General features: G+C 53.7%; 4 protein-coding genes across 15 annotated transcripts in view; 1 reads left to right on the top strand and 3 right to left on the bottom strand.

Annotated features, from left to right (window-relative positions):
- Positions 1-6,683: 6,683 nt before the first annotated feature.
- On the top strand, positions 6,684-11,014 carry ACP4 (acid phosphatase 4; the record flags this gene model as incomplete). The annotated part of the gene is made up of 11 exons (XM_080644001.1): positions 6,684-6,788; positions 6,859-6,963; positions 7,037-7,123; positions 8,000-8,146; positions 8,402-8,500; positions 8,575-8,670; positions 9,345-9,477; positions 9,570-9,652; positions 10,298-10,428; positions 10,646-10,824; positions 10,899-11,014. 11 exons carry the CDS (start codon positions 6,684-6,686, stop codon positions 11,012-11,014), a joined length of 1,281 nt encoding a protein of 426 aa, XP_080500127.1.
- A 1,641-nt stretch (positions 11,015-12,655) lies between these two features.
- On the bottom strand, positions 12,656-29,869 carry LOC308235589 (Friend virus susceptibility protein 1-like). Of its 11 annotated transcripts, none has more exons than XM_080644560.1 (7): positions 29,768-29,869; positions 29,229-29,379; positions 27,901-27,945; positions 23,854-23,897; positions 22,802-22,903; positions 16,561-16,885; positions 12,657-14,114 (listed from the first exon to the last, which is right to left on the bottom strand). In XM_080644560.1, the coding sequence occupies exons 6-7, from the start codon at positions 16,617-16,619 to the stop codon at positions 13,304-13,306; spliced, it is 870 nt and encodes a 289-aa protein (XP_080500686.1). In that variant the 5' UTR covers positions 16,620-16,885; positions 22,802-22,903; positions 23,854-23,897; positions 27,901-27,945; positions 29,229-29,379; positions 29,768-29,869; the 3' UTR covers positions 12,657-13,303. The 11 variants fall into 11 exon arrangements, with proteins under 11 accessions (XP_080500688.1, XP_080500686.1, XP_080500685.1 ...); XM_080644559.1 differs by lacking the exon at positions 29,229-29,379 and adding an exon at positions 24,295-24,544 and having other exon boundaries at positions 22,802-22,837; positions 29,768-29,836; XM_080644562.1 differs by lacking the exon at positions 16,561-16,885 and having other exon boundaries at positions 12,656-14,114; positions 22,802-22,837; positions 29,768-29,795.
- A 19,527-nt stretch (positions 29,870-49,396) lies between these two features.
- Positions 49,397-53,911, bottom strand: KLK1 (kallikrein 1). 2 transcript variants are annotated; one of them, XM_080645065.1, is made up of 5 exons: positions 53,677-53,911; positions 51,909-52,065; positions 50,437-50,723; positions 50,162-50,298; positions 49,397-49,629 (listed from the first exon to the last, which is right to left on the bottom strand). In XM_080645065.1, exons 1-5 carry the CDS (start codon positions 53,720-53,722, stop codon positions 49,474-49,476), a joined length of 783 nt encoding a protein of 260 aa, XP_080501191.1. In that variant the 5' UTR covers positions 53,723-53,911; the 3' UTR covers positions 49,397-49,473. The 2 variants fall into 2 exon arrangements, with proteins under 2 accessions (XP_080501191.1, XP_080501192.1); XM_080645066.1 differs by having other exon boundaries at positions 49,408-49,629; positions 50,246-50,298; positions 53,677-53,753.
- Positions 53,912-56,396: 2,485 nt separating this feature from the next.
- The window catches only part of KLK15 (kallikrein related peptidase 15), a gene marked incomplete at both ends in the record, with an annotated part of 6,468 nt that continues 1,916 nt past the window's right edge, over positions 56,397-60,948 (bottom strand). Inside the window, 4 exons of the mRNA XM_080644105.1 lie at positions 56,397-56,549; positions 57,019-57,155; positions 57,279-57,562; positions 57,882-58,038. Of these exons, the coding sequence (XP_080500231.1) occupies positions 56,397-56,549; positions 57,019-57,155; positions 57,279-57,562; positions 57,882-58,038 (731 nt within the window). The remainder of the gene's footprint in view (positions 56,550-57,018; positions 57,156-57,278; positions 57,563-57,881; positions 58,039-60,948) is intronic.

Genomic DNA, 60,948 nt, shown 5'->3' with positions numbered 1-60,948 from the left:
CCTTGTTGAAGAAGTAGATGGAGGCCAGGATGGTGAACACCGCGATGGCCAGTGTCACGTTCTGTGGGGAGCGGGAGGTCAGGACCCAGCCCCTCCCGCCCCGCTCAGCCCTCCCTGTCCCACCTGACCCGCCCTCACTTCTTGAAAGTTCATGGCCATGAGTCCTCAGCGCAAGGTTGCTTGACCTTCCTCTGCTGCTCTTGGGCCTCTGGGACAGAGAGGGGAGGTCAGCCAGTCACCAGAACCTGAGAGAGTTGTCTGGGAGACCAGAATGGTGTCCATGGTGATGGGGAAGGGCATTCTGGGTAGAGGGGACATTGGGGCAGAGGCTTGGGGGGCCAGGAATGTCCTATGGGGGCCCGGCTGGTGTGGCTCAGTGGTTGAGTGTCAACCTATGAACCAGGAGGTCGCGGTTTGATTCTCGGTCAAGGGCACATGCCCAGGATTGCGGGCTCCATTCCCGGTGTGGGGCATGCAGGAGGCAGTGGGTCAATGATTCTCTCTCATCATTGATGTTTCTCTCTCTCTCCCTCTCCCTTCCTCTCTGATATCAAGCAAAAAAAAAAAAAAAAAAAAAAAGTGCCCCATGGGGTACCTGAGCTTGGGACCAGGACATTTGAGTTAAGGGAGACCAAACCCAACACCACCCCAGGACTTTGTCCCGCTTCCCTGGAGAGAGCTGGGGAGCCACGGAGGGCTGAGCAGGGCGGGTCAGCATGGCGCAGGAGGAGCTGGGGTCTGGGAGGCCTGTGGCATGAGCAGTGAGGGCCACGCTGCTTTCTCCGGCGCGTCTGCCAGACACAGGTTGCAGGCCGGGCGGCGCGCAGAGGCTGGGCTGGCCGGCAGAGCCCGGTGGAGTTTGGGGGCTGGGAGCGGCTGTCACAAGGGCAGAAACCAGCCGTGGCGGCGGCTTCCCCAGCTCTGGCCACAGGGACTAGCCGTGGCTCCCACAGCACCCCCCATCCTCCCCGTCATCGCCGACTTCCACTCTGCCGCCCTCCTGCTGTTTTGCAGACACATAACTCTCTTTGTGTCCATCACACCCTTAGAAAGGACCTCCAGGTTACCGACAGCCAGAGGACGGAGAAACCTGGGCAGTCCACCTCGCTACCCACGGACCCACGCCTGCGAATCCGCCTGCTCCTAAGTTATTTCCAAGCCCCGAATGAATACCATGGTGCTGTCAGGTCGTTTGTGGAGATATATCTACATCTACATCCATATCTACATCTACATCCGTATCTACATCTACATCCATATCTACATCTACATCCATATCTACATCTACATCCGTATCTACATCTACATCCGTATCTACATCTACATTCATATGTACATCTACATCCGTATCTACATCTACATCCGTATCTACATCTACATCTGTATCTACATCTACATCCGTATCTACATCTACATCCATATGTACATCTACATCCATATCTACATCTACATCCATATGTACATCTACATCCGTATCTACATCTACATCCATATGTACATCTACATCCATATCTACATCTACATCCATATGTACATCTACATCTATATCTATTTCTATTCCTATATCTACTAGTACATCTACATCCGTATCTACATCTACATCTGTATCTACATCTACATCCGTATCTACATCTACATCCATATGTACATCTACATCCATATCTACATCTGTATCTACATCTATATCCATATGTACATCTACATCTATATCTATTTCTATTCCTATATCTACTAGTACATCTACATCTGTACCTGTACCTATATCTATACCTATACCTATACCTATATCTGTATATCTATATCTATATCTACACCTATACATCTATACTAATAAAAGGGTAATATGCTAATTAGACCAGATGTCTTTCGGACATCCATCCGGACAAAGCCACCGTGGCAGGGGCCAAGGCAGAAACGGTTAGGGGTGATCAAACTGGCAGGGGAGAGCAGTTAGGGGGATCAGGCTGGCACGGGAGAGCAGTTAGGGGGATCAGGCCAGCAGGCAGGTGAGTGGTTAGAAGCCAGGGGTCCTGGATTGCAAGAGGGATATCCGACTGCCGGTTTAGGCCTGATCCCGCAGGCATCGGTCCTAAACCGGCAGTCGGACATCCCCCTAGGGGTCCTGGATTGGAGAGGGTGCAAGCCTGGCTGAGGGACAACCCCCCATGCACGAATTTCATGCACCAGGCCTCTAGTATCTCTCTCTCTCTCTCTCTCTCTCTCTCTCTCTCTCTATATATATATATATATATATATATATATATATATATATATATACACATATACACTGAGTGGCCAGATTATTATGATCTCTGAACGCATAATAATCCGGCCACTCAGTGTATATCCTATATAATAAAAGGCTAATATGCAAATTGTCCCCTCAACCAGAAGTTCGACCAGCAGGCAGGCCAGCCAACCGCCCATGTCCCCTACCCCTGGCCAGGCTGGCCGGACTCCACCCATGCACGAATTCATGCACCAGGCCTCTAATACACACACACACACACACACACACACACACACACACACACACTGAGTGGCCAGATTATGATGATCTCTGAACGCATAATAATCTGGCACTCAGTGTACTTATGTAGAAGGGAAAGCTTGCAAATCTTGATATGTCAAGGGACCAGGAGATAGTGGCCCCCAGCCTCTGGCTAGTAAGTAAGTCCTCTGCTTCTTTCTAATTACCCACAATGCAGTTCTTATACATGGAAAAACCTTATTTTAAAATCCCAACTCTGTGGTCAGTCTACACTGAGTGGCCAGATTATTATGTGTTCAGAGATCATCATAATCTGGCCACTCAGTGTATATGTCACCCCAAAATGCATACAACCACTTTGAATAGTTCTAAAGGCAGTGGTCATTAAAACACATTTCAAAATCATTAAACATTTTCCACACTGAGCTATCAGCTGCTCCAGTGGGATACATTTTTGGGACACTCTGTACACAGGTGTATATTATATGATGTTTTCCCCCACAAAGCAGCGATCAGTACTTGCCAATTCAGTGTCCCCAGTGGGTTCCCTCAGCACAGCCGCTGGGAATGCCAGGCTCTGCTGGGAACCGACACATCAGGGCGCCAACCGGAAAATTCCAGGAGGCGAGGCATGCCACAGGGCGAGCCTATGCACAAAGCCGACGGAAAGAGCCCCAAAGACAAGTGCACTTTCTCTATTAAAAACAATCCCTAAGAGATGCATGACCAGATCCGATGGGCTATCTGAGCTGGGTCCTGCCTGGACAGAGCAGCCGGAAATGATGTCTGGGGGGACATCGCAGACATTCGAGAAGAGAGGGGGCATGAGAAAGGAGGAGAAATTGCAGGTGATAGAACCGCACGCCCGGTCCGATCTCGTGTGGCTAAAAAGTGCGTGTATGAAATGGGGGACGGGTCTCCTTCTCCGTCTCAGCAGAAAGCGGCAGGCACAGCCCCCAGGGGTTTAACTGGAGCGAGCTTAATGCAGGGACCATGCTCAGCGAGGAGGGGACAGCGCCCCAGCTTAGCACAGGTGGGGAGCTGCTACCACCCTGTTGGGGATCGGATCGAGCGCCCCCCCCCCCCCGAAAGGTCTATTCACACCCTCAGCCCTGGCACCTGTGGATGTGACGTTAATTGGAAACAGGGTCTTTGCAGATGTAATCGAGTTAAAGTGAGGCCATGACGGGAGTCCCTGTAAGGAGAAGAGAGAGCCAGGGACGGCTCGCACGGAGAATGACGCCACCTGGTGATGGAGGAGGGAGCGCGCGCCCACAGGTCAAGGAACCCCGAGGAGGCCAGCAAGGCGGAGGCCAGAGGCCAGGAACCGCGTCTCCCTCTCAGCCCTTAGGAGGGACCAACCCTGCTGACACCACATCTTGGGTTTCTGGCTGCCAGGACCGTGAGAGAATAGTGACTGGTGTCTAAGCACAGTTTGTGGTCATTTCTTCTTCTTTTTTAATTAATATATTTTTATTGATTTCAGAGAGGAAGGGAGAGAGAAACATCAATGATGAGAGAGGATCATTTTTTAAAAATATATTTTATTGATTTTTTTACAGAGAGTAAGGGAGAGGGATAGTTAGAAACATCGATGAGAGAGAAACATCAATCAGCTGCCTCCTGCACGCCCCCTACTGGGGATGTGCCCGCAACCAAGGTACATGCCCTTGACCGGAATCGAACCTGGGACCCTTCAGTCTGCAGGCCGACGCTCTATCCACTGAGCCAAACTGATTAGGGCGAGAGAGGATCATTGATGGGCTGCCTCCTGCACATTCCACGCTGGGGATCGAGCCCACAACCCAGCATGTGCCCTGACTGGGAATCGAACTGTGACCTCCTGGTTCATAGGTCGACGCTCAAACACCGAGCCACGCCGGCCAGGCTGTGGTCATTTCTCACCGTAGCCCCCAGCAAACAAATTAAAACACAACTCCAGGGCGTCAAGGAGCAGGAGAGGGGTCCATGTCACCTGAGCCCCAAGAGACATGTCCTCGGATGGCTGACCCCAGCCAGAGTGCAGAGGGCAGGGGGCCAGGACAGGGTCCTGCCTGGAGGTCAGAAAGTGGATGGGAGGGGTGGACGGGCATTGGAGGAGGAGCCAGGATGTTCTCTGGTATTTATCTCTGTGGTGGACCGAATCATGTCCCTAAAATGCCCTCGTCCTCATCCCACAACCTGCGAACACATTCCCTCACCTGGCGAAAGGGACTTTGCTGAGGCGATTCCGTGACAGATCTTGAGATGGGGCATGTCTTTAAAAAATTATATATATAATTTTTTTTTTTGTATTGATTTTAGAGAGGAAGGGAGAGAGAGTTAGAAACATCAATGATGAGAGAGAGTCACTGATCAGCTGCCTCCTAGGCACTCTCCCCACTGGGGATGGAGCCTGTAACCTGGGCATGTGCCCTGACTGGGAATCGAACCTCGACCTCCTGGTTCATAGGTTAACGCTCAACCACTGAGCCACGCTGGCCGGGCAGGACTTGCCTTCCTTTGTTCAGGCTGCTATCACAGAATCCCAGAGACGGTACTTACAAACAACACAGATTTATTTCTCACGGTTCCGGAGGCTGGGGGTCCAGGATCAGGGCGCTGGCCGGTTAGGGGTCTGTGAGAGCCTGCTTTCTGGCTCACAGAGGCCAGACTCTCTGAGTCCTCACAAGGTGGAAGGGGCGAGGGAGCTCTCTGATCCCATTGCGGAGGGCTCTACCCTCAGGACCTAATTCCCTGCTCAAGTTCTCACCTGCTAATGCCATCGCTAATGCCATCGCCCTGTGGGGGGCAGGTTAGGATTTCAACAGATGCATCTTGGGGAGACACAGGAAGCAGACCGAGGAAGCATCTTTATTTAGTCGGAGAGCTTTACCAAGGAGCTAGCCTCCAGGACACCCCGGTGGTCCTCCCCTGGTGTTTGGGCCCCATGTCGTCCCCACTCCTCATCGAATAGGGCCCACCTGTGGAAATGATGGAGTAAAGCAGAAATGGGGAGGTGACTTCTCTTGAGTCATCAGGCTGGGAGAAGGCGGCCATGTTGTGAGGAAGCTCAAGAAGTCTTGTGGTAGAAAAAAAAAGAAGAAGAAGCAGCAGCAGCAGACCCAGGGAGAAGCCCCGAGCCAGACTCCCCAGCGAAGCCACTCCCAAATTCCTGGCCCGCAGACACCATGAAAGAGAATCAATGGCTATTGTCTTGAGCCACTGAGTTTTAGGGTAATTTGCCACAAAGCAATAAATGACACCAGCCCTGGCCAGTTTGGCTCAGTGGATAGAGCGTCGGCCTGCGGACTCAAGGGTCCCGGGTTTGATTCCGGTCAAGGGCATGTGCCTTGGTTGCGGGCACATCCCCAATGGGGGGTGTGCAGAAGGCAGCTGGTTGATGTTTCTCTCTCATCAGTGTTTCTAACTCTCTCTTCCTCCCTGTAAAAAATCAATAAAATATATTTAAAAAAATAAATGACACCATTTAGTTGTTACTGCGCAAAGCCCCGTTCTACAGCGTGGAATGCATGCGGAATGTATCGGAACACGTTTCATCCTTAAAGCAACTCCCAGAGGAACAGACTGTGCTCCCTCCCATTGAATGGACAAGGACGCAAAGGCACAGAGAGATGCAGTAACTTGCCCAAAGTCACACAGCTTGCAAATGGTGAGGTTAGGGTTTGAACCCAGTCTGTCCATCTCGAGGGTGGCTTTGGCCAGCTGTGGGTGAACATCCCGATCCTTTACCGGAAGAAGGTAGAATCTCCATGAAGCCTAAGCGACCCTCAACATATGGGGAGAACAGACTGGGGTGCAGAACCTGAGAGCGGAGCAGAGACTGAGTCTGGGATGTGGGGTGGGGTGGAGGTCTCCCTGCTTCTGGGCCCAGGTTACGGGGCACCTGGGTTCAAACCCCAGCTTTGGCCTGCCACTCAGCTGTATTCCTTCAGTCAAATTACTTAACCCTCCCATGCCTCAGTTTCCCCATCTGCACGACGGGGATGGGGATAATCATAATAGCACCTCCTGGGGTTGTGATAACAATTAAATGGATCAGTCCACGGGGTAACCCGAGGCTGGCAAAGGCCGGGGGAGCCGGCTGCTGGGGAGCGTGCTGGGACCTGCTCTCGGGCGGTGCTGGGAGGTAATGGGCAGGTGGGGCTGTGGCACAGACGGCTGGCTGAACTCAGCGTCTGGCTGTGTGGACATGGCCGGGCCAGGGTTTCGGGGCCACCCCATCGGACCTCTCCTGCTCCTGCTGCTGCTCCTGCCCCAGGCCCTGGTGGAAGGACCCTTGTTGTTCGTGGCTGTGGTGAGGTGCCCCCACCCCCGCCCGGCCTCTCCCCTCCCCCAGGCCGGCCCTGACCGGGTCCCCTCCCCAGGTGTTCCGCCATGGTGACCGGGCCCCGCTGGCCTCCTACCCCACCGACCCGCACAAGGAGGCCGTGTCCACCCTGTGGCCGCGCGGCCTGGGCCAGCTGACCTCGGTGAGGAGCTGGGGGTGGGTGTGAGCGGTGAGGCCGGGCGGGGAGGGGTCTGCTGAGCCTGCTTTGTCCCCAGGAGGGGGTCCGCCAGCAGCTGGAGCTGGGCCGCTTCCTGAGGAGTCGCTATGAGGCCTTTCTGAGCCCTGAGTACCGGCGGGAGGAGGTACTGCCATGTCGACCTTCACCTGGCCCCCTGACCTTCCACCTCTGACCCCTGCTGACTCCCATGCTCTCCTTGGGCCTCCACCTCTGGTCTTTGATCCCCATCAACTTGATCTGCACCTATGTCTGACCTCTGATCTTGAATCATCAACTTCTGACCTCATCCCAATCTGAGTCACACCTTGACCTCTGACCCCTGACCTCCATCAATTCTAGCTTTATTTTCTGGCCTTTACCTCTGTCTTCTCATTCTCACCAACACCAACCAGACCGTCTGACCTCCAGCCTCTCACTCCAAAACTTGACCGATTCTGTCTTTAACCTTCATTGAATCAACTTGCCCCCCTGACCTCAAACCTTTGACCTCTACCCTTCACCAAATCTTTCTTTTCCTATCTCCTCTTCTGTCTTCTGACATCCCCTAATTAGGATCATTCCTCCTGACCTCTGACCTCTGACCCCTGATAGACATGTACTGAACTCTGAACCCCTGTCCTCCATCCCGCTCTCCTATTCTTGGCCTCCCGCTTCCAGCCAGCATCCATTCTGATCTTCCTTTTTGACTTTCAATGACTCAGCTAACCCCCTTAATCCTACACACCCACCCAATCTCTGACCTCCAACCCGGCTGCTCCTACCATTGACCTCTGACCTTTGATCCCAACTTCTGACCTCCAACCAAACTGCTCCTGCCATTGACCTCTGACCATTGATCCCAAATTCCAACATTGAAGTTCAGACATTCAAATCTGACCTGATGTTTTGACTCCTGCCCCCTTTCAACTCCAAAGTGAATCCAAAGCTTTGCAGCTAACCTCTGACCCCGACTGTGGTCCCCTTGTGACTGTCGCCCCCTCGCCTGCCCCTCCCACCCCAGGTGTATGTCCGCAGCACAGACTTTGACCGGACGCTGGAGAGCGCTCAGGCCAACCTCGCGGGGCTGTTCCCCGAGGCCGGCCCGGAGCGCCCTGAGGCCGCCTGGAGGCCCATCCCTGTGCACACGGTGCCAGTCACTGAGGACAAGGTCAGGGGGTTGGGCAGGGCCAGGGGTGGGAGGCGTGGAGAGAGGCGGAGGCCCCGAGGAGAGGAGGTGCTGGGCTGGGCGGGCGGCTCCCGGGAGCCTGAGTGGGAGCAGCAGGAGATCCTGGGGCAGAATTGTTCGGATGGGTGAGCCGTGTCCCCATGCTGCGCAGCCAGGCCTGGGAGAGACAGGGCCACAGCCCCGACTCCCCCACTCTCCGTCATGCTGCTGTCCTCTCTGAGCCTCAGTTTCCCCCAGCTGCTGAGGTTTCCCACGCGCAGTTGTCCCCGATACCACGAGCTGCTGCGGGAGGCCACGGAGGCCGCCGAGTACCGGACGGCGCTGGAGGGCTGGACAGTGAGCAGGGCCGGTGGGACGGGGCGGGGAGCGGGCGTGGTGGTCTTCCAGACTCAGTGGCCCTGTCCATCCAGGACTTCCTGGCTCACCTGGAGAACTGCACGGGGCTGTCTCTGGTTGGGGAGCCGCTCCGCAGGGCATGGAAGGTTCTGGACACACTGATGTGCCAGGTAAGCTTCCACCCCATCCACCCAGCCAAGTGGCTAAGGCAAGTGGAGTTCAAATCCCAGCTTTGCAGCTCAATACCCATGCTCCTGCAGGCTGGTCACTTAAGCCCTAGTGCCTCAGTTTCTCCATGTGCACACCGAGTGAACACCTGGGGTTGCTGTGAAGATCAAAATGGGTTAATCCATGCAAGGTGCCACTCTCAGGTTCAAGGCTACGTGTTGGCAATTCCTCTTGGTGGTTCTGTTCTCCCCTGGCATGGCCTGATGCTCTTCTTAGGCTTGGCTTCCCCCACTTGCTGGGAATGTTCCCAACCGCACGGTGGGACTAGCAATGTGTGTGATTAGGGGGCTGCCCCAGACCCTACGGGATGCTAGGAGGTATGTGGTACTGGCACCATGAGACGGGGCCAAAATCCCAAATGGCTGAATTCTGAAACACCTCTGGCCCCAAAGTCTCAGGTAAAGGCTGCTGGACTGAGGGATGATGGTGATTATTATAAATAATCACTATTGCCCAAGCCACCTCTTCCTGACCTGGCCAGCCCCAGCCCGTGCAGGGTTCAGATGGGGAGTGGAGAGAGGATCGCAGGAATAAGCACAGGCATTGGGAGGGCAAGGGGACCCCGAAGAGCTCAGGACATCCGGTCGCATTGTCCTCTCTCCCTGTCTCTCCCCAGCGAGCCCACGGTCTCCCCCTCCCGTCCTGGGCCTCCCCGGATGTCCTGCAGACACTAGCCCAGATCTCGGCTCTGGACATTGGGGCCCATGTGGGCCCACCCCGGGCAGCAGAGAAGGCCCAGCTGACAGGGGGTGAGGTGTGGGGTGCAGGGGGTGGGGTGGGGTGGGGAGAGGCTGGGCATCTCCCTCTGGGGGTTCTCAGCACCCTGGTCTTGCCCCCTCAGGGATCTTGCTGGATTCCATCCTTGCTAACTTCTCTCGTGTCCAGCGCCTGGGGCTGCCCCTCAAGATGGTGATGTACTCAGCTGTGAGTCTTTGGCAAGGGAGGCGGCGAGGGCACAGGGATGAGGGGGATGGCCGTTGGGGTGAGGAAGAGCCAGTGGTCTCGATGGAACCTCAGCACCGCCTTGAGTAACGCACAGCTGCAGACATATCACTAGAGGTATAGCGTCTGGAAGGGGGAAGGAGATGGTGTTCTGAGAAGGAATTCAGCTCCTCTAGGAGGACAGGCTGTTGAATTGAGCTGTCCAATCATATTTTGCATCCACTTTTTTTAAAAAAAAATATTTTTATTGATTTCAGAGAAGAAAAGGGAGAGATAGAAACATCAATGACGAGAGAGAATCATTGATCGGCTGCCTCCTGCACGCCCTACACTGGGGATCAAGCTCACAACCTGGGCATGTGCCCTTGAACCAGAATTGAACCTCGACCGGGTGGTTCACAGGTTGACGCTCAACCACTGAGCCACAGGCAGGGCCATTTGACCAATCTGTATTAAATGATTCCCTGTAACAGGTGGGACTGCCTCCAGGGTGAACAGATTTGGGGGCTGGGATTCTAAGGGGCCTTGGGACATCTGGGAGGCAGCTGGATGCAGGAGTCTAGAGTGCAGGGAAAGAGGTCGCCAGGGGAGGAGGGAGGAGCCGGCTCAGCCCTGATCTGCCGGCAGCACGACAGCACCCTGCTGGCCCTCCAGGGGGCCCTGGGCCTCTACGACGGGCACACCCCGCCCTACGCTGCCTGCCTGGGCTTCGAGTTCCGGAGCCGCCTGGGGGACCTCGATGACGACCAAGATGCAGGGTGAGGAGGGGGGCGCCTGGGAATGGGCGGGCAGAGCTCTCAAGAGGAGGGATGGTGGCGGGCAGAGGAGCGCCCAGGCACCGGCCTGGAGGGGGTTGGCCAGGGAGGCCATCAGGAGGCTGACAGGTGGCCAGGAGCCCAGCTGCTCCATTCAGATTTGAGGTCAGTGGCAGGGAGGTGAGGAGGAGCCTGGCTGCCACGCCTCCTCTCTCTGCAGGAATGTCACCATCTCCCTCTTCTACCGCAACGCCTCCAGCGGCCTGCCCCTGAGCCTCAGCCTCCCCGGGTGCCCAGCCCCCTGCCCACTAGGCCGCTTCCGCCAGCTGACCGCCCCGGCCCGGCCTCCAGCTCACGGGGTCCCCTGCCATGGCGCCCATGAGCCTGCCACTCCCACAGGTGAGGCCCTTGGTGTTGGGGTGGGAATAGGAGGGTTCCAGTCCTGAGACTCACCCCTCATGTTCTCCCTGCAGCCACCGTGGTGCCCCTGTTGGCTGGGGCTGTGGTCATGCTGGCGGCGCTCTGCACAGGGCTGGGGCTGCTGGCCTGGAGACCCGGCTGCCTGCGGGCCTGGGGGGACCCTGTGTGAGCCACGAAACTGGGGACCCCTCCCCACTGCTGACCCTGGACCCCAACATGTGTGCTCACCCGCTGTACCAGCTTCTGTGACTTTCTGTGTGCGCCTGTGTGTGGGGGGGCGGGACAGATGGACACACAAGGCCTCCAGGCCTGGAAGTCACAAGTAGTTGTGTGCATGCACATGTACATGGCACGTGCACATGCATGCAGTTCATATGTAGATGTTTCTGCACTTTTAGCATATGTATGCAGACTTTCTGCATGTGATGGCACACCTCTGCATGTTGACAGGCCCCTATGACACATGCAATCTGTATTGGTTATGTGTGTAGGTGCCTCTAGGGGCGTCCTGATGTGTTTCTCTACATGCATGATGGCATGTGCTGGGTATGTTGGGATGGTATTAGTAGGTATGGCACATGTGGTGTGAGAAACAAGGCTGAGTCCTCTTAGACTCAATGTCCAGAAGACAAATGGCACCTCCAACCCTCTAAGCTCCTGGAGTGGGGTCAGGCCTGTCTTGTATCCGGAGCTAAGCGTGGCCCCAAGGCTGCCCAGTACTGAGCCCAAGGCTGCGTAACTCGGGAAGCCATGGCCTCTGTGCTCCCATCTCAGGGCTAGTCAAGACTCAGACCGCAGCACCTCCGAAATTAACCTCCCAGGAGGACCGGCAGAGCAGGTGCGGCTGCACCGTTCTCAGGACCGCCATCCGGCCATTTAAGTGAAATGTAAGATTCAGGCCCCAGCCACATCTCAATGGCTCACGTGCCACCTGTGGCTGGTGTGGTGGGCCCAGGACTCATACAGCACTTAGGATCCTGCAGCCACTGCCCTTCCCACCAGCCAGGCATCAGGCGTGTGAACACCCCAGATTAAAACACTGGGGGTGGGGGTGTTGGTGTGTTGCAGGCAGCCACTCACTCAGTGCCCACTACAAATGGTAGAGTTGGAGAATTGGAGGTTGTGGCTACAAGTCAATCCCAGCTACCAGGACCCTCCAACCCTCCTGAGGGAAAACAGGGTGCAGAGCCCCTAGACTGAGGAGAAAGCTGGGGCGACCAACAGAGCCTGGCCCAAGTCTACCCAATCCCAGCATTGTGGGCAGGGGACCATGCCCTGGGCCCTGAAGGTAGCCTTGTCATCCCACCACCACACCCAGCGTTAATGCTGGACAGCCCTAGAAACGAGGCAGCCACACCCAGAATACTCTCTGTACTCGGTCCTGGGAGGGACCCAGCTTCTTACTTCTCACTCAGGGAAGGCCCAACTGAGTTCTCGGGTTTCCCTGCCCTGCCGCTGGGGGCGGCTCCCAGGGCTTGACGGAGCACAGCCCTCTCTCAGCAGGGCCCATGGACACAGGCCTGTGTCCAGAACCCTGCACCATGAGGGTGCTGGAAATGGCTTTGCATGGGGGCCACATCAAGCACCACAGTTCATACGCAACGATGCTCATCATTTAAGCCCTCACTCCCCACCCCCAGCGGGATTCCTGGTGCCAACACTTAACCCAGACACTGGCCAGAAACCACACATGCAGCTAGACACCGGGCTTGGCCTGGCAGTCCCTTCCCCAGGGGAGCAAACAGCAAGCTGGCTTCAGAAGGGAAAGGCGTTACAGACGAAAGTCTTAAGAGAAAAACCAAGACAAGAGTGTGCTTAGAACTGAAGTGCTATATATGCTTAAGTATTAAGTGAAAACAATGCATTAACAAGTAACAAAAACAGTGCAAGCTTCATGTTGTAGGCCATGGGGTCTCCCCGCTGGGCCTATAGTGCTTTGGGGGCCCGAGGGGGGCCCACCCAACATGCCATTTTAGCTGGAATGTAAGAGGCCTGCTGGGTTCTCTATGGAACCACTGTGCCCAGCTAGCTAGCTCCCCTCCACCAGCTCTGGCCAGTGACACCCATGAGGTAGCCAGGGGCAAAGACACCCTATTCTTCTGGGCTCCTCAAAAACTAGGTGAGGGTGGCCTGCCCATAAAAAACTCAAGAACAGCCTTAGCCAGCTTGGCTCAGTGGATAGAGCATTGGCCTGCGGACTGAAAGGTCCCGGTTCGATTCTGATCAAGGGCACATGGCCGGCTTGCAGGCTCCATCTCCGGTAGAGGGTGTGCAGGAGGCAGCCAATCAGTGATTCTCATCATTGATGGTTCTCTCCCTTCCTCTCTGAAATCTATATATATGTATATATATAAATGCTCAACTCTTACATCTTAAAAACAAAGCAGATGGGTGGTCCCTCAGGGGACTTTACATCTCCCCAAGAGCCCAGCTCCCTAAGTCCTGGAAATTAGGGCTCCTAGGTAGGGCCCACAGGCAGGTAAGGAGCCACTGGCCCCTTCCTGAAGGCCTGGACAGAGTAAGGGGGAGGCGGGGGCTGTTCCTCCTCCAGCATGTAGGCCGGGAGGCTGCGGCTACGTGTGGCCTCCTTGACGTACAGGTCCAGGAGGACCTTGGTGGACTCCTTGTCCACCCTCTCCTTGGACACGCCGTGGCTCAGGAGCCAGGACAGGTGGTCCCTGAGCTGGTCTCTGCCCTGGACCTCCATCAGCGCCTCCAGCACCGTCATGTCATTGCCTGGCAGGCCGACCAGCGGCAGCTGTATCTCGGAGCACCTGGCCAGTGCCACCAGGCGCCGACGCAAGCCCTTTGTGAAGGGCATGTCCTCGGGCGCAGGACATGGTGCCTGGTCAAATGCAGGCTCATGGTAGATCCACTCCAGCATGCTCAGCTGGCGCGCCAGCTGGATACACTGCTCCACGGTGGCCCAGGGCCTGAAGGGCATCTCGGTGACCTCGAAGTGCAGGAAGGACTGCCAGCACTGGCGCCAGGCCTTCAGCAGCCAGGCGAGCAGTGCCTTGTGGCCGACCCACCACCGATCCCTGCAGAGGCAGTTGAAGATGGTGCTGCTGGTCAGGTTGCCCAGCAGTGCCAGCTCCTGGGAACTCAGGACCAGCGCCATGCCGCCTTGGTCATACACCCGCAGGATCCAGGCCATCATGTGCTCGTTGGGCTTCTGCTTGAAGTGCTGTGCAATGGCCAGGAGCTCGGTGTATGTGTAGTGGCGGTGCGCCTGCCGCATCATGTTCTCGGCCATGGTCATAGCTGCCCTGGAGGGAGACAGAAGGAAGCCTGAGCGGTGCTACTAAAGGAACTGCAGGCAGGGACACAGGGGCACCAGTTACAGCCCACAACACCTCCCTGGAGCTGGGGCCCCTCAGACCCCTGGGTGTCAAAGGTCCCAGGGGGCACAGAGTCCTCATGAAAGGTCAGAGCCCAGTGCTGGACATCATGGGGGCCCCAAGCACAGCCCCTGACACAGGATGTCTCTCTGCAGTTCCCCCAGCCCCTCTTATATAAACATCCTGTAACGGAGCGCGTCCCCCGGAGATAGACCACCGAGACCAATTGGATCAAACAGGGAAAAAGTTTATTGCAGATTCGAATCTGGGCCCCGCCGTAGCTGACGCAGCAGCAGGCAAGTGCCGTGGCGAGAGCGCCGTTGAAAGGGGCAGTCCCTTCCTTTATACCCCTTCCCTCTATAACCGTTGGCCTGGCATTCCCTGATTGGCCCCTTTGAATGACCCGCGAATGTGGGACCCCTTTGTCCTGGACTTTTCCTAATATGGTTCGCTCGCGCAGTGAGGAAGTTCTACACCGGACCTTTCCCTATATGGGTTGTTCGCCACAGAGACAGCTCTGTAATGCCTCTGGCAGGTAGGGGAGTGGTGGTCAGGCAGAAACTATTTCTTTTATTTATGGACCGGGGAGTTCTATAGTGCCTGTGGGGGGTGACCTTTCCAAGTGGTTGTTTTAAATTTTTCTACTCTGACTCTAGACCCGGAGGTCTAGTCCCTTCCTGCCCTCCACATTCCCTACTGGTCTTATCGGGGAATCAAATCCTTGATTCCTCTGCCTCTTCCTCTTCTATTGACTAAAGACCTGAAGAGGCATGGACCGATTGACAGTACTAACAGTAACCCGGATAAGGGGCCCAGGAGGTAGGGGAGGAAGCCATTAAGTCCGCTCCAGAGGGGATTTTCTTGGAGTTCTTTTTTCCTCCTGAGTAGGTCTTCTTGAAGGGTCTTGATCTTATCTCGAACGATCCCCGACTTGTTGGCGTAGAAACAGCATCGTTCTTGTAGGGCTAAACATATTCCTCCCTGCTCGGCAGTTAATAAATCTAAGCCTCTTCTATTTTGCAGGACTACCTCAGCCAATGAGTCTATCTGGTCCTGTAAGTCATTGGTGGTGCCCGATAGAGCTTGAACATCATTAATTAGTTGGTTGGATAGTTTGGTGTATGACTGAACTGCGACCCCCAGACCCGTGGTCCCAGAGGCCACTGGAGTCGTCACCCCTAGGCCCACGAGGAGGGGAATGCGTTGGACCGCCCTCTTGCTTCTCCCAGCAATATAGTCCAAACTAGGAACCGGTACCGGCTCATCCCCCTGAATTATATCAATATCTGGGAGGATAGTAGCCTGTACACAAAGTCCAGTCCAGTTGGTTGGTAGAGCGGTGTAAGCCAGACTGCCCCCACAGACAAAGGTTTGGCCCATAGCTGGGCACAGGGCCTGAGAGTAGTTAACTATATGGGAACAGTTTGCAAAAGTCACAAAACCTACATTTAAATCAAAGTTATTATCTGAGGGTGGGCGCTGGAAGCAGGTGGAGGTATTGAACCCTACAGGCTGTACCCTGAAGGGGAGGCTGATCGTACAATTTCCTTCCTCCGTGACGGAAGTGTTGGTTGAAGGGACAGCGAGTGGCATCGGTGTCCCCAGAGTCATGCAAAGCCAACAATCCTCCGCTAGCCCTGGGTTGGAGACATTTAGGGCTATGAGGGTGGCATCCAGGACCCTTTGTGTTTGGGCGTTTAGGTCTGGACCCCTTGACTTCGGAAGGGCTAGGGGATGGTAGCTCAGAGGGGGATATTTAAGCCTGATGATCTCCTCAAGCTGGGTTTTCACTAGTTCCTCTCGGACTCCGTCAGTGGGTCCCCCACCATCAGAAATATGGATGGGGGCTATGGAAGGCCAACAAACAGGCTGTCCCAGAGTCCCCCTACAGGAGGCTTGGGCATACTTCGAATATCCTACACGGTGACTGAAATCCCAATCTCCCCCAAAGGTCCCACTGAACGTCTGCTGGAGGATTGCAGTCAGGTAAGGTTTTCCATCTGTGTGGGTACACTGCTGAACCTCTCTGTAACAAGTGGAATGCATCTCTGTGGCTATGGAGCACCCCGTAGGGCACGGGCCTGGTTTACCACTTAATATGGGGATAATAGTGGGCTTTGGGACACATACCCAAGACTGAGAGAATCCTCCGCCTATCTGGGGCTTGTACTCCAGGTAAGCAGTCTTTCCCCCACAGTCAGTGATTTGGGAGTAGGAGGTCGGGGTGGTTCCTCGGTTTCCCCCTTTACAGTCACACGGACTACCAAAAAATTTCTGGAGCACTTTGGCCTTGTCTACCGGCTGCCCTAGTCCCCCCTCACATCGCAGGGGGAAGGTTACCAGTATACTCAAGAGTACAGTTAGGGTTACTTGCTTGGATTGGCCCGAGTAATCTTGACCTTCAGAGGCTCGCTGGTGTGGCTGACTCGCCATCTTCCCTGGTCCTCTGACGCTCTCTTCAGTCTGGTGTGGTGTATCCAGTGCTGCTTCCCTGCAACCTTGGCGGCGGTGGGAGTGCTGAGAATCACGGTGAAAGGGCCGTCCCACCGGGGCTCGAGCTGGCCTGGGTTGAGTCTTTTTACCCAGACTAGGTCACCGGGCTCAGCAACTGCATCTCTAGACGATTGGCCTTCCCTGGTGCTCTCTCCGCGGACCGTTTTCTGGATCGCGTTCCGGGTTAGCTGGAGGGCCTGTAATGACTTAAGGAGATTCTGGTTGTGTATAGCCCCAAGATGTTCCTCCCCGACCCGGGGAAGGATCGGGGGTGGCCTCCCGAAAATTATTTCATAAGGAGTGAATCCCTGTGCGTACGGGGTGCATCTGGCCCTTAGTAGGGCAAAAGGGAGGAGACTTACCCAATCACCGCCAGTCTCAAGTTTTAGCTTCGTTAAAAACTCCTTAAGTGTCCGATTCATCCTCTCTACCTGCCCTGAACTCTGAGGCCTATATATACAGTGGAGTTTCCACTTGATTTTTAGATAGACTGCCAATTGTCTTGTGACCTGGGCGGTAAACGCTGGACCATTGTCAGACCCCAGATATAACGGTAGGCCAAACTGGGGGAGAATTTCAGAGACCAATTGCTTAACTACTACCTGGGCTGTCTCTTTCAGAATGCCTCTGGCCAGCCCGAGAAAGTGTCCACCAGGACGAGGAGGTACCGGTAGCCTCCCCTGGTCGTAGGTAACTCCGTGAAGTCCAGCTCCCAGTGTTCTCCTGGGGTGCTTCCTCTGAACCGGATTCCAGGCTCTCTAACTTGGATAGGGTTGGGGTTTACTCTGGCACACGTCTGGCATCTCCGAACGGTGTCCTGGGTGAGTCTGTAGAGTCCTTTTAGTAGATAACTCTTCCGGAGGAGCTCGGCCAATTTTGTTCCCCCAAGATGGGTGCTCCGGTGAGTTTGCTCAACTACTTTTCTCCCTATGGCCTGTGGTAGAAAGACTCTGCCATCCGGTAATGGGATCCATCCTCCCTCGTCCTTTTTCCCCAGTAACCTCTGGCCTAATTCCTCTTCCTCAGAGGTGTAGTGGGGGTCGGGAGGAGTGATGTCTTCCTGGAGGGTTAGGACTTCCAGGGGCCCTACTGGTCTTTTGGCGATGTCCCTAGCTGTTTGGTCAGCTAGCCGATTTCCCCGAGAAATTTCGGAATTGTCCTTCTGATGTCCTCTGCAATGGATGACTGCTACTTCCTTAGGCCCCCAGACGGAGGACAATAAATTTAGGATCTCTTGAGCGTTTTTAATGTCCTTCCCTCCTGCCGTGAGGAGGCCTCTTTCTTTGTACGGGGCTCCATGCACATGAACAGTGGCAAAGGCATATCTACTATCCGTGTAAATATTGATCCTCTTCCCCTTGCCCCATCTGAGCGCCTGGGTTAGGGCAATCAACTCAGCCTTTTGCGCAGAAGTCCCATGCCCCAGGGCCTGTGCCCAAATGACAGAGTCCAGAGTGACTACCGCGGCCCCAGCATAGCGGATACCCCCTTCTATAAAACTGCTCCCGTCGGTGAAGAGGGTCCCATCCGCCTCGGGGAGAGGAATGTCAGTCAGGTCTGCTCTCAAGGAAGTTAGGGACGTGAGGATCTCCCCGCAGTCATGGAGTGGGGCATCATCAAGGGGCTCCGGTAGAAGGGTGGCCGGGTTTAGGGCGGCAGTCTGGAGGAAGCTTATCCTCGGGGGGTCAAGGAGGAGGACTTGGTACTGAGTTATTCGGGCGTTTGAGAGCCACTTTTCTGGGGGAGCCCGTAGCAGCTGTTCTACATTGTGGGGAGCCGTGATCTGGAGGTTCTGGCCAAAGGTTAGCTTTGACGCTTCTTTGACCAGAATGGCCGTAGCAGCTATTGCTCGTAGGCACCCAGGCCATCCGGCTGCTATGGGATCTAGTCTCTTGGACAGATAGGCTACGGGCCTTCTCCAGGGGCCTAACGTCTGAGTTAATACCCCTTTGCTACTCCCCTAGACTCTGCTACGAAGAGGTGAAATGGCTTCTCAAGATCTGGTAGGGCCAAAGCAGGGGCACTCACCAACGCTGTCTTGAGTGCTTTGAATGCTTCTTCTTCCTCGTTGGTCCAGGAGAGGGTCGGCTCCTTTCCCCCGGTGGCGGCGTACAGGGGCTTCGCAATTTCGGCGAAACCTAGAATCCATAGTCTGCAGTACCCCACTGCCCCTAGGAACTCCCTTACTTGCTTCTTTGTGGTAGGTGTTGGAATCTGAAGAATGGCTTGGATCCGACTCTGGGAGAGGGTACGTTCCCCTTGATGGAGGTGATATCCCAGGTAAGTAACCTCCGTCCTGCACAGCTGAGCCTTCTTAGCTGAGACCCGGTAACCGAGGTGACCGAGAGTTCTTAATAAGGCTCTGGTGGCTTCCTGACACTCCGACAGAGTAGAGGCCACCAGGAGGAGGTCGTCCACATACTGGAGTAGTGTGACTTCAGGGTGATTAGTCCTAAATTCTCGCAAATCCTGACTTAAGGCCTCATCAAAAAGAGTGGGGGAGTTCTTAAACCCCTAGGGCAGGCGGGTCCAAGTTAGTTGTCCTGATTCCCCTTTTTCGGGGTCTACCCATTCGAAAGCGAAGATGGGTTGACTCTGGGGTGCCAGGGCGAGACAGAAAAAAGCATCTTTCAGATCTAAAACTGAATAAAACTGCTGGTCTCGTTTCAGGAGGCTGAGTAAAGTGTAGGGGTTCGGGACCGTGGGATGGATGGTCTCTACCCGCTTGTTCACTTCTCTTAAGTCCCGAACTGGTCTGAAGTCCTCCGTGCCTGGCTTCTGGACAGGTAGGAGCGGAGTATTCCAGGCTGACCGGCAGGGAACTAGGATCCCGGCTTCTCTAAGCCTCCTGATATGTTTCGAGATCCCAACCCTTGCCTTTCCACTGATCTGGTATTGGCGAATGCGGACAGGGAGGGCCGTACTGAGGAGCTGGACAACTACTGGGGGCCGATGTTTTGCCAACCCCGGTGGATTAGTCTCTGCCCAAACCTCCGGGATCTCCTGTTGCCACCTAGTCAGGAGGTCAGATTCTACCTCTGGGGGAGGTTCGTTGAGCAACCTGTACTCTTCTTCCAGTGGGAATGTGACAAGGATCTTTCCTTCTCCTGTTCGGACTTGGGGGCCCTCTTCCGTGAAGGAGATGGTGGCCTTTAACTTTTGTAGGAGATCCCACCCTAGGAGTGGCTCAGGGCACTCGGGGATGACGGGGAATGAGTGGGTGACTGTCCTCTCCCCCAGGTTAGTAATGCGAGCTTGGGACCAGGGGTAGGACTTCGGTTTCCCAGTTGCTCCTATGATGGCTGTTTTCCTAGAAGATAGTGGGCCCTCGGGCTCTAGGAGGACAGAGTGGGTGGCTCCGGTATCAACTAAGAAATCAACCGGCTTGCCCCCCACAGTCAACGTTACCCGGGGCTCCCAGGGGGTGGAAGAGCCCTGACGTCCTTAGTCTATTTCTTCTACAAGCACTGGGCTGGGTTCTGGCTCTCTCCTCCTTGGTCTCTCCAGACACTCATTCTTCCAGTGACCCATTTTCTTGCAGTAGGCACACTGGTTCCGCCCAAGCTGCGGCCTTGTGCCTGTTCCCGGCCGTTTTTCTCTGTCCTGTCCTCTCCCTCCTCGGTCCCTTTTCTCCATGGCTATGAGGACCCTTGCCATCTTCTGGGTTAATGCCTGTGACGGGTCTTCCTGGTTTTCGAAGACCCTCTGGGCTATGGCCAGTAATTCCGAAAGAGACTTACCCTCAAAGCCTTCTATCTTTTGCAATTTTTTTCTAATGTCTGGGGCTGACAGTGCTACAAACTGGACCACGAGGGCTGCCTGATTTGCCGGGGCGTCAGGGTCTATAGGCGTATATGTCCTATAGGCCCCGCACAATCGCTCAAGGAATGCCGCCAGACTTTCATTTAGCCCTTGTTTGGTCTCGGTCACCTTGGAGAGGTTAGTGGGCTTGCGGGCTGACGCCCGAATGCCTCTTAAGAGGACTTGGCGGTATTGGTCTAAAGTCTCCCTCCCCACTACGGAGTTTGGGTTCCAATTGGGACGGGTAAGGGGAAACACAGGATCAATCTGGGTTGGGTCTATTATGGGTTCTCCACGAACATCTAGGACCTGCTTCCTTCCTTCTGTCTTTATTCTCTCTCTCTCTTCCGACGTGAAAAGGGTATTTAAAAGCTGTTGGCAATCGTCCCATGTGGGCTGGTGGATATAGAAAACAGACTCCAGAAGAGTTATCAGCCCTTGTGGGTTCTGGGAAAAAGGGGGGTTCTGATTCTTCCAATTATAAAAGTCAGAGGTGGTGAACGGAACATAAATCCTTAGGCGGACGCCGCGAGAGTCTGTCTCTCCTATCTCTCTCAGGGGGAGTTGTGCCACTGGTCGGTTGTCACCAAAAAGGGCTCCTGACCTAGTATGGGGAGGCTCAGGGGGAAGTCATTGGGGTGGGACTCCCCCTGCAAGGTGGAAGAATCGGGCGCCATCGGGAGGTCTGGTCCAGCCGCACCTCCCTGTGGCAAAGGTGGATACTCTCTCTTGGTTCGGGGCTCCTCCCGAGACCCAGCGGTGGTGGCTGAGTCGGCTGCGGCCACGTAGGGAGGCGGACGGGGAGCCCTTGGTCCCGGGATCGGGTCCTCCTCCGGGGCGTCCAAAATCGGGGGAGCCGAGGGGGCCCGCAGTGGTTTCCCGCTGCGCTCCCCGGGTGACTTCGCCACTAGGATAGACCTTGTGGGTCTCTTTCCCAATTTTTCTCTAGACTGGGGGCAACCACAATCCTTCAGCCATTTGGGGTTATCAAACAGGACATCAATCCAGATGTCGATGTAAGGAATTTGGTTCGGGTGTCCGGGATTGCCATAAACTACACGCCGGACTCCCGTACAGGGTCCCATGTCTAGGGTCCCTGTTGAAGGCCAATCAACCCCAAACGTTGGCCATTCTAATTCACAGAATCTCCGAAGGGTGAAAGCATCTACCGACACCCCGTAGCTCTCCCCTCTCTTCCTGAAGTCAGTAAAGTTCTTTATCATACACTCAAGGGGGCTCAATGGGCCGGTTCTACTGCCTCCCTGACCCATCTTAGCCCTCGACCCAATTCTCCACACACTGTAAAGAGCCAAAGAAGCAAAACAAAACAAGAAGCCGACAAACAACACTTCCCACACAATCAGCCTCGGCCGCACAGTCACTTCGTCAACCATTCATACAACCAGACCAGGTTCAATAGACCTGTAACCGGGCCTCTGTGGTCGTCACCACTTTGGCTGTGAACAGGGAGTTCTGTGGCGTCCCGCCTCCCTTAGTTCACTACTAAGGTATGTACCAGACCAGACCAGACCAGGGAAAATGAAAACAAAACAGGCCTGACTTAACCGGCGCCGCGCAGGCAGGGACAGGAACGTTGCGGAGCTCCGGAGGACGGGGTGAGATTTGAAGGGGCTTAACGAGAAGCCCCTTCAATGGTATCTCACTGGAGCCTCCAAATGTAACAGACCGCGTCCCCCGGAGATAGACCACCGAGACCAATTGGATCAAACAGGGAAAAAGTTTATTGCAGATTCGAATCTGGGCCCCACCGTAGCTGACGCAGCAGCAGGCAAGTGCCGTGGCGAGAGCGCCGTTGAAAGGGGCAGTCCCTTCCTTTATACCCCTTCTCTCTATAACCGTTGGCCTGGCATTCCCTGATTGGCCCCTTTGAATGACCCACGAATGTGGGACCCCTTTGTCCTGGACTTTTCCTAATATGGTTCGCTCGCGCAGTGAGGAAGTTCTACACCGGACCTTTCCCTATATGGGTTGTTCGTCACAGAGACAGCTCTGTAATGCCTCTGGCAGGTAGGGGAGTGGTGGTCAGGCAGAAACTATTTCTTTTATTTATGGACCGGGGAGTTCTATAGTGCCTGCGGGGGGTGACCTTTCCAAGTGGTTGTTTAAAATTTTTCTACTCTGACTCTAGACCCCGAGGTCTAGTCCCTTCCTGCCCTCCACACATCCCCTTACCCAATGGTATTACTGTGAAGAGTCAACCGATTGAGAAGCATGCATGGCTCAGCTAACTGCTCAGCCTTTGCCTTGACCTGAGCATAATTCACACATTCTATGAATGAGGGAGCCTCTTCTGTTCTTACCTAGAGCAATGGCCCTTCAACCTCTGGAGGAAACACCTGCAGGAAGGAATGGGGGAGGGGAGGTCAGTGGGGCACAGGGCAACCATGGTCCCCCATCCACACCTCCCAAGAGCCAGGGTCCCTCAGACCCCCAGGTGTCAAAGATCCTGGGGGGGCACCATGTCTTCAAGGAAAGTCAGAGCCCAGTGCTGGACATCATAGGGACCCCAAGCACACGTTTCTAATCTAATCCCAACTGCTCCTGCATCTACCGCCTTACACATCCCTACCCATCCCATCTCTACACAGTGGTGGTCACATGATTCAGGGGTGGCTTAACAGTTTTGGGGGCTGCCCTCCCTGGGGACCCTCGGCTGGGGACTCTGCTGTACGGCCAGGCCACAGCACCCACACAGGAACCTTCACCTCAGGCAGGCAGACAAGTCACAGATGGCCCCTCAGGTCAAAGTGGCATTAGTGGGGATCAAAACCAACCTCTTTAGCCCTAGCAGGCTTAGCTCAGTAGTTAAGAGTGTTGGCCCATGAACTGAAGAGTCCAAGATTTGATTCTGGTCAAGGGCATGTACCTCGGATGCAGGCTCAATCCCCAGTCCTGGTCAGGGAAGCAACCAATTGATATATCTCTCCCTCTAAAAAAAAAAATGAATGGATAAATACCCTTGGGTGAGAATAAATAACAACAAAAGCCAACCTCCTTGGTTCTGCTGCCTTAGCTGCAGTGAAGAGGGAAACAGAGAGCACCCCCATCACCCCAATGTGCATAGAGGCTGCAGAAATAAGGCCCTTTCCCCTTTTCAAAAAGGAGAGGGGCGCGGGGAAATCAGAGTCTCTGTACATGCAGGTCCTCAGCTGAGGAACACAAACAAACCACCCAGCTCACTGGGCTCCTGAGGTCTGAAGGAACAAGTGCTGAGCACTGTGCATGCTCAGAGTGGGTGCTCAGCACCTTTCATTATACCAACATCACCACAATCTACGTCTTACTAACTAGAAATTTGTGACATTAGAAACTTAACATGATTATGGAGTTAAGAAGATACTTCTGTTCTTACCAAAAAGGATGCGGGGGGGTCCTGTTGACTCCTGGAGGAACCACCTGCAGGAAGGAGCAGGGAGGGGAAGCAGTCAGTGGGGTGCAGGGCAACCATGGTCCCCCATGCATCCCTCCCCAGAGCCAGGGCCCCTCAGACCCCTGGGTGTCAAAGATCCCAGGGGGGCACCATGTCCTCAGGGGAGGTCAGAGCCCAGTGCTGGACATCATAGGGACCCTAGTTCCCCTCTTCACCCAGGCCCCAGAGCCACTTGCCTACAGTCCTAAGGGGACAACACAGACAAGAACTCAAAGATCCAGGCAGGAAAAATGACTAATATTTGGCCCTAAGCTGCAACAAGGGAACTCCCATCGCCTGCCTTCTGACATTATATCTCCTCATTGCCACCTCTCAGTGGCTTATCCCTGGGTGTCACTACTTGTATGACCTGCAGCAACTGACCTAAGCCTCACTGTTGAAAATGGGAATAGATTTGCCTTGCAGACAGGCTGTTGGCAGAATCCAATGAGATGAATGGAGCATCCCCTTGGCTCAGCTCCAAGGCAGGTCCGATGAGCACACCTCTGCACGTGCTCTGCCCACACCTCAGGCCTGCTTTCCCATCCAGCTCCCCAAAGCCTCCAGCTCTGGGCCAGTCCTGCATCGCCATTCCTTGCTTCTTAACCTGGGGAAGCAGCTATACCAGAACTTTCTGTGAATCAGAGAAAGGTTAAATGCCTGCCATCAGGATATGGGAGGAACTGGTGAGTTAATTCTCAAAAGTACTGAAACAGGGCAAGCGCTCTCTAGTATGAGCTACTCTTTATTTTTTTTTAAAATATATTTTATTGATTTTTTACAGAGAGGAAGGGAGAGGGATAGAGAGTTAGAAACATCGATCAGCTGCCTCTTGCACACTCCCTACTGGGGATGTGCCCGCAACCAAGGTACATGCCCTTGACCAGAATTGAACCGGGGACCCTTCAGTTTGCAGGCCGACGCTCTATCCACTGAGCCAAACCGGTTAGGGCTGAGCTACTCTTTAGCAAGCAGAAACCCTTAAATCGAGTTTTGTGTAGAAATATGCTGTCCACTTGTATGCATATATGCATGGTCCATGAACAAAAACAATGGGGTGGTGAGGGCCTGGGGACAGACATGGGACCGGCTGGAGAGGGTCAATGGGGGAAAAAAAGGAACAGGTGTATCGATTAATAATGCGAATTTTGTAATCAAAACACGGTAATTTCAAGAGAAACATCAAAAGTGCTTTACTCAAAGTAATGTCCATCGCTAGCTACACATTTCTCCCATCTTTCCGGTAATTTGTGGATACCGTCCCAATAGAACTTTTCTTGTTTTGAGGCAAATCATTCAGAGACCCAATTTTCCACTTCTTTATACGTTTTTAAGTGCTGCTCAGAAAGTGCATGTGCCATCAATCGGAACAAGTGCCATCAATCTGAAGGAGCAAGGTCCGGTGAATACGGCGGTTGGGTTAACACTTCTAAGGTCTTATAACATGGCTTTAACTGGTTTTGAAGTGTGTGATGGTGCGTCATCATGAAGCAAAATTACTTTGCCGTATCTCCTGGCCCATTCTGGTCGTTTTACGATCAAAGCGTGGTTCAAACTGATTATTTGTTGTCGGTAGTGATCAGTATTACGGTTTCACCTGGTTTTAGCTCATAATACATCACACCTTCCTGATCCCACCAAACGCAGAGCATTGTCTTCTTTCCAAAGCGATTTGGCCTTGCAGTCAATGTTGATGGTTGACCTGGATCAACCCATGATTTTGTGCATTTGGGACTCTCAAAATAAATCCACTTTTCACTGCCAGTCACAATTTGATGCAAAAAAGACTTTCTTTCGTGCTGTTGAAGCAACATTTTACTGATAACTTTTCAGTTTTCCACTTGTTTTTCGTTCAGTTGACGTGGCACCCATTTTCCTTCCTTTAAAATATTTCCCATTGTTTGTAAATGATCGGAAATTGCTGAGCAACATTTAATCTTTCTGCAAGTTGTTTTTGAGTTTGACATGCATCTTCATCTAATAAGGCTTGTCATTGTTGGTCTTCAAACTTTTTTGGTTGACCTGGATGTTGTCTTTCACATCGAAATCATCACTTTTAAAGCGTTTAAACAAGCGTTCACATGTGTCTTGAGATGGAGCATGTTCACCATAAGCTTCCTGAAGGATAACTTTCAGCAGCACTTTTCTTCAAAATAAAGTAATGAATTAAAATTTCCCGCAAATGCTTTTTTTGGCATGAAATTTTTAAGTGTAAAAATATCTATGATGTTAACACCTTCAGAAAATTTGACATATGAGGTATTGAAGCTTGCTGTCAATGCAAAATAGCATATATATCAAATTGCATATATATTGCCGAAACCGGTTTGGCTCAGTGGATAGAGCGTCAGCCTGCAGACTGAAGGGTCCCGGGTTCGATTCTGGCCAAGGGCATGTACCTTGGTTGCGGGCACATCCCCAGTGGGAGGTGTGCAGGAGGCAGCTGATCGATGTTTCTCTCTCATCGATGTTTCTAGCTCTCTATCCCTCTCCCTTCCTCTCTGTAAAATATCAATAAAATATATTAAAGAAAATTGCATATATATCAACCTATGTGTAACTCCATCTATTGAAAAAAAATCCACATTATTAAACAGTACACCTGTATGTAATACTTTCAACAATAAAGAAAAAAAAAGGACAGACACTATCTTCCCCGCCCCCCATACACCTGTCCAGCTGGCACCTCCCTCCCTCCACACTTTCCCAGAAATTCCCTCACAGAGGGCACTCAGGGTGAAGAGCATCAGCACCTCAAAAGACAATTAGGGCCCGGCTGGTGTGGCTCAGTGGTTGAGTGTCGACCTATGAACCAGGAGGTCACAGTTGGATTCTTGGTCAGACACATGCCTGGGTTGTGGGCTTGAACCCCGGGAAGGGGGGGAGGGCGGAGTGCAGGAGGCAGCCAATCAATGATTTTCTCTCATTATTTATGTTTCTATCTATCTATCTATCAATCAATCATCTATCTCTCTCCCCCCCCCTTCCTCTGAAATCAATTAAAAAATATAAATATGACAGCTTCTCCTCCCTAAAGGGCCTGTCAGCAAGTGTTGGAAGATCCAAGAACAGGGAACAGAGGGAAAGACCTCCTAGAGCCAGAACACTTGCTTCTCTTTGTGTAATCTATATCCAGGCCCATTTTACAACTTAGGTCTTTGAAACACTTGTGAAATATCTGCCATGGTGCACTGTCATTTTGACAGCTGTATGTCAGTGGGGTAACTTTATTAACTATAAGTTTATATGTGCTTGATTCATGGAAAGCTGTCTCAACTTGGCTGATATACTGTATCCAGTTTAGAAACCAGTGACAGTATTTTTTTTTTTAAATATATTTTATTGATATTTTACAGAGAGGAAGGGAGAGGGATAGAGAGCTAGAAACATCGATGAGAGAGAAACATCGATCAGCTGCCTCCTGCACATCCCCCACTGAGGATGTGCCCGCAACCAAGGTACATGCCCTTGACCGGAATCGAACCCGGGACCCTTGAGTCCGCAGGCCGACGCTCTATCCACTGAGCCAAACCGGTTTCGGCAACCAGTGACAGTATTAACTGCTAGCCACCGTTTCTTTACTTCTGCTAAGCCTGAAAATTGTAATTTTGATTAGTCCCCCCACCAAACCAAAAATGTGTATATTTCTTCCTTTCACAGCCTGCAGTTCATTTTATTCACTCCTTTCAAAGGCAGGATATATCATGCCTTGCCTCCACTCTCCCCCAACCCCCACTATGAGAGGGCAACCTCTCTACTCTTGACGTGTTGTGTCAGATGCTAGACACAGAAACTGAGACTGAGGCTCAAGAGTCCAATCCCTTGACTGACACCTCAAACTCACCAATAGCAGAGCTGGGATTTGTGTGTAACTACTGAGCATGACTGTTCACATATAAATTAGGTCCCAGGGATATCTGATGTGAAGTCACCCAAAATGCAGGTGTTTTAGACCTGGGTGGGTCAGGGAGTGGGATCAAGGATTCTTACCAAGATGGGGTAGGTGGTGGGTGACCCCTCAGCTTGAAGAGACACCTGTAACACAGGAAGGACTTGGTGAGGGTGTGCAAAGAAACAGTCTGGGGGGCCCCTTGGTCCCCCATGTGTCAAAGGTCCCAGGAGGCACTGTGTCCTCAGGGGTGATTGGAGCCCAGTGCTGAACACCATGGGAGCCCCAGTCCCTCTGAAACCAGGCCCCAAGGCCACTCACCTTCAGGGATTGAGACCAACAGCGCTTAAGAGACTGGGAAACATTAGGGGTGACAATGGCATTGTCATTAAATAGAAAATATTATTTCAGCAACGTAAGTGGCAACTACTTTGGATGAAATGAATTTACTTTCAAAACACTAAGTGCAGAAAAAAAAAACTTTAAGTGCAAATAACACAAACATGTGACTTGTTTCAGATATCAAGATTATGTGTATTTCCTGTATGTTTGAATATTTCAATAATAAAAAGTAAAAAGTGTTGCTCAGTAGTTGAGCGTGGACTAATGAACCAGGAAGTCATGGTTCAATTCCCTGGTCAGGGCACATGCCCGGTTGAGGACTCGATCCCCAGTAGGGGGCGCGCAGGAGGCATTGATATTTCGATCTCTCTCCCTCTCTGAAAAATTAAATAAATAAATAAATAAATAAATAAATAAATAAATAAATAAATAAATAAAAGGGGCACGAAAAAAGAAATGTATGGGGCAGTGGCGAAAAGACGGCATGCCAATGATGAATGAATGAGAAAAACCTTTCCACTTGGGACATAATGGTTTGGTGGGGGAGACAGAAAATTAGCTTCACTGCCGATAGGCTGGGCACCTCGGCGGGGGCGTGCCATTGCCCAGCAGCCAGGAAACCCAAGTCCAAGACATTAAGGACTGACTAGCCCAGAACTAACGTTTAACAGACTATTTGGAGGGACTGGGTCAAAATGATTCCTGAAGGTGAACAATGGCCTCGTTTGCTTTCTCCTAAGACCATTCCTATCTGCTTCTCCGAACACCAGTCATTCACGGAGAGACCCCACTCCCACCTTTTCCTTCGTGACCTCTGGGATCCTAACTGATAGATCCTCCCTTCCCCCAACTGATGGACAGAGTATGACATAACCTGCACCTGCGGCCTAGACATTCCTGAGCACCTAACCAGGCACCTTATATGGACTATACACTGATCAGCACCTGCTAAATACACTAAGACCCCCCCCCATTCCTACGTACCTAAGTGCCTAATCATGTGCCTTATATGAAACCACCAACCAGCGCGTGCCGAGAACCCTAAGCCCCATCCCTTCCCATTCCTCCCCTCAGAAAGCGTGTTCACCTCTGCACGTGTTGCTCTCTCCCCTTGCGAGGCTGCCCGGCAGGGGTCCTTCTCCTCTAATAAAGCCTGTAGTCCTGGTTTTCGGCCCTCTGTCTCATCTTTCACTAACTCCCCTCAGTCTTTGTTCAAGGAGGCAAAATATGCCAGCCGCCTGGGGTTAAAACACAGAAGCGAGGTCCCAAGGAAAGCCCGAGTGGTAAATCTCAGAAGAACTCCACGCCTCACGCATCCCGCCCCCCAAGAAGATGGACAAAATGGCGGAGGCCCGGGCAGCACGCCGCCGAGATGGCGCCGGCCGGCGGCCCAGACGACGGCGGACAGCCCCAGCCGCTCCAGCGACAAGAGTCCTTCCCACTGCGAGCGTCCCCCACTCGCTCCAGACGCCCCAGCCCACTCCGCGGGGCGAAGGCCGTGATCCCAACCACGCGACAACGTCGCCATCCCGCCACAGCCCCGGGTACCTTACACGCGCGGCCCGCCCAGATCCCAAAGCCCCGCCGCGCAGACGGAACGAAACCAAAAACTAAGGAAGAACTCACCCAACTCTAACTTTCTCCACGAGGAACACTGCTAGCCTCGCGTCCCACTTTATAGAGCGCGCCGCTCGCAAGGACCCCCACGGCCAGTCTGGGCTCCGCCCTGAGGCGTCTAGTCTCGGCGCCGGTACCAGAAACCCCGCTTCGGTGCTTGGGGAAGGAATAATGTCTGTTCCCGTTAGAATCCTCCTGAACGGGACATAATACGTTGCCCCTGTAGGCGGAGAATAAAAACCTAGGAAATATCGCCGCCTGTTGTCCTGTCATGAGCGTCAGGCAATTCTGTGGATGGCCCCAAAGAAGGATCGGGCAGGGGAAGGACCCCGAATGGGGGAGGGGCCAGAAAGGGGAAACTGGCAATGCCTGAGCCACAGCCCTGGCGGAAGGGGCGGGGCCGACTCCCGCTGTAATCCCAGCGGCAGGGTGGGAGGCGGGGCCAGAGCTGAGATTGACAGTGGGGAGTTCTGGGAGAGCGCTCACGTGGCGCGGAGTTAGAGGCTTAGCCTGGACTCCGGGTCCGGAGGACTGGACTCTGGTTCGGGGCCGGGAGAGGGGTGAGGGGTGGGGGTGGGGGTGGTGGCTGGGGTCCTGGACTCCCGGGTCCGAGGGAGGAGGGGCTTGGAGGCCTGGACTCCCCGGTCCGAAGGAGGAGGGGCTGGGGACAGGACTCTGGGCTGAGGCAAGACCGGATTTGGGGCTCGTTTCCCGGTTTTTAGATCGCCAAAGACCTGGGGGCTGGGTTTCATGGTAGGGTTGGCGATCTACGGCGTGTCTTTCAACAGACATGATTGTAAAACGTTTTTGTTTTTTTTTCAAAGATGAAAAAGGAAACTTTTTTATATCAACCCACACACCGGAGGTCGCCGTTGTCAACAATTTGGTGTGGACTCTATGGCTACACACACACACACACACACACACACACACACACACACAATGGCTACACACACACACACACACACGTATTCCCTGTGTGAACAGAACACATGTTGTTTAGCTGGTTCCCTTCGTCATTTGGGATTTTTCTTCCTTCTCGTTGGGAGATTCCTCTCGTGAAGTCTTAAGTGCAAGGAAGAGACGCGAACTCCTCTCTTAGGAAAACGAGGCATTTCCGACGCGGACCGCACGCAGCGTGAAGCCAAGTCTTCGCAAGGCGGGGAGTGACGCGCCGCGGTCCCCTCTGCGCCCGCCTCCTCCCTCCTCTCCCTCGCCCAGGCCGGTCCCCTCTGCGCCCGCCTCCTCCCTCCTCTCCCTCGCCCAGGCCGGTCCCCTCTGCGCCCGCCTCCTCTCTCCTCTCCCTCGCCCAGGCCGGTCCCCTCTGCGCCCGCCTCCTCCCTCCTCTCCCTCGCCCAGGCCGCACTAGCACGCCGGTCCCCCTGGCCTTCTTAGGATCTGCCAAGCACAGTTGTACCCCAGGACCTTTGCATTTGCTGTTCCCTCTGCCTGGAACTCTTTCCCCCAATCTAACCCCATTGCTCTCTTCCTCTCTTGAGCCATGATTCCGCTCAGGTGTCACCTTAGCATAGAGCCCCCCTCCCTAACCCCCCTTCCCTCTATATAACAGACTGGTCTCCCTTACACTCCTTTATTTCTCTTCCTAGTACGGATCCCCTAACAGGCCTAACGCTTTGTTTGTGGTCATATTATTTTGCCTCCCAGTTGAAATGTCAGTTCCATAAAGACAAGGATTTGTGACCAATTTGATCACTGTTATAGATCCAGTGTCTGCCACATAGGTTACAAATCAGCCTGCGTTAAAAAAAAAAAAAAAAAAAAAAAGAACAAATTTGACCCCTGGCCAGGTAGCTCAGTTGATTGGAACATTGTCCTGTACACCAAAAGGTTGTGGGTTCAATCCCTGGTCAGGGCACATACAAGAAGCAACCAATGAATGCATAAATAAGTGGAACAACAAATCTCTCTCTCTCTCTCTCTCTCTCTCTCTCTCTCTCTCTCTCTCTTCCCCTCCCTCCCTCCCTCCTCCTTCCCTCCCTCCTTTCCTCTCAAATCAATAAATAAAAGAATTATTGAAAAATGAACAAATTTGAAAGCTTGGGGAGAATCAGCTATTCAATAACAGTGATTGAGCTCTGGCCAGTGTTGCTCAGTGGTTAGAGCGTGGGCCAGCGCACCAAAGGGTCTTGGGTTCAATACCAGGTCAAGGGCACGTACCTGGGTTTCGGGTTCACTCCCCACCCACGGTTGGGGTGCCTACAGGAGACAATGTCTCTCTCACATCGATGTCTCTTTCTCCTCCACCTCCCTTCCACTCTCTCTCTCTGAAAAGCAATGGAAAAAATATCCTCGTTGGCCTAATTCTTGGCTGACCTTGTGCCTCAAGTCTCTGTCTTGTGATTTCCGTTCCTCACTTCTACCCCTAAGTCCCATCCTTCTACCCCACAGGGCCCAAGGGCTGACCTCAGGAGTATGACAATTCCACGGGACACTTACAAGGTACTAAGCCAAAAGCACATTCTGGGCAAAAGTACAGATTTAAAAATACCGATTAGTCATTTGAGTGGGGGAGATTCAGAGGGGACTGAAAAGGGACAAGAGTCGTGGTGGGTGTGAGGGCCAGAGAGCAGGGTGTCAGCTCCTTGGCAGGGAGCTGTGGGAGCAGGAAGGAAGTAGGGTCATTCCCATGTCCTAAGTCCAGATGGCCTGCGGTGCTAGGATGAACCAGAAATTCACGTAGTTCATGTAGGAAATTAAACCTGAGGGAGGAAGAAAGCAGAGGGGGTGAGATGTAGCGTTCACCAGCCCCACCTTGACCCCAGTCCTCTCCCCAAGCCCAATGATACCCCCTACCCTGTCCCCACATCCATCCCTAGACCCAACCTCAATCCCATTCCCTACACGGTCCGAATCCATTTCCAAATTCAATCCCATCCCCAGTTCCATCTCATCCCCTACCCTGTCCCCAATCCCTTCACCTACATTTTCCTCAACTCTCCACCTTCAAACCCAAACTTAACCCATCCCCTACCCTGTCCCCCATCCATTTCCTAACCCAAACCCAGCCCCGTCCTCATCCCCAACTCCTTCCCGGGCAGTCCCCATCTGTTATCACTGAACCCTGTCCAAACCCAACCCCATCCCAGCTCAGACCAATCGCCAGGAAGAGGAAGATGCCAATCCACGCCAGGTAGAAGCTGCGCCCCAGGCTGTAGGTCATGCCTTCCTGCAGGTATTCCCGGGCCTGCATCAGGTAGAACAGGACACCCAACACCATGCTGGTCCCTGCAGGAGCACAGGTGTTAGGAGGCGGGGCAGCCGGTGTGTGAAGACCCTTTGCCCATGGTTGTGTCACTGCCTGGCTCTTGCCCGTTATTTTCCCACTTTCTTTGCCTCCCTGTATCTCTGCTCCCCCAGCAGGATAAGAGGCTCCCGACAATGTCATAGTAGAGGACATTGGGAGTGCAAGTCTTGGCCTTTCTGTAGGCAATGGGGGTGTCTAAATCCACAGGCTTTGGGGCCAACTGACTGGGACGCTTGTCTTGCCTCGACCCCCCCGCCTTCGGGACACACTCCGTCTCTCTGAGCCTCATTTCCCCCATCTGTAAAGTGGGCATAATTGCAGGAACCATCTCCTTGGTTGTCACGAAGCGTTATTGAGATTGACACATTTCCTGGCACACACTGAGCCCTCAAGAATCAAGCCAGATTAATATCACTGTACTGGGTCTCTAATTTGGGGTTTCTGAGGTAGTGGATAAGGAACTCGGTCATTCTGGGTATTTTAGCTGTATTTTGAAATGACACGAATTAAAGATAATTTGTGAAAAGGAAAAGTTTTTTTTCAGGTAGTGAATGGAGTACTGGGTAATTTTTATTTATAAATTTTTGAGAGAGAGAGAGAGAGGAATGGAGAGAGAGGAAGAAAGAGAGAGAGGGAGAGATAGAGGAAGAAAGAGAGAAAGAGGGAAATATTGATTTGTTGTTCCTCTTATTTGTACATTCATTGGTTGATGCTTTTTAAAAAAATATATTTTATTGATTTTTTTACAGAGAGGAAGGGAGAGGGATAGAGAGTTAGAAACATCGATGAGAGAGAAACATTGATCAGCTGCTTCCTGCACACTCTCTACTGGGTATGTGCTGCAACCAAGGTACATGCCCTTGACTAGAATCGAACCTGGGACCCTTCATTCCGCAGGCCGATGCTCTATCCACTGAGCCAAACCGGTGAGGGCCGTTGGTTGATTCTTGTCTGTGCCCTGACTGAGGATAGAACTCACAACCTTGGTGTATCAGGACGATGCTCTAACCAACTGAGCTACCTAGCTAGGGCCTGGGTAATTTTTTTCTTTATTTTCACAGCATAGGAAGTGTTTTCCATTTAATTAAAAGGGAGACTGGGCGGAAACTATTTCCTTATAGGAAAATGTCCTAGTTTAGATGACCTAAAGCCGAGGTGTTTTCCACCCCAGGTCCCTTATCTTTAAACAACCAGGAAGCGTTAACAGACAAACTGGACACATAACATTTGCTAACAAGGAAATGGGACGTTGAGTGGTCGCCCTTCTTGGCTTGACTGCTCTCTTGATGCAACTGAGAGTTGTGGTCAATTGCTGCAAGAGAAGACAATGTCCTTCATTTCCAAATTAAAGTGCTCCCCACGGCCCCCTTTTCTAGAACGTGTGATTTGACATGCAAATGGAACCAAACTATTCTAATCGGAATATAAATTTCGAGTTACTTGGGTGGGCGTGTAGAGATAAGGACATGTACAGTATCTACATCGGGTACTGACATTTTCCAATTCAGTCCTCTCGACATCTCCACGTGGTAGGAAGTTTTACTCCCACCCTACAGAGAAAACTGTGGCTCAGGAAGACGAAGTAGCTTGAACTAAATCACTGGTGGTGGCGAGGCTGCGGGATTTGGGTTGGGGATGGAACTAGAACTAGAGGTGGGTACTTGGTAGAGGTGGAAGTTTGAGTGATCAGGATGGAGGAGGTTGAAGTTGAGGTTGGTGTTGGGCGGTGGTTGGGGTTAAGGATGGACTGGAGACTGGTCAGAGGATGGAGCTGGGAATGAGTTAGGTTGAGTTTCAGCGTGAGGTTCACAGGTGGTAGGGATGGGATTGCAGTTGGATGTTGACATCGGTAAAGGGGTTGGGGATAGCTTGGATACTGGAGAGAAGATTGAATTGGAATGGTGGTGGGGATGGGCCTGGACATCATGGAAGGGGAGGTGGATGCGTTTGTGATGTGTTGGTGATGGAGCTGGGAAGTGAAGTGGGGGCTGGAGATGGGGTTAGGCTGAAAATGGATATATATATTTTTATTGGAATGGGTTAGGAGATAGGATTTGAATTGGGGCTGAAGGTGAGGATGGGGGGATGTGGTTGGAGTTTGGTGGGAGGGGGTTGGGAGTTGGGTAGGAGGGGGTTGGGTGTCATGGTAGGCACTGGGCAAGGTTTGCCTTGTCTTGGTGTCCCTCTGGGAAGGATCTCAGTGCCATGCCTGTCAGGTTGCTGAGAATGATGTTGGAGAAGTCCAGAAGGGGCACGTTGGAGCTGGTGAAGAAGGTGATGTCTATGAGTATGAGGCAGAGGCAGAAGCTGGTGAAGCTGGAAATGAGGAAGAAGGCCCAGGCAGAGTCCAGCAAGTCTAGGGAAGGAAGAGAATCAGGAACACCAGGATGAGGATCATGTAGGTGAGGATGAACACAAGGCGGCGAGGATGGTCTTGCAGCAGGAGGACCATCCTGGGGAAGGGAGGCTGATCCAGAGGTAGTGAGGACCATTGCAGAGAAGAGAGGACACGCCCAGGGCAGTGGGGTCATCCCAGGGAAGGCAGAAAGGGGTCCCTAGGACAGAGGAGAACGAGCCCCAGGAATGGTGAGTCTAGGGCAGGCCTTACAAGCATTGTGGTCTTGCTCATGCAGGCAGGAGATGTCAGGACACCGCACAAAGAAGATGGTGTTGATGGGCATGGTCTGGGGCAGAGGGTCAGCAGGACCCCCAGGGGGTGTCAGTGGCACCTGGAAGTGGACCCAGGGCTGGCCCAGAGTGATGAGACTGATGATCACCATGCCCACTAGGCTCAGCGCCAGACTCAGTTGGCGGCTGATCTTCTTGGCCTCATGCAGCAGCCGCGTGCCTATGGGCAGCTGTGAATATCTGCGTTTAGCCTTCTCCAGAAACCTGCAGCAGATATCCCACCACCAGTGTCAGCGCCGAGTCCAGCTCCCCAGCCCAACCACCCCAGGTCCAGCTGCCGGACCCAGTCCCACCCAGTCTAGCCTTCAGACTCTTATCTTCTCTATGTCCATCCTCTATAACCTGTATCCCCCAGGTCCTGCCTCTGGGACATGCCCTCCAGGCTCCCTTGCCTCCAGATCTAGCTTCCAGGCCCTGCCACCCCAAAATTCAGTCTCCAGGTTCTGTGTCATGCCCTACCCAGGGCCAGTCTTCAGGTCCAGCTTCCAAGACCTGCCACACCTAGGTTCAGCCTCCAATCTCTGATATGTCAGCCATGTTCTGGTCCCCGTCCTTTGACTGCTGTCTCCCCCACCCCCACCCCCAATTCTAACCCAGAACCTGGCCTTTCGCCTGGACCTCTGCCTCTCACCTCCCAGAATTGACCTCTATGGAGCAGTGTGGCGGCATGTTGTAGATGTCGCTATCTGGAGTATTTTTGCTGAATTGGAGGTTGTACAAAGAGTGTTTTAAATCCTCCTGGGAGGTCCAGAAAATTGATTCCATGGTTTCCATGCTGGGCTCAGGGCTGTCAGTAATTGAAGGGGGGACTTCCACACTGACCCGTTTTGGGAACTTGATGCCTTGACTCTGGGTTATGGTCAAGCTGTCTTCCAAACTGATTTGACTGCTGTAGGCAACTGATTCGATACAGGCCAGGGGGATGTGTACTGAAGGCCTTGGGATACTGAAGCTGCGAATTTGGGGACTTGGTGGGACCTTTTGGGTGTTGAGATGGGAATCGTAGATAACCGACGGCGTGTCTTGGGTACTGGCTTGGTGAACGCTGCTAATGGATGGCGTCTCTTGGATACTTTTTTGGCTAATGTTACCAATGGATGGTGCCTCTTTGATACTGCCCCAGAGACTGTTGTCAATGGATGATGGCTCTTGGACGCTGGCCCGGCGAGTGCGCAAGAAGTGTGAAGGTTCTTGGATGCTGACCCGGCGAGTGTGGATTATGGGTGAAGGTTCTTGGATGCTCACCCGGCGAGTGTGGATTATGGGTAGTGTCTCTTGGATAATGGGTGGATGTTCTTGGATGCTGACCCGGCGAGTGTGGACAATGGGTGGATGTTCTTGGATGCTGACCCGGCGAGAGTGGGAAATGGGTGGAGGTTCTTGGATGCTGACCCGGCGAGAGTGGGTACTGGATGGAGGTTCTTGGATGCTGACCCGGCGAGAGTGGGTAATGGATGGAGGTTCTTGGATGCTGACCCGGCGAGAGTGGATACTGGGTGGAGGTTCTTGGATGCTGACCCGGCGAGAGTGGGTACTGGATGGCGGTTCTTGGAAGCTGGCCCGGCGAGAGTGCATAATGGACTGAGGTTCCTGGACACTTAACCTGTTGGGATTGGGCAAAGAGTCTGAGGTCTCATCTTGGGCGTCATTGTTGGGACCTTCGGGAAGAACATCTGACTGGATGCTCTGTTGGCCAGATTGGGACTTCTGGGACATGTGGCGGTAGAGGGCCAAGCCCGTCCCTAGATGCACTCAACAGTCTGCCAACTGCCTCAAACCTTCTTTCCTGGCACCTCAGTGGCCACTGGAAGCCTGTTGGTCTCTCTCTGGGGTTCAGGCTCTGTCCCTTGGGCTTTTGATCGCTTTGTTCTTTCTTCAGTGTTTCTTGGTCTCCCCTACTGTCCTCAGGCAGGCCTCAAGGCTCCAGACTGGCCTGCAGCTGGGGCTGAGAGGAGATTCCGTGACAGTTGGAGAGGTTCCAGGAAGTTGGGACATTGACCATGGACTCATCCTGCACACTAGACCTGTGTGAGTGACATGGGGGTTGGGACTGGGTCTAAGTGTGAGGTCTGGGCAGGGTCAGGATTGGGACAAGAAGAGGTCACTGCTGGGTCAGAGAGGTGTCAGGACAGGGCAAGGGGTGGGCTGGGAGGTAGGGAGCAATCTCAGGGTGGAGAAATTCATGCACTGGAGGGGGGTATCCCTCAGCCCAGCCCGCACCCTCTTGCAGTCCGGGACCCTTTGGGGGATGTCTGTCTGTCCCCAGGGATTGGGCCTAAGCGGGCAGTCAGACATCCCTCTCGCAGTCCGGGGCTCTCGCAGTCCAGGACCCCTTGCTCCTTACCACCCGCCTGCAGCGAGGTGGGAGAGGTTCCCGCTGTGCTCCTCCTGTGGGAGCTCCGCAATGACTACCAGGAGGCAGCTCCTGCATTGAGCGTCTGCCCTCTGGTGGCCAGTGCGCATCATAGCGACCGGTCATTCTGCCATTTGGTCAGTTTGCATATTAGGGTTTTATTATATAGGATTTCCATGCCCCTCCTGGCTCCCTTTCTTTCTCTGTCTCTGGCTCTGTTCACCGTTCCCTGAGGCCTCAGAGACCCAGAGAAGATGGCCTGCTCTCCACCCTCAAAGACCTACAATTCACAGCAGAAGAAGGGCCCGAGAGAGGCCCAACAGGGGTGCAGGTGCCCCAACTCATACGTGCAGCCTTTCCCATCAGGAGCGGCGACTTGCAAACCGCTGTTTCCCTCTTCCTTTCCTTTGTCTTTTGTGGTGATCTTTTGAAAAACTAACAAACAACCAAACAACCCCCCACCAACCTTTATATCTTTAATAGCATGAATATCCCTTTAACTACTCTATGCCTCTGTTTTCTCATCTGTCAATGAGGATGAAACAGGTTAATGGCATGAAAAAAAGCACTTAGAATCCATTGTGGTAAAAACCTGTTGAATTTTTACTCTTCAGGGATATTGATTTCGATTTTAAAAATGTGTTTTGTTTTTTTTTTTCACCATCCCCCAAGCTCCTTTCTGAGTTTCTGACCCATATACCCAACTTCCTCTGAAATCCATATTGAGACATACCACTGAAGAAGAGAAAGGAGTGACTATTACTGGGTACCGATAATGCACCCACCCATTCATTTCTTCACACATTCATGCATGACTCCTTTTACTGAAAAATAGCAAAGGCTGTGTACCAGGCGATAGGGGTGCAGCAGGCGATAGGGGAGCAGATTTGTCTGCTCTCCTAATGGGTGTCTGTCCAGGAAAACTGGTAGGGAGAAAAAAAAAATCGGTGAAGCCTTAGCTGATTTGGCTCAGTGAATAGAACGTTGGCCTGTGGACTGAAGGGTCCTCGGTTCCATTCCAGTCAAGGCCAGGTACCTCGGTGGCAGGCTCCTCCCCTTGCCTGGGCCCTGGTCGGGGTTCCTGCAGAAGGCAACCAATCGATGTGCTTCTCTCACGTTGATATTTCTCTCTCTCTTTCCCTTTCTCTTCCACTCTCTCTAAAAATCAATGGCAACTGTCCTTGGGTCAGGCTTAAAAAAAAAAAAAATGTCAGTGGAACAATGACTGACAAGTCCCTGAGGAATTGCACATTGTACTATAGGAGCATTTAATGGGCAACCTGACTAAGAACTGAGGCTGGGGGAGGGGAGGGTGTCAGAAAGGAGATGGGGAAGAAGGGACATTAAAGGTGAGGGTGATTAAGGCAGTCTGGGCAAAGGTGTGAGGAGAGTGCCCCAGGGCAGAGAAGCCAGGACTGCTGTGGAGGCGCCCAGGTGGGAAAACTCTTGGAGTGTGGGAGGGACCCTGTGAAGTCTAGTAAGTGAACAGTGAGGCCCGGGGGTCCCTGCCAGCTGGGAAGGTTGGCGGGATCACAGGGGCTTGGTGAATATTGGGTGCATCCCCTGTGTTCACTCTTTTGACACCATGGGTCATGGCCTTGTGAACACGCTCTGGAACCTGTGTCATTGTTGTGTGTGTCCTGGGTTGGGATCTGTGACGTCCAAGGAGATAAGGGAATGAGGTCAAGAGTGGGATGGTTCTAGCTAGGGCTTGGGGAATAGGGACGGGAGGATGGGCTTGAGCTTGGAATAGGATTGAGGATGGGCGATGAGTTGGGCATGAGGGTTGGAGATGGGAATGGGGATGTGTTTGGGGTTGAGGACAGAGAATATTGTGGATGGCATGGGGCTGTGAATGGTGCTGGAGACAAAGTTAAAACCGGGGATGAGACAGGAACAGAGATGGGGATGAGGTTGGCGATCGGGGTTGGGGTGGAAGGGGATTGAGAATGGGGTTAAAGGGGAGGCTTGAGTGGGGATGGAGACATGGCTGCGCTCAGGGATGGGTGCAGGCCGATCCTGACCCCCAGTACCCGATTCTCTCCCAGCGGACCCAAGCTACTCCTGGGAGGAGGACAGAAAGTACATCCTGCGGGGCTGGGCCCTGCTCTTCAGCATCCTCACGACGCTGATGGCGCTCAGCACGCTGGATGGGCGGATGGCCTACCTGAAGGGCTCCTACACTGGCTACATAGGCTTATGGATTAACTGCAGGAAGTACAAATGCCCCAACCTGGGCCACGTCACGGGTCAGTGGGGCCATGGACGGGGCTATGGGCACGCTGCAGGGGGCTCCTTGGAGATGATCAGGGGCAGGGATCTTCAGGTGTCCCTGGGGGGAAAACTTTTCAGAGCCTTTGAGAAAGGGACTCTGGAGATTCTCTGAAAGCCTTGTGAGGGGGTCTCCTGGAGTTATTTTCTTTCTTTCTTTCTTCTTTTTTTTTTTTAAATCACCACTGAAGAAAGAAAAAAAAATATCACCACTGAAGTGAGAAGAGAGCTGATATATATATTTTATTGATTTTTTACAGAGAGGGAGGAAGAGAAATAGATAATTAGAAACATCGATGAGAGAGAAACATCGATCAGCTGCCTCCTGCACACCTCCTACTGGGGATGTGCCTGCAACCAAGGTACATGCCCTTGACAGGAATCGAACCTGGGACCCTTCAGTCCACAGGCCGACAGCTCTAGCCACCGAGCCAATATTTTTTAAAAATGAATTTTTCTTTTTAAATATATTTTTTAATTGATTTGATAGAGAGAGAGAGAGAGAGAGAGAGAGAGAGAGAGAGAGAGAGACAGACATCAATGGGAGAAAACCACCAATTGGCTGCCCCCTGCACGGCCCCCACTGGAGAGCAAACCAGCAACCTGGGCATGTGCCCTGATCGGGAATCCAACCCGTGACCTTTTGGTGCCTGGGACAACGCTCAGCCAACCGAGCCACGCCGGCCAGGGCTCCTGGAGTTCCTTCTGGCTCATGAGGAAATGGGACTGTCATGTGCTTTGGAAGGTGCGCACTATACTTGACCGAAAACCAGTCTGCCTCATCACTAGGTGACTGAAAACACCATCATTTTCTCTCTCTCTCACTTAATATTTTGTTTTTCAAAACAAGATGACAGGAAGTTTGCAGCAGGAACATTTGAGAGATAGAAACATCCGTGATGAGAGAGAATCATCGATCGGCTGCCTCCTGCATGCCCCCCCTCCCCTGCTGGGGATCAAGCCTGCAACCCAGGCATGTGCCCTTGACTGGAATCGAACCCGGGACCCTTCAGTCCGCAGGCTGATGTTCTATCCACTGAGCCAAACCGGCTAGGGCCCTACCTTCATTTTACATCTCAGATGAGCACTTACGGAATTCCTGGAACACTGTGTGGTTATCAATATTACTTATTTATTTTGAATATCTCCTTTCATGCCTCTCAAAATGAAGCTTGTGTAAGTAAGATGAACATGTGGTTTATGGCTTCGAGTTAGGGGAAAGGTCAGAGGCATAGGCCACCCCGGGTTCAGGTACCGCTGGGGCCAGGCGCTCAAAGGGGGATGGATCGGTCTCTTGCCACCTCTCCGTGAAGACTTCTGTTCTGTGGGGCCCTCAGGAAAACTGTTGCCTCTTCAGTGGCCATGGGGCCGTCAGCTGCTCCCGGAGTCTCCCCATTTCTGTAACCAACACGAGGAAGAGAAAGTAAATTGCCTTCTGTGACCCTCCAAGTTCGCAGGATTAGCTCTGATGGGATCAGACTTCCCTGGGGTTTCGGAGTACTCCCTGAACCGGTCGCTGTGGTTGGGAGGATGTTGCACTGTGACTGACTGGGTCTGGATCATGCCCTTTTCATAGAAGTCAATGGAGCCCTAGCCGGTTTGGCTCAGTGGATAGAGCGTCGGCCTGGTACTGAAGGGTCCTGGGTTCGATTCCGGTCAAGGACACATGCCCGGGTTGCTGGCTCCATCCCCAGTGGGGGTCATGCAGGAGGCAGCTGATCAATGATTCTCTCTCATCATTGATGTTTCTATCTCTCTCTCCCTCTCCCTTCCTCTCTGAAATCAATAAAAAAAATATTTCTTACAAAAGTCAATGGAACCTAGCCAAGTAGCTGAGTGGTTAGAGAGTCACCCCAATACGCCAGGGTTGCAGGTTTGCTCCCTGGTCAGGGCACCTACAAGAATCCACCAATGAATACATAAATAAGTGGAACAATAAATCGCTCTCTCTTCCTCTCAAATCAATAATAATAAAAATAGAGTTAGTGGAGGGGTCATTTCTATCAGAAGCACAGGGACACAGTGTGGGCAGAGAGTCCCTCTGAACACAGCTGCTGTTGCTGGAAGAACGGGAACAGATGCTGGGTGGACAAAAACAACTGTGAACATCTCCGCATGTATGAGAAAATGGCTATATACACTGAGTGGCCAGATTATTATGATCTCTGAATGCATAATAATCTGGCCACTCAGTGTGTGTGTGTGTGTGTGTGTGTGTGTGTGTGTGTGTGTGTGTGTATATTTTTTAATTGATTTGACAGAGAGAGAGAGAGAGAGACATCGATATATATATATATATATATATATATATATATATACTAGTGTATATATATATATATATATACTAGAGGTCCAGTGAATGAATTTGTGCATGGGTGGGTTCGGCCAGCCTGGCCAGGGGGAGGGGACATGCGTGGTTGGCCGGCCTGCCTGCTGGTCGAAGGGACAATTTGCATATTAGCCTTTTATTATATAGGATGTACACTGAGTGGCCAGATTATTATGTGTTCAGAGATCATAATAATCTGGCCACTCAGTGTATTTATAGAAACATATAGACATAAATGCACATATACATGTATATACATGCATATATAGAGAGGCATGTGTATACATATATGTTTATTTGTTTATCCTTTAAAGATACAGCAACATATCACTTCTCTTTTTAAAGGCAAATCACCACAAAGCTTATAAAATCACCCTAGCCAGTTTGGCTCAGTGGCTAGAGTGTTGGCCTGAGGAGTGAAGGGTCCCAGGTTCGATTCTGGTCAAGAGCATGTACCTCGGTTGCAGGCTTCTCCCTAGCTTGGGCCCTGGCCGAGGCGCGTGCAGGAGGCAACCAATCGATGTGTTTTTCTCACATCGATATTTCTCTTTCTTTCCCTCTCTCTTCCACTCTCTCTGAAAATCAATGGAAAAATATCCGAGGGTGAGGATTAAAGCAAACAAACAAACAAAAAATAACATAGGTTACAAAGGTGTTTTATTTTATTTTTTTATTTTAAGGTGAAGAGATGCAGAATTTTTAGGTACTTTAATTTCTCCGCTTGGCCTCTGTGACTTTACTGATTGCTTCTCAGCTTCGGGTAGCTCTTCTCCCTCTAAATTTTGGGTGGACACTCAATTCTGGTTTTGGGAGTCGGGGTGCTTGCAATTTTGGTGGGTGGTTTGCAGGCAACACTGACGCCTGCTTCTTGGAGGGACCAATGAATTATCTTTGGGTCACAAGGGACAGAAACTCACGTGAACTCGCTTGAGTGAAAGAATTGATGGGCCTCCCTAAGGGCACCTGGCTGGGAGTGGGAATGCTTTCAGGCATGGCTGAATCCAGGGGTCGGTCCAAGCGATCACATCAGACATCACTGTCTTTGTTTCTTTTTCTCTTTAAAATATATTTTATTGATTTTTTTCACAGAGAGGAAGGGAGAGGGATAGAGAGTTAGAAACATCAATCAGCTGTCTCCTGCACACCTGCTACTGGGGATGGGCCTGCAACCAAGGTACATGCCCTTGACAGGAATCAAACCTGGGACCTTACAGTCCGCAGGCCGACGCTCTATCCACTGAGCCAAACCGGTAGGGCTGTCTTTGTTTCTTGACTGCTCGAATTGGCTTTATCCTCAAAGCACCATGGAGTGGCAGTCAGGATCTGTGGGAAACGCTCACCAGTCTGAATTCAAATAACAGACTCAGAGACGGGAAGCATGGCGAAAAACGAGACCTTTAATGCGGTCTTGCGAGAGAGCCGGCGTCTGCATGCAGGCACACACGGAGCAGTGATCACAGGCCATTTATCCCTAATGTGCAAGAGTCCCTCCCCCGGTTCCTCATTGGCTGAGTACTGTGGGGTCAACAGTTTCCCCATATGTCGCCTAGGTCTTATTGTCTCCTATTGGGCTATCGAAAAAAATGGGCTGAGGCCTTTTCTAGTTGTCTCCACCTCCCTTTGTCTAGTTGTGGTGGGCGGATCTTCCTGGAAATCTTCCCTCCTCCTTACATCCTGGGAAAATTCAGTAACCAACTGGCCACATGCTGTTAGTTTTCTTTTTTTTAAAAAAAATTTATTTTATTGATTTTTCACAGAGAGGAAGGGAGAGGGATAGAGTTAGAAACATCGAAGAGAGAGAAACATTGATCAACTGCCTCCTGCACGCCCCCTACTGGGGATGCGCCCGCAACCAAGGTACATGCCCTTGACCGGAATCGAACCTGGGACCCTTCAGTCCGCAGGCCGACGCTCTATCCACCGAGCCACACCGGCTAGGGCCCGTTAGTTTTCTCTAAAAGTTGACCATGCTGAAGATGGACCACAGAGGCCTATTTCCTACCGATCTAGTGAGGGAAAGAAACCATTCTGGATGCTTCAGAGGAAAGTGAATGTAGCGGAATTGGTTTCATGAGCAACAGAGGAGGTGAGAAGCCAAATGGGGAATGGTGAGAAAAAGCAGGAATTAGGAAATGACGACACCCCTAGAGCTGGACAAAGGGAGGTGGTATTAGCAGGGCCCAGAAGCTGGAGCCATCTGGAGGCCAGAGACTCATGGTGGGATTTCTCGGTGGCCACAGTCACAGAAGACACCAGCCGAGGCAGGGAGACAGAGACAGATGGGGGCTAAACATCCTGGCTTGTCCCCTCCTCCCAGAGACATTCTGTTTTAAAATATATTTTTACTAGAGGCCCGGGACTGCTGGCTCCCAACTGCTCACATGCCTGCCTTCCTGATTGCCCCTAACTGCTTATGCCTGCCAGCCTGATCACTCCCTAACCACTCCTCTGCCAGCCTAATTGATGCCTAACTGCTCCCCTGCCAGCCTGATTGCCCCTAAATGCCCTCCCCTACAGGCCTGATCACCCCTAACTGCCCTCACCTGCAGGCCTGGTCCCCCCAACTGCTCTCCCCTGCAGGCCTGGGTCCCCCCTTCCCTGCAGGCCTGGTCGCCCCCAACTTCCCTCCTCTGCCAGCCTGGTCACCCCTAACTGCCCTCCCCTGCAGGCTTGATCGCTCCCAACTGCCCTCCCCTGCTGGCCATCTTGTGGTGGCCATCTTGTGTCCACATGGGGGGAGCCATCTTTGACCACATGGGGGCAGCCATCTTGTGTTGGAGTGATGGTCAATTTGCATATTACTCTTTTATTAGATAGGATTTATTTCAGAGAGGAAAGGAGAGGGAGAGGGAGACAGAAACAATAATGATGAGAGAGATTCTCCAAGCCCACGACCCAGGCACGTACCCTTGAGCGGAATCGAACCTGGGACCCTTCAGTCCGCAGGCCGAGGCTCTATCCCAGGGGTGGGCAAACTTTTTGATTCGAGGGCCACAATGGGTTCTTAAACTGGACCGGAGGGCCAGAACAAAAGCATGGATGGAGTGTTTGTGTGAACTAATATAAATTCAAAGTAAAGGAGCGGAGGGGAGAGCAAGAGAACCGGATAGAACAGCTGGATCTGGCCCGCGGGCCGTAGTTTGCTTATGGCTGCTCTATCCCCTGAGCCAAATCGGGTAGGCGCAGTGGTCAGCAAACTGCGGCTTGCGAGCCACGGTTTGCCGCTCTGTTAACTAATGAGTTTGTCGACCACTGGGCTAGGGCCAGAGAGATGGCTCTTCTGCCATGGCCTCCCATTAGCCAAACCTGATAAGCCAGTGAACAAAGGAGGCTGGGAAATGTAGTCCTTGCAGTACAGAACAGGGAAGGGTAGGGAATGGACCTGAATGCAGACAAACGAATGACTGGCAGAACTGCTGACAACTTGGGCCTCAAGTCTAGCAGGAAAGCAGGCAAAAAAGTTCCCGTCAAAGCCCTGGCTGGGTCACACCGGTACCGCCAACCAAGCCTGGTGGCCAGAGCAATGCAATGCACTGATTGGCTTATGACTGGGGCTGAGAGGGGGGAACAGGTAGGAGGGTGACCTGCATGGTGGGGAGGTAAGCTAGTCCCTGGGATGACAACAGTCAGTGTCGTCTCAACTCTCCTTCTCTTGTCTGCTTTCCTTTTTCAGTTTTACTCTCTCAGGTCTCCCATCCCCCAAGAGGCTGGGAGCAAGGCTCAGGCAGTTCCAGGCTCATGGTCTTATCGACCAGAGGAGGGAGAGCTGTCCCGACAACTTCAGTTAGAAAAAGTCCCAGGGCAGGGCTTTGATCATGTGCCCACCTTACGGCCCATCACCGTGGTCTGGGGCATGGGACACTGTGAGTGGCTTAACCAGAGTCACATGTCTACCTCTGTGGCCCCCCCAGAGCACAAAGATGTGCCTGGAGAAGCCTTCCACCAGGGTTTTGTGATTGATCCAGAGAGCGCCATTGCTATTGTGTATGTAGGATTAACCCTTTGCTTGCTGGTTAGGTGTTAGAGGTGTGCAGTTTGCCAGAAGCAAAGCAGATGGAGTCTTAGCTCATTTGGCTGGAACGGTCTTGCGCTGTTCGAAAGCAGGCAAAGTAGGAAGGGGCTCATTCTCGGAAGGAGCTGCAAGTCTAGTCACACTGCGGTGTAAATTGGGTAAATATCGGTTCTCTAGTGAGTGCAATGACATCTTTCAGGTACCCTGATTCTAGATATTTGTAAGTTTTTTGTTTTTGTTTTTGTGGGTGTTTTTTTTTTTCTTGTGTACATCTGTGTGTGTGTGCTCTGGGCGATGTATGGGGGATGTGGAGAATGTCTGTGGGGGTGTTCTGTGGTGTGAATGGAGGTGACATTGGAGGAGGTTTTGGGGTGTGAAAGGGGTCACTAGGGGACTTAGGAGTGTGAGGGGAGAGGAGTAGAGAGACACCCACCTTCCTGGCTTCCACGCCCTGAACCCCTCTTCATCACTGAAGAGACTAAAGTGTCTTGGATAACTGCGGGTGTGTTTGGTCATGTCTGGGAGGGATAGCGAGGATACTGTGTGTTGCTGTGGGACATCTTTTGGGAGTGTGAGTGGGGCGACTTTGGGAGTGTCTGTGGGGGTGACTCTAGAAATGATTGAGATGATTCTGTGGAGCGACCTCAAGAATGTGAGTGGGGATGACTCAGGGTTCATCTGTGGGGTGACCTTGGTGTGGGTAGTTGATTAGGAGGGTGTCTGGGGGGTTACCTTTAGGGTGAATGGGAGTTGATTTGGGATAACTTTGAGGGTGTGAGTGGGGGTGACTTTAAGTTTACAGGTGCCCCGGGGTGATTTTTGTGAGAGTCATTTTGGGGTTTCTAGGAGGTGACTTTGGTGATGGGAATGGGAGTGACTTGGAGGATGTCTGTAGTCAAACTCTGGGGGTCCTTTGGGGGTACTGCTCAGGGGTGTCAGTGAAATGAGTTTAGAGGCTGACCTTGGAGAGCGTGTGGGGGGTGACTCTGGGACAATTCTCCCCCCCCTCCCCCGTCCCCCCAGTTCTCATCCACATGAGCATGGGCTTCATGATGCTCGCCTTGAGCCAGTGTTTCGTCCTCCTCACCACCATGGGCCTCTCCTTCTGGCCAGTCTTCCGCCGCCTGAACAAGATCGACCTTGTCTTCAGTTTCCTCAGCTTCAGCATCGGTACGTGTCGGCTTGGGGGATGGGGTGCCCTCCCCAACCCAGCATCTGTGCCCTGGGAGGCAGATCTCAGAGTGTCTGTCCTACCATCACCTGGGCCCGTCTTTGAAAGTTTCTCTCACAGTTCTCCTTTCTCCGTCTTTCTCGGTTGGGGTGAGTGTGTGTGTCGGGGGGGCAGGTATCTCTGTCTGTAGAGAGCGTGTGTATGTGTGTCTGGAGGGCCTGGGGTACCTGTTTAGCCTAGTGTCCATCTCTGGCCCCACCCAAGCGCAGGGTTCCTGATTATCCTCAGCATGACGCTCTTTGTAGTCCACTGCCAGGCTCTGAGACCAAAGCCACAGATTTCCTACCTGATTACCTCCTACCTGTGCTGGAGCAGTGGCGCCTTGATACTGTGGACCGGTGAGAGCGGGGGCCTGGGGAAAAAGGGGCGGGCCCGGGGAGGTGGTGAACCCAAGGAGGCGGGGCCTAGGGGAACGGGGCGGGGCCTATGCGGGCTGGGAGACCTACCTCGCTCCTCCTCCCCAGGAGTCCTGAGCTACTTAAACTACAAGGGCATGTGGAGCCAGGCCTCGTTCTCCTGGGATCGGCGGGTGAGCTATCGCCGGTGGGCCACGCGGCTCAGCTCTGTGAAGCACGTTTCCAGACAGTCAGACTCAGACCCCAGGCAAGTCGAGGACCAGCCCAATTCACTCCCGCTCCAGGGGATCCTCACCAAGCCTCTCTAAGCCATTGTTTCGCAGGACACGGACGGGCACCTGGGCCCGGGGCGGGGATCAGACCTCCACTGAGGCCCCACTCCCTAAGAACGTGCCTCGCCCTCCCTCCGAGGGCTGTTGACAAACCCAGGACCCTCAAGCTTGGGCCCACACTTTGCGACTCTGTTCCTGTCCACAGAGGCCTCACCTTGTCCCCATCCCAGAAGTCAGACACCTGCCCCTTCTGTTTTGCCTGCAGCTCCCGCCAAGTGGCCAGTGGGTGTGGATCTGCTCCCATCCTATCGTGGGCCCGCCCCTGTCCTAGCGCGGCCCCGCCCCAATTTCAGACAGACCACGCCCCAGTCCCAGATAGACCACGCCCATCCTAGCTAGGCCACGCCCATCACCCTCGGAACTCCTCCCCCTCCGAGGGCCAGCCCCGGCCCTGGGTGCCTAATCTTGCCCCTGGGCGGACACGACCCCACCCAGCTTTTGATGTAGCCCCTCCCCAGGAAGGCGTGGCTTGCAGTAGCATCCCTTGCCCACCTTCCTGGCTTCTGAGCCACAATAAAATGTGGGCACCACCCAGCTGACAGAGTCCGATCCTCCATTGCGTCCTCTCCCTCGGGGCAGGGTCGGGCCCAGCATGTGCGAACCGGCCTGGAGTCCCTGCCTCATTCTCTGTTTGTCTACACCTGTCTCTGCCCCGTCCTTTCCCCTGTCCATTACTGACTGCGCGCCTCCTGCCCCAAGACAGGGAGGGCTGGGGAGACTCCAGCCTGGCCCGGGAGACAGGGGTGGGGGGTCCGGGCTACCAGGTGTTGAGCGTCTGGGAGGCCAGATGACAACAGAACTCGATGCGAATTGGATGCATATTTGGTTTTACTGGGGGCGGGGGTGGGGGGGTGGGGTCAGGGACAGGGCGCAGGCATTCAGGCATTGGCTGCCATGGTCTCCTTGATCCAATTAACCAGGGGCAGAATTCTGGTGAAGACCCCGGGCATGTTGGGTTGGGCGCAGGGGGTGTGGCCCCAGGATGTGATTCCTTGAAGGACGCCGTTGCAGATCAGTGGGCCCCCGGAGTCACCCTACAGGATACAGGACGGGGAGGGGTAAGAGAGTGAGGTCAGTGAGGCTGGAGTCCAGCTATGGGGAGAGACACAATTGTCTCCTGAGCCCACTCCCAGGAAGTGGCAGGATTCCAATAGGGGGACAGTGGGTGGAGTTCTAGCCAATGGGGATGGGACACCAGGGCCCAGTTTCTGTGTCTGGGGGGCAGGGCCCGGGAGGACAGTGCCTGCAGGGAGGAGGAAGGCATCCATCCACGGGGCCCTCCCACCTCAGGGCTCATCTCAGATGTCGCCTCTCCCAACCAGCTTTCTGTGCCGGGACTGTACATGCGTACTAGAGGGAGGAGGGGGGTGCACGGGGCCGCCCGATTGGGGGTGTGGGAAGGAAAGAGGCGGAGGAGGGAGCTGGAGCACTGGGGAGGGGGGTGTATCCAGCAGCCTTGGAGACAGATGCCTGGATAGCTCTCAACCCCAGCCCAGAACCTGAGTCCCCGCCCCCCCCACCCAACCCCCAGCATGCTGAGGCCCACGGGGGAGCAGGTCGGCTCACCGCACAGGTGTCCTTGCCCCCCTCCAGGTGTCCAACACACATCATGACGTCTGTCACCTTCTGGGGGTGGGCTTTGGCACACACCTTATTGGGCAGGACTTGGAGGTCCACGCACTGGAGCTCATCAGGGTACTCGTCTACGGGCCAGGGAGAAACATGGCTGCGGCCGACGCCACCTGGCTCCTGGGCCCTCTTCCCTCAGACCCCGGAGTCCAAGTCCCCAGTCCACCTCCCCCCCCCCCCGCCCCCGGTGTGTGAGTTCCCGGCTGGCATACATGGGTATGGGTTGGTGCTGCCCCAGCCAGAGGCATAGCAGGTGCTCCCGAGACGGGGGGCCCTGGTGGGCAGGGCCAGGGGCTTCACGCGGTCTGTGATCTGCACGGGCTCGGCCAGGCGGAGCAGCATGAGGTCGTAGCTGTAGTCCTCTCCCGGGTGGGTGGTGTGGTTCTTCAGCAGGCTCAGGTTGAACTGAGGGTGTGGGAAACTCTTACTGACCTGGACGTACTGTGCCTCTTCTTCCTCATCAAACAGGTTGTGGCGACCCAGCCAGAGCTGGTAATTGCTGGGGAGAGAGGGGGACGCGGGGCATGAGGAGGGAGAAGGGGGAGGAAGGGGGCAGGGCGGCATGGGGCCGGGTCTCCCCAATCCTCCCAGAGAGAGAGAGAGAGAGAAACGAGGAGGAACACAGAGAGAACATGAAAGAGTCCAGATCGGTGGGGAAAGAGACGGTGGTTCCACGGCGTGAAAGGCTGATCCAGGGACAGAGGGAGTGAAGAGAGAGCTTAAAGCAGGTGCAGGGGATGAGAGAGCTGGAGGGAGAACCGAGAGAGAGGTGAGAGCCAGAGAGAAGGAAGAAGCAGGAAAGAACAGAAGGAGGGAGGCGAGGGAGAAATAGACACCGTGAGAAAGGCACGGAGGAAGTAGAGAGGGAGAATGAGAAGTGGGAGCCGAGGAGGCCAGGGGGTGACTGAGAGTGAGAGACCAGGGAGTGAGGGCAGGAGGGGCTGGAGCGGATGGGAGGAGGGGCCTGCGCCCAGCTCAGCAGCAGCTGGGGCTGTGGGGCTGGTTCCCCAGCAGGCGGGTGGCCTGGCCCCCAGCCCAAGGTCAGCGTCCCCCTTCCCGCCCCAGCACCCTTCCCTTCCTCTTCTCATTTCTTCCCCTCCCCCCATGGTCCTCAAGGCCCTTAGGCAGCTCCACGGGAGACCAGCCCTTCCCTGTGGGTCTCCTGGAGGGCGGGGCTGGGCAGTGTGAGAACCCCCGTCACCCAAAATGTTGGGGATGACCCTCCCTTTTCTCTGGGGGTCCCCTTCAGTCCCATGCTGGGGTGTGTGTGCACAGTAGGGATGGGGAGAGGGAGTGAGGCAGAAACCGAGAGAGAGAGAGAGAGAGAGAGAGAGAGAGAGAGAGAGAGAGAGAGAGAGAGAGAGAAGGAGAGAGAGAGAGAGAGAGAAGGAGAAGGAGAGAGAGAAGGAGAGAGAGAGAGAGCAGGGAGCTGGAGGGTGAGACAGTGACAGAGATGGACAGAGACAGGGAGACACAGAGACATGGAGACAGAAGAGAGAGGGAGATAGAGACAGGATCACAGCCACAGAGCCACACCACAGAGCCGCTTACCCTGAGACAGACAGGACAGAGGGAGATAGAGAGACAGGTCTAGGGGTGGGACAGAGGCAGACTCAGGCCCAGTCCTGTGGTAGCACAGACACCCCCTCCCCCCCGCTGCCCCGGATCCCTCTCCCCTACTCACTCGCTGATGCAGTGGGCAGCTGTGAGCACCCACTGGGGGGCCACCAGGACGCCCCCGCACTCAAAGTGGTTGTAATGGTACAGGGCCGCCTGCCAGGGCTGGGAATGCTTACACTCCCAGCCTCCGATGATCCGGGACTGGATGGGGGGCACAGCGCCTGCAGAGGGGGTGCTGAGTCAGGGCAGATGGGGGTGGTCGTGGGGGGAGTGGGAGCCATGCTATGGACATGCAGGGACACGGGCAGAGGGCCCGGTCTGAGGCCATGGGCAAGAGGTGATGGGAAGGGCCCAGGATCCTGAAGGCTCTGTGGGTGGGTGGCTGGGCCTGGGCAGGGAGATGTTCTGCTCAGAGCAGAGCTGACCCCGTCAGGTGCGGGTTGGGCTTTGTGGGGTGATTGGGGGTCTTGGGCTGTAGGACAAGAGGCTGTGGGTTCTGAGAGGGGAAACCAAGGTTGAAGGCCCCAGAGAGTGGCTCGGAGCTGGGTGAAAGGATTTGAGGGTTAAGGGGTTTCCAGGCTGATGAAATGATTAGGGACGTGTTTTTTTTTTGGGGGGGGAGGTTGGGCTTTTGGGCTTCTGGAAAGGGTATGAATTTGGGGAATCAGGTCTGAGCGGCCAAGAAGAAGCACCTGGGAAATGTGGGGTGACTGGGGCTCCTGGTTGAGAGAATTCGGGGTTCCAGGCCAAAGAGTGGCAAACAAGGTCTGGCTGGGAGAGGGCTTCTGTAGGGTTTGGGGTCCTGTGACCAGGGCATGGCGTTCTAAGGGGGGTGCGGCCCCGGGACAGGGTTGGGGTCAGGACTGGGCTCAAAAGGAGGGAGAGCCGGTGATAGTCATTCTGGGACAGGGCGAGTCTATGGAGCTGGGCCACAGTCTGGGTGGTAGGGGGGGGTAAGGGGGGGGATCTGGCTCCCTTGGGAGCGATGCCAGGACAGGAATGGAGACAGAGGCATACCAGGGGCCAAGCAGCTGTGAGAATGGAGGGAGGACCCACGTGATGCTGGGTTCTTTCTTTGGGGAGGGAGGGGCAGGACAACTGGGCTGGGAAGGCATATGGGATCCTGGGGAGGGGGGTTGTCCCAGAAAACCAGAGCTGTGCAGGGGGTGCAGGGGGTGCAGGGGGAGAAGGCTCAGCTGGAGGAAGAATGGAGAGTCCTCAGGGAAGAAGCAGTGGTTGGGGGTGCTGGATGCGGGTCTCAGGGCAAAGCGTGAGGGAAGAAAGGGACAGTCACAGACCCCTCGGAGGTTTCTGATAGCATTTGGGGGTCCTGGGAGGATTGGGGGACCCGATGCCGGGGACTGGAGGACCTGCTTGAGAGCTGGCCGCTGGAGTGGTAGGATTTGGGGACTCGGGAGCCAGACCATTAGGCCATAGAGATCTGGAGGGGTGAGAGGAGCTGAGAGGGGTCCCAGGGTCTGGTGGGATTGGGAGATCCTTGGAAGAGTTGGAGTCCCCCAAAGAGCGAGACAGAGATGGCCCAGGATGCCCCCTTGGTAGAGGGGCTGGGGGCGGGATCTGAGGGGGGGAAGAGCAGAAAGTTCTGGGAGTTCCTGGGAGCGAGGACTGTGGAAAAGGTAAGAAGGAGGAGGGGCTGGGAGAGATAGCAAAGAGCCTGGGGCCCTGGGTGGGGGAGGACTGTGGGGTGGAGGGGCGCAGGCTGGGGAGCTGGGTAGGAGGGAAAGGATTGTTATCATATTGTATTGGGAGGGAATGAAGGCTGTGTGAGAGGCAGGGCCGGCTCCCCTCCCACATCTTCCCCTCTGGCTTACCAGTACTGGCCAGGGATAGAGCAAGGCCCAGGACCGGGAACCACATGATGGCAGAGGTGTCGGGGGCAGGCAGGTGGTGAGCCAGGAGGGCCTCCCCAAGGAGCCTTTAAAAGCCCCTAGGGCCCCGCCCCTGCCCTGCTGGCACTCTGATGCTGGACACCTCCCCCCTCCCTGCCTGTGAAGGGCCGGGAGAATGAGCAGCTGCTGCTCCGAAGGGCCTGCCTCCATTGCGGTTGCGTGTTGGAAGCCTTGGCAGGGTTGGGGGCTGGGGGGTGGGGTTGGCTCCTGGGGCCTTGCCCTTGGGGACAGAGCCAGTGAGGATGTAACAGGCAGTTAGACAGACCTGAGCAGAGCAAGGACGATGGGCCAGGTCCAGAAGGTCACAGGGCGGAAAGCCCGGGTGCCCACCTGGCCCCCAGCGTCAGCTTTCCTCCCCTATCGCATCGCTCGCTGGTCCTGCGGTCTCGACCCCCTCATCTGGCCTCCCCCGGGGATAACCACGTCTAGGCCTCAGTTGGGTCTCAGCTCCAGGCCCAGCAAAACAGCAACACCAGAGAAGGGATGCCATGGCTGCCGGTCAGGACCAGCTGCAATAACTAATGACCCCTGCCCCTGAGGTCAGCCAATCAGTGGAGACCGGGACCCTGAAAGGACACACCTGGGAGCCGGACGCATATTCTGCTGAAACCCTCCCCTGAGACCTCCCCTGAGACTGCCCACCTGCAGGAGGGAAAGAACAGCCCTTAGGAAGGAGGGCCCGGCGCTCATGCTCTCCCTCTGGGGCGCACACCTGCACCTTTCCCTCCCCCCACGGGCAGGCGTCTGTCTCCTAACCTCTAAGGGACCCCAGGAACCTTGCAACCAGGGGAGCAGTGGGCAGCGGCAGCTCGTCCCGGGCTCACCCCGGAGCCTGTCTCTGAGGCCCCCTTTTCTCTGACTTCTTACTGAGCTAGAGCAGCCCCACCGGGCTCTCCCGTCGCTTCTTCCAGGCTAAGCCCTTGGCTGTTTCGTGAATGGCATTTGCTGCGGCCAATCCATTCTTGCTTGCTTTGCTGCACTGCGTCTCTTGACTGAAATCATTCCTTCAAGACAAGCACCGAGGGCTCGTTGTCTTGCGGGGAACAAGGGTAGGTGGGGGAGTGAGTGGGAACAGTAACAGGAGGTGGAGGAATCACAGGCCCCTCCCCCCAATACAAAGCTCCAAATTCCTGAACCCCAAGGAAGACCCCGTGTGCCCTCATATACCAACAGGGGGGCTCTGATTCCCTTCTCCCTGCGCCGCTCGAAGCCAAGCTTCTCGGCTTCCGGATGCCGCTGAAATGGAAGCTTTGGCTTCCCGATGGCCTAGGTCCCCACATCTATTGTTCCTCTCATCATAAAATCTTGGGGTGCCCATTTCAGTTCTAGGCCGCCCCCCCCAGATCTAGAAATATAGTTTCAGTGGTCTCCCTGAATATGTTCCCTAGCATTTTAAAATCCATTGTCCCCCCCCAAGCAATGTTGGGGTCCCATTCCCCTCCCCACCTCCTGGTTCCCCAGATCTGGATGCTCAAGGTCATGTCCTCCAAAGTCTCAGGACTCCATTGCCTTCCAAGGTCAAGAGCATCTCCTCCACAAATTCCAGTCTCCCCTCTCCCAATAGGTTATAAAGTCCTCAGGGGCCAGATGTATGTACTTCAACATCGAGTGACCTTGAAAATCACATTTTTGGGATCTCTGGTGAGAATGAAAAACTAGATTCCTGCAGCCTCCATGGTAAACCCTGTTCTCCTGGCTCCTCAGTAAAATCGAAGCAGCTCACAGCGTCCCAGTCTCTGCTTTAGGCCAGGAAAGGAGAGTATTTGCCTTTTTGCCATGGCTACCAGAAAGCCTGGAACTAAACCTTGGAAAAAAAATGTACTCATTCTTTTCTTTTTTTTTTTTTAAAATATATTTTATTGATTTTTTTACAGAAAGGGAGAGGGATAGAGAGAGAAGCATCAATCAGCTGCCTCCTGCACACGCCCTACTGGGGATGTGCCCGCAACCAAGGTACATGCCCTTGACCGGAATCAAACCCGGGACCCTTTAGTCCGCAGGCTGACGCTCTATCCACTGAGCCAAACCGGTCAGAGCAAATGTGCTCATTCTTGACCATCTAGTGTGTGCGGGGTCCCTTCAGTGGATCCAGAGATATAGAGTACTTCCCCAGTGCCAGGTCCTGTTTGAATCAGTTCATATGAATTTCCTCCTTGAACCCTATGAGTGAAGCAATCTGAGGGTCCTTGCTTCACAGATGGGGAAACTGAGGTTGAGCCTTTTTCTCAAGGCCACACAGCTGATCTCACGTGTTGAGTGAACAGAGCCCTGCTTGAGGCCATTTCTCCTCACCTAGGGGTCAGGTCCGGGGGTGGAGAGGAACAATGTACATTGGATCTGGGTTCCCCGCCCAGTCTCTGGTTCCCATGTCCCTTCAGCCCCAGAAGAAAGTCACCGAAACTTGCACAGAGAAACTTGCATCCGTGCTGTTATCTTGGTGTTCAACAGGTGACCTTGAGCACCGAACATCAGACCGGACAAGCCCTTGGCTAACACGGGGCCTTGGACAAATGGGGTTTGGGGGTGGTGGTGGCTGATTCTATCCCAGGCCAGGATGGAGCGGCCATGGGAGTGTCTGCTCAGTCAGAGACACGGGGGGTGGGGGGGAGGGTTGGGAGGGGGTTAGGGTTGGTAGGCCCCAGTCAGTTCCTCCTCATGGTGTCCCGGATCCAGTCCATGTATCTGCACACTTTGGTGTAGACCCCAGGCTTGGTGGTTGTGTCGCAGGGGACATCGCCCCAGGATACAATGCCCTGCAGGATGCCTCCACAGACCAGGGGTCCCCCGGAGTCCCCCTGCGGGGAGAAAGGGAAGCTAGGGTGAGAAGCTTCCGGTCTAGTGTTCCCAGCCCCATCCTAACCACCATTCACAATCTCAATCAAAATCCAACCCCACCCCTATCTTAACTCAATACCACCCAGGTGAACCCAAACCAGCCCCCATCCCAATGCAACCCTACTCAGCCAACCCAGGTCCAGTCCCACCCAAACCCACCCCAACCCCTAGATCTTCCCCATTCAAAACGGAAGCAGGCCCACGCCCATTGTCCTGTCATTTGCATCCTAAGTCCAGCCCATGCCATCCCAAACCCACCACCGTCTCTAACTCCAGTCTCACCCGCATTCTAACTGCCCTTCCTTCTCCATCCCCAGACCTATCCCTAGTCTCTTCTCTGGCCCCAAGCAAGCAAAATCCGACCCTGGTCCCACTCCCAAACGCGGGCCCCTTCCTCTCCGCAGGGCGTGGCCCCCTCTTGGTTCTGACCTCGCAAGAGTCGGTGCCTCCGCCTTCCACCCCCGCACACACCATGGTGTTCATCAGGTGCCCTGGGTAGTCCTTGCTACAAGATGCGTCCGAGATGATGCTGATGTTGGCACAGTGCAAGGTGTCTGGGAGATTCACTGCGGAGGACAGCGAGCCTTGAGTGAATCCACACGTTTTTCAGGCCCTCGTTCTCTCTGCCCAAGAGCCCTGGAGGACAGGGTCCCTGGAGGCCTGACATCCAGCTCCATCATTCCACGCACCTTGTGACTCTGGGCTCCCGGTGGTCTCGGACTCATAGGCAGACACCAGGCCCCAGCCGGACACCACGCAGGGATCGCCGGCTTGTGGGCAACGCATGGGCATCGACACCGGGCGCACTTGCGAGGAGAGGCGCGCAGGCCGGGTTAGACGCAGCAGCATTAGGTCGTGGAGATGCGTGCGCGCCACGTAGCCCGGGTGCGGGATGATGCGGTTCACAGTCCGCAGCTGCTCCGTGCCATCGCGCTTGCGCAGGTTGTGCTCGCCCAGGTACACTTTCATGTTGCTGTGCGGGCGAGTGGTTACCGGCAAGTGGGAGGAGGAGTAGACAGAAACATAAAAGAGCGGGCAACCTGGGGCCCCTGGACCCCGTTGGAATCTAGATATCCTATTGCCCTCCCCCTAAAGCCCCAAAGCCAATCGTTCCAGTCCCTGCCCGCCCCACCGCCCCCCTAAAGTCGCCCCCATCCCCGGACCAAAGCGTCCACAGGCAGGCATGGAACTCAGTCCTCAGGCTCCAGCTCGCTCTTCCGCAGAGTCAATATTCTCAGACCCCTAGACCCTCCCCGCCATGGCCCTCAGGACCCTGAGCCGTGCCTTCCTACCGGGTTTGGCAGTGAGCTGCGGTCAGCACCCACTGTGGGGAGACGAGGGATGCCCCGCAGTTAAAGCGTCTGCGATCGAAGAGGGCCACTTGCCAAGGTTGGGAGTGGGGCGCGCACTCCTGGCCTTTCAGCACCTTGGCGCTGTTACCCTGAGCTGCTGGGAGAGGAGGGGGTGTGTGTGTCAGAGTCCTTTTCTTTTCTTTAAAAAAAATGTTTTTTTTTCCCCCTAACCGGTTTGGCTCAGTGGATAGAGCATGGACCTGCGGACTGAAGGGTCCCAGGTTCGATTCTGGTCAAGGGCACGTACCTTGGTTGCGGGCACATCCCCAGTGGGGGGTGTGCAGGAGGCAGCTGATCGGTGTTTCTCTCTCATGGATGTTGCTAACTCTCTATCCCTCACCCTTCCTCTCTGTAAAAAGAAAAATCAATAAAATATATTTTAAAATATGTTGGTTTTTTTTTATTGATTTCAGAGAGGAAGGGAGAGGGAGAGATAAAAACATCAAAGATGAGAGAGAATCATTGATTGGCTGCCTCCTGCATGTCCCACACTGAGGATGAAGCCTGAAACCCAGGCATGTGCCCCCACCGGGAGTGGAACCCTGACCTCCTGGTTCATAGGTCAATGCTCAACCACTGAGCCACGCCGGCCGGCCTGTGTCAGAGTTCTTTTCCTTGCACCCTGCCCTCTCTATGTATTTTTCACCTGTGCCTCCCCCACACGTTTTATTGATTTGTAAGCACTGCCTTCTCTCTAGCGTTTACAATGTCTGCTTATCTCCTCCAGAACTGTGCCCCTGGCCCTGGCCCTGGCCCCCACCCATTTGCCAAAGGCCCCTGGGAGAGAGAGGACAGGGAAGGGGGCAGAGGGGGAGACGTCCTCTGTCACTGGGAGTGGAGAAGGGACAATGGATACCGCGCGGGCAGATGGCCATTTGGAACCAGCCATTCAAGGTCACTGAGCTGTCACAGACATCAAATGGATGCAGCCACTCAATACATGTGACACGCAGTCTTGGCTCCGGGGCCCGGACATCTCAGCCAAATGCAGTGTGTCATACGTACAAGGGCACAGGCAAGACCACACAAGGTCACGGGCAAGGGAGCGGGCAGAGCAGAAAAATCCACACGTGGGAACTGATATGGACAGCACCTGAAGCTGAAACTCACTTTTACCTACATGAGTTGCAGCTTCAAGAATCACAGCACAGACCTAGGCGGTTTGGCTCAGTGGATGGAGCATCGGTTGTCAGACTTAAAGGGTCGTGGGTTTCATTCTGGTCAAGGCCATGTACCTGGTTGCAGACTCAATCCCCAGCCCGGGTAGGGGCACGTGTGGGAGGCAACCAACTGATGTGTCTCTCTCACATCGATGTTTTTCTCTCTGTCTCTCCCCCCGCCCCTTCCACGCTCTCTATAAAAAAATCAATGGAGCCCTAACCAGTTTGGCTCAGTGGATAGAGCATCGGCCTGCAGACTGAAAGGTCTCAGGTTCGATTCCGGTCAAGAGCATGTACCTTGGTTGCGGGCACATCCCCAGCAGGAGGTGTGCAGGAGGCAGCTGATCGATATTTCTCTCTCATCGATGTTTCTAACTCTCTATCCCTCTCCCTTCCTCTCTGTAAAAAAATCAATAAAATATATTTAAAAAAATCAATGGAGCCCGGCCAGCATGAATCAGTGGTTGAATGTTTTTTAAAAAAAATATATATTTTATTGATTTTTTACAGAGGGAAAGGGAGAGAAATAGCGAGTTAGAAACATCAATCAGCTGCCTCCTGCACACCCCCCACTGGGGATATGCCTGCAACCAAGGTACATGCCCTTGACCGGAATCGAACCTGGGACCCTTCAGTCCGCAGGCCGACGCTCTATCCACTGAGCCAAACCAGTTAGGGTTGAGTGTTAGCCTATGAACCAGGAGATGTTAGTTTGACTCGAGGTCAAGGCACATGTTCAGGTTGCGGCCTTGATCCCCAGTGTGGGCGTGAAGGAGGCAGCCAATCAATGATTCTCTCTCATCATTGATGTTTCTATCTCTCTCTTCCTTTCCCTTCCTCTTTAAAATAAATAAAAATATAGTTTAAAAAAATCAATGGAAAACTGTCCTTGGGTGGATTAAGAACCACAACAAAATAATAATAAATAAATCTAAAAAAAAATTCACAGCACAGGGATTCATATGTGTGTAGGAATGTAGACAGTTAAAATGTGGGCGTGTGTGCCAGCATGCACACACACACACTCACAGACGGGCTTGCAAATAGAAGACCCAGCGTGGGTCTGCACACACCAGATCACAGGTGCTCACACTTGCACATGGGGGTCTGGACATACAAGGTGGGGTCTTTAATAAAGGTACATGTGGATAAATACTGATATGTACTCAGGCCCCCCAAAACTTGTTCACAGCCATGGGTCTATAGTATCATGGTTAAATTTGGAGTGATAGAGTTACATCCCCCAACCCCCGCCCTGCATCCAAACATATTATCTGTGAGTCTCTGAGCAAATTATTTGACCTCTTCTGTGCCTCTGTTTCCTTATCTGTAAGATGGGATTGTTGTAAGGATTAGATAGGGGTGTGTGTGTGTGTGTGTGTGTGTGTGTGTGATGCCTGACATATTGTGACTGCTTAATAAATGTTCGTTATTTTAAACAAAGGATTCATAGATTTATTTATGCAGATATAACGTGTGGATGTTCAGGTTGTGGACACAAATTTAGCCAAAGTAAGTCAGATGTATGACCAGACCCAGATCAAGATAGTCCAGGTCAAAACTGTGACTCATCCCCAAGCCACTCTGTGGAGACTCAAAGGGCCAACACTGGATCCCCTGGACAGGGCAATGTCTGGATGCAGGTCTGGCCATTCAAGGTCAAGGACATATATTTAGCTGGAGACACAGGCAACCAGAATGGGACATATTTATCCATCTCTAGATCAGCCTCCAAGTCAGTTGCTTGGTGTTCAACTTGCACCTGAACCAAGAAAAAGTCCTGGAGGTACAAGAAGGAGCTGTGGGGGGCTGGGGTACGGGGGGCTGGGGGAGAGGGTCCCTCATCA

This window comes from Plecotus auritus (assembly GCF_963455305.1).
Source record: "Plecotus auritus genome assembly, chromosome: 10".
Lineage (NCBI taxonomy): Eukaryota > Metazoa > Chordata > Mammalia > Chiroptera > Vespertilionidae > Plecotus > Plecotus auritus.
This window is presented reverse-complemented; position numbering and strand designations above follow the sequence as displayed.

Bases quoted from the DNA above. Each gene is read 5' to 3' on its own strand.
- LOC308235589 (XM_080644552.1), bottom strand. From the start codon at position 17,101: ATGAATCGGACACTTAAGGAGTTTTTAACGAAGCTAAAACTTGAGACT. The intron at 14,115-16,556 runs GTAACCCTAACT...GTCTCCCTCCAG, and splicing joins ACTCGGGCCAATCCAAGCAA to GGCAGCTATGACCATGGCCG.
- KLK1 (XM_080645065.1), bottom strand. From the start codon at position 53,722: ATGTGGTTCCCGGTCCTGGGCCTTGCTCTATCCCTGGCCAGTACTG. The intron at 52,066-53,676 runs GTAAGCCAGAGG...CCCCCTCTGCAG, and splicing joins TCTATCCCTGGCCAGTACTG to GCGCTGTGCCCCCCATCCAG. The intron at 49,630-50,161 runs GTGAGCCGACCT...TGTATCCTGTAG, and splicing joins GGGGCAAGGACACCTGTGCG to GGTGACTCCGGGGGCCCACT.